This window comes from Delphinus delphis, chromosome 19 (assembly GCF_949987515.2).
Source record: "Delphinus delphis chromosome 19, mDelDel1.2, whole genome shotgun sequence".
NCBI lineage: Eukaryota > Metazoa > Chordata > Mammalia > Artiodactyla > Delphinidae > Delphinus > Delphinus delphis.
Genome location: NC_082701.1, coordinates 24,416,202 through 24,486,351, shown reverse-complemented (window position 1 = coordinate 24,486,351; position 70,150 = coordinate 24,416,202). Strand labels below are relative to the sequence as shown.

Here is a 70,150-nt window from a genome sequence, read left to right as displayed (position 1 = left end):
TCCTTCTAGTGTATTTTTCATTTCAGTTATAGTGTTGTTCATCTCTGTTTGTTTGTTCTTTAATTCTTCTAAATCTTTGTTAAACATTTCTTGCGTCTTCTCGATCTTTGCCTCCATTCTTTTTCCAAGGTCCTGGATCATCTTCACTATCATTATTCTGAATTCTTTTTCTGGAAGGTTTGCCTATCTCCACTTCATTTAGTTGTTTTTCTGGGGTTTTATCTTGTTCCTTCATCTGGTACATAGCCCTCTGCCTTTTCATCTTGTCTTTCTGTGAATGTGGTTTTTGTTCAACAGGCTGCAGGACTGTAGTCTTTTTGCTTCTGCTGTCTGCCCTCTGGTGGATTAGGCTAAGAGGCTTGTACAAGTTTGCGTTGGGTTTTCCTTGCTGCGTGCAGGCTTTCTCTAGTTGCAGTGAGTGGGGGCTGCTCTTCATTGCAGTGCTCTACTCATTGGGTGGCTTCTCTTGTTGTGGAGCAAGGGCTCTAGGTGCGTGGGCTTCAGTAGTTGTGGCACGCAGGTTTAGTTGCTCCGCAGCATGTAGGATCTTCCTGGACCAGGGGTTGAACCCATGCCCCTGCGTTGGCAGGTGGATTCTTAACCACTGCACCACCAGGGATGTTCCTATTACTGTGTATTCTTTTGTTTTTTGTGGTTTTTTTTGCGGTACGCGGGCCTCTTACTGTTGTGGCCTCTCCCGTTGCGGAGCACAGGCTCCAGATGCGCAGGCTCAGTGGCCATGGCTCACGGGCCCAGCCGCTGCACGGCATGTGGGATCTTCCCGGACCGGGGCACAAACCCGTGTCCTCTGTATCGGCAGGCGGACTCTCAACCACTGCGCCACCAGGGAAGCCCTGTGTATTCTTAAGATACATAAATGTGGGGCTTTTAAAAAGGAGAACAGAAATATAATAGGACAAATTAAACAGATATTACCCATATTTAATTTAAAAAAGAGCAATGACATGTTTCTTCCTGTCCCATGGCACGGTAAGGTAATTTGACTCTTTCTCTTTTCTCTTCCAGTAACTGAACTGCCTGAGGTCTTTATTTAGGATGGCCTTCTCTTCTTTTATGTAATAGTGCAATTCCAGACAGGCAACTGTAAAATTCACTTGGGCCTACAGCTTTGCTCTTATCAATCCTACATTATACTGCTTCCTTGGTGTCAGTCCAGTACGACGACGTGAAACTAAAAATCCTCTCAACATAAACATTGGAGAGTGGAATACTTAGGATTTTACTTACTGACAACAGCAGGTTTTTAGACTTGTAGAAATCAGTTTATAGCTCTTGAGAAATGTCCTACTTTTATCTACAGACTTTTGGTCGACCAGCTTTTATCAATCCAGTCTTTTGCATCTATGAGTTCATCATATAGACTCTCCGCATCCAAAACGTCCATCATTTTTAAGGACTCAGATGTCACCAGAAGTTTAACTTCTTTCTCAGGGAAAACAAAGCACAGAGGTAATTTGAAGTTGTGAAATCAAAGGTGAAATGATGCGATGGTTAATTTTATGTGTCAGCTGGATCGTGTCCTTGGAGTGCCCAGATATTTGGTTAAACATTATTCTGGTTGTGTCTGTCAAGCTGTTTCCGAATGAGATTAGCCTTTGAATTAGTAGACTGAGTACATTGACTCTATAGATTCCTCTCTCCAACGTGGGGGGCCTCATCCGGTCCTTTGAAAGCCTGAGTATCAGACTGAGACTGGAACTTACACCATTGGTTCTCCTGGGTCTCAGGTCTTGGGATGCAGACTGGAACCATACCTCATCTCCCTTGGGTCTTCAGCTTGCTGACTACAGATACAGAAGTCTTCTCAACTACCATAACCACCTGAGCCAATTCCTTATCATGAATAAGTATATATCTATAGATAGATAGATAGATATAGATAGATATGTATGCCCATATCTACCTATCTACCTATCATCTATCTATCTATCTATCTACCTATCTATCTAGTCTGTCTATATATCTATCTAATGTTCTATTGGTTCTGTTTCTCTGGAGAACCCAGACTAATACAGTTTTCAAATAAGTTAAAGTTTTAGTAGAGAAATTAAGAAATTCTTGAAGCAGTCTTATTTCCAAAGTATGAGGGTTTTTTTTCTGTATATGAGTTTTTGTCACAATGTACACATGACATTGAACAACTCAGATGCCGTTGGTTCATCCTTTTCTAGGCTCCTCATGGCCTCTCCAAAGATCATCATGCAGTTCTGGAGAAACAGCATAAACATCTGTTTTACTGTAATCCCTTTCTCTATGCTCATCTTTTTTTTTTTTTTTTTTTTTTTTTGCGGTACGTGGGCCTCTCACTGTTGTGGCCTCTCCCTTTGCGGAGCACAGGCTCCGGACGCGCAGGCTCAGTGGCCATGGCGCACGGCCTAGCTGCTCTGCGGCATGTGGGATCTTCCCGGACCGGGGCACGAACCCGTGTCCCCTGCATCGGCGGGCGGACTCTCAACCACTGCGCCACCAGGGAAACCCCACGCTCATCTTTAATGTACTTCCAAATTAGAGACATTCTTTTTATCTTACCCTTTAAAAATACGATTTTACAGCAGGTCAACATTCTAATATCTCTGCCATGGACAGCAACTGAGCTGTTTTGTAGGCGCATGCCTGAGGAAGCGATCTCATTAACCGCTTCTGCACATTTTGAGAAAACTGAAAAGTGACTGAAAAAAATTCATTATGAAAACCTCAATATCACAGAAAAGTAAATCACACTCCTTTCAACAGCAATGTGCACAGGAGGTGCGGTCCATTTAGCAGGTAAGATCTTTTCTATTTTTTGGTAAGAAGTTTCCAGACTGAATGGAATTTGCCAAAGTTTACATTTGCCCTGTCTGCTGAATATCCAAGATAGATGAGCAAGATTACTTTGTATGTGGATAAGATATCAACAACCTTTCGTTTTGTGCTTTCTGTGGATTTTTAAAAACCTTCATAGAAATCAAGATGACCATTTGAAACTCTGTTTTTCAAATCAAGGTACCTAAGAGCTGGGGTGGAACATCTTTTTGTTGCCATGATTCAGACTTGAAATACATGGCATGACTGTTGGTGAGATCTGACAAAATCAGCTCTCTACTGTTGGAGGTCATGACGTAGGTTATCGAAAAATCCCCTTTTGCTCTCCCAGGGGACATTTTAGTTGCACCGTCTGAATCAGGTAATGTAACTTCACTCAGTTTCACAGTGCTGTCAAGGAAACTATATGATGATACCTGCTCATTCGTGTAGGATGCCTGAACCACTATTTGTGAGTGAGGATTGTGTCTTTTGGGAGATGAAAAACTTTTGATTGATTTATAATTACTTGCCTGATTCATCCCAAATTTGTTGAGATTCCATATATATGAGTCTCTGTGTTTGCTTCACGGCCCCTTCTTCAAGCCCAAATTCTATTCTGCATATTGTGCAGTTCTCTGTTTTGATTATTTACCTCCCCATTCCAGTTCTATATGTCTTTCTGTCATTAAAACAACACAGTCATTCAGAGAAAGACAAATATTATACGATATCACTTATATGTGGAGTCGAAAAAATAGTACAAATGAATAAAACAGAAACAGACTCACAGACATAGAAAACAAACTTATGGAATTAATATTGTTAAAATGGCCATACTACCCAAAGCAACCTAGAGATTTAATGCGATCCCTATCAAATTACCTATGACCTTTTTCACAGAACTAGAACAAATAATCCTAAAATTCGTATGGAACCACAAAAGGCCCAGAATTGCCAAAGCAACCCTGAAAAAAAAAGAACTAAGCAAGAGGCATAACCATCCCAGACTTTAGACAATACTACAAAGCTTCAGTAATCAAAACAGCATGGTGTTGGCACAAAAACAGACATATGGATCAATGAAGCAGAATAGAGAATGCAGAAATAAACCCACATGCCTATGCTCAATTAATCTTCAACAAAGGAAACAAGAATATACAATGGGAAAAAGACAGTCACTTCAGCAAGTGGTGCTGAGACAGTTGGACAGCTGCATGTATATCAATGAAGTTAGAACACACACTCTCACCATACACAAAAATAAACTCAAAATTTATTAAAGACTTAGACATAAGACATGACACCATAATAGTCTTAGAAGAGAGCATAAGCAAAACATTCTCTGACAAATTGTACCAATGTTTTCTTAGGCCAGTATCCCAAGGCAATAGAAATAAAATGAAAATAAACAAATGGGGCCTAATCAAACTCATAAGCTTTTGCACAGCAAAGGAAACCATAAACCAAATGAAAAGACAACCTACAGAATGGGAGAAAATATTTGCAAATGATGCGACTGACAAGGGTTAATTTCCAAAATATACAAACAGCTCATACAACTCGACAACAAAAAAACAAACAACCCAATCAAAAAATGGGCAGCAGACCTAAAGAGACATTTCTCCAAAGAAGAAATACAGGTGGCCAATAGGCACATGAAAAGTTGCTCAACATCACTAATTATTAGAGAAATGCAAATCAAAACTACAATGAGGTACCACCTCATGCCGGTCAGAATGGCCATCATTAAAAAGTCTACAAATAACTAATGCTAGAGAGGGTGTGGAGAAATGGGAACCCTCCTACACTGTTGGTGGGAATGTAAGTTGGTGGAAAACAGTATGGAGGTTCCTCAGGAAACTAAAAATAGGATTACCATATGATCCAGCAATCCCACTCCTGGGCATATATCCAAACAAAACTATAATTCAAAAAGACACATGCACCCTTATGTTCATAGCAGCACTATTCACAATAACCAAGACATGGAAACAGCCTAAATGTCCATTGACAGATGAATGGTTAAAGAAGATGTGGTACATATATACAATGGAATAGTACTCAGCTATAAAAAAAGAATGAAATAATGCCATTTGCAGCAACATGGATGCAGCTAGAGATTATCATACTAAGTGAAGTAAGTCAGAAAGAGAAAAGACAACTACCTTATGATATCACTTCTATGTGGAATCTAAAATATGACACAAATGAACCTATCTGGGAAACAGAAACAGAATCAGGGACAGAGAGCAGACAGATAGTTGCCAAGGGGGAGCGGGTAGGAGAGGGTTGAATTGGTAGTTTGGTATTAGCAGATGTAAACTGGCGTATATAGAAGGGATAAAAAACAAGGTCCTACTGTATAGCACAGGGAACTCTATTCAATATCTTGTGATAACCTATAATGAAAAAGAATTTTTTAAAAAAGAATATAGATATATGCACATATATATGTATAACCGAATCACTTTGCTGTACACCTGAAACTAATACAATATTGTAAATTAAGTAGACTTCAAAATAAATAATTTTAAAAAACCCACAGTCCTAACACAGTCCTTTAGCCTTTTTCACCTGGTGGTGTCATTGGTATTGTAATTATTCTCATCGTCATGATCTGAACTCTTAAAATACATGGTCACAGTATTCACATTGTTAAAAATGAGACTATCACCATCTCAATCCACAGGCCAAGTCAAAGGCAGACTGCTAAAGTCTCTTAAGTTACTCACTTCAGTGCCATCACTCAGAGTGATGCAATGATGATGACCCATTAGAGTGAACCACAAATCACAGTTGGCATAATAGTCTTAGTCCAGAATTGCCAAAGCAACCCTGAAAAAAAAAGAACTAAGCAAGAGGCATAACCATCCCAGACTTTAGACAATACTGCAAAGCTTCAGTAATCAAAACAGCATGGTGTTGGCACAAAAACAGACATATGGATCAATGAAGCAGAATAGAGAATGCAGAAATAAACCCACATGCCTATGCTCAATTAATCTTCAACAAAGGAAACAAGAATATACAATGGGAAAAAGACAGTCACTAAATTTATGTCTACATAATTAGCTAAATTTATGTCTACTTTTTTTGGGTTAGATTTACTCCTATGTATTTCTTTTTTTAGCAATTGTAAATGGTATTGTATTTTTACTTTCAGTTTTCATTCCTATTATATAGAAGTATGATTGATTTTTATATATTCATCTTATATCCTGTGACCTTGCTGAACTCACTAGTTCTAGGAGGGTTTTTTTTTTTTTAATATATTCCTTGGATTCTCTTTGTAACACATCATGTCACCTGCAAATAGGAACAGATTTATTTCTTCCTTTCTGATCTGTATGTGTTTATTTAATTGAAGTATAGTTGATTTATAATAGTGAGTTTCAGGTGCACAGCAAAGTGATTCAGATATATATATATATATATATATATATATATATATATATATATATATATATATATATATATATACACACACACACATATATATTTCAGATTCTTTTCTTTTTTAAAAAAAATTTATTTTTAAAATTATTTTTATTTTTTTGGCTGCTTTGGGTGTTCGTTGCTGTGTGCAGGCTTTCTCTAGTCGCAGTGAGTGGGGGCTACTCTCTTCATTGTGGTGCACAGGCTTCTCATTGCAGTGGCTTCTCTTGTCGTGGAGCACAGGCTCTAGGCATGTGGGCTTCAGTAGTTGCAACGCAGGCTCAGTAGTTGTGGCACGTGGGCCCCAGAGCACATGGGCTTCAGTAGTTGTGGCGCGTGGGCTCAGTAGTTGTGGCTCGTGGGCTCCAGAGCGCAGGCTTGGTAATTGTGGCGCACGAGCTTAGTTGCCCTGTAGCATGTGGGATCTTCCTGGACCAGGGATCGAACCTGCATACCCTGCATTGGCAGGCAGATTCTTAACCACTGGACCACCTGGGAAGTCCCTCATATTATTTTCCATTATAGATTATTACAAGATATTGAATATAGTTCCCCATATTATACAATAAATCTTTGTTGCTTATCTATTTTTTATATAGTAGTGTGTATCTATTAATCCCATACTCCTAATTTATCCCTCCCGCCCCTCCCTTTCCCCTTTGGTAACCATAAGCTTATTTTCTATGCCTGTGAGTCTCTTTCTGTTTTGTAAATAGATTCATTTGCACTATTTTTTAGATTCCATATATAAATGATGTCATATAATATTTGTCTTCCTCTGTCTGATTTACTTCACTTAGTATGATAATCTCTAGGCCCATCCATGTTGCTGCAAATGGCAATATTTCATTCTTTTTATGGCTGAGTAATATTCCATTATATTTACTTTCTTTATCCATTCATCTTCTTTATCCATTCATCTGTTGATGGACTCTTAGATTGCTTCCATGTCTTGGCTATTGTAAATAGTGCTGCTATGAGCATTGGAGAGCATGTATCTTTTAGAATTAGAGTTTTTGTCTTTTCTGGATATATGCCCAGGGATGGGGTTGCTGGACCATATGGTAGCTCTAGTTTTAGTTTTTTAAGGAACCTCCATACTGTTTTCCATAGTGGTTGCAGGAAGGTACATTCCCACCAACAATGTAGGAGAGTTCCCTTTTCTCCACACCGTCTCCAGCATTTATAATTTGTAGACTTTTTGATGATAGCCACTCTGACCAGTGTGAGGTGATATCTCATTTTGGTTTTGATTTGCATCAAATCAAATCAAGTGAGGTTGAGCATCTATTCATGTGCCTGTTGGCCATTTGTGTGTTTTCTTTGGAGAAATGTCTACTTAGGTATTGTGGCCATTTTTTTAGTGCGTTTTTTTTTTTTTTAATATATATATTGAGCTCTATGAGCTGTTTGCACAGTTTGGAAATTAACCCCTTGTCTGTTGCATTGTTTGCAAATATTTTCTCCCATTCCGTAGGTTGTCTTTTCATTTTGTTTATGGTTTCCTTTGCTGTGCAAAAGCTTTTAAGTTTGATTAGGTCCTATTTGTTTATCTTTACCTTTATTTCTTTTACCTTAGGGAGCAGAGGCTGATCTAAGAAATACTGCTATGGTTTATGCCAGAGAATATTTTGCCTATGTTCTCTTCTAAAAGTTTTATGGCATCATGTCTTATATTTAGGTCTTTAAACCATTTTGAGTTTATTTTTGTATATGGTGTGAAGGGGTGTTCTAATTTCATTGGTTTACATGAGGCTGTCCAGCTTTCCCAACACCACTTGCTGAAGAGACTGTCTTTTCTCCTTTGTATATTCTTGCCTCCTTTGTTGAAAATAATTGACCGTAGGTGTATGCGTTTTATTTCTGGGTTCTTTATTCTGTTCCATTGATTTATATGTCTGTTTTTGTGCCAGTACCATGCTGTTTTGATTACTGTAGCCTTGTAGTACTGTCTGAAGTCTGGGAGGGTTATGCCTCCAGCTTTTTTCTTTTTCCTCAAAATTGCTTTGGCAGTTCTGGGTCTTTTTTGGTTCCATATAAATTTTTAGGATTGTTGTTCTGGTTCTGTGAAAAATGTCATGGGTAATTTGATAGAGACTGCATTAAATCTGTAGCTTGCTTTGGGTAGTATGGCCATTTTGACAATATTAATTCTTCCAATCCAAGAGCATGGGATATCCTTCCATTTCTTTGAATCATCTTCAGTCTCTTTTATCAATGTTTTATAATCCTCAGCATATAGATCTTTCACCTCCTTGATTAGGTTTATTCTTAGTTTTTTGGGTTTTTTTTTTTTGACACTTTTTCTTTTGGCTGCACCATGTGGCTTGTAGGATCTTAGTTCCCTGACAAGCGTGGAGTCCTAACCACCAGGGAATTTCCTTTGACACAATTTTAAATGAATTTTTTTTTTTTTTACTTTCTCTTTCTGATATTTCATTGTTAGTGTAAGGAAATGCAACCAATTTCTGTATACTAATATTGTATCCTGCAGCCTTGCTGAATTCATTTACTAGTTCTACAAGTTTTTGTGTGGAGTCTTTAGGGTTTTCTATATAGAGTATCATGTCAACTGCATATAATGACAATTTTACCTCTTCCCTTCCAATTTGGATACCTTTATTTCTTTTTCTTGTCTGTTGTTGCCAGGACTTCCAATACCATGCTGAATAGAGGTGGTGAGAGTGAGCATCCTTGTCTTGTTCTAGAGTTTAGTGGGAAGGCTTTCAACTTTTCACCATTGAGTATTATGTTGACTGTGGGTTTGTCATAAATGGCTTTTATTACGTTGAGATATAATCCCTCTACATACACTTTGGTGAGAGGTTTTTTTAATCATGAATGGATGTTGAATGTTATCAAATGCTTTTTCTGCATCTGTTGAGATGATCTTGTGGGTTTTGTCTTTTCTTTTGTTATTGTGGTATATCACATTGATTGATTTGCACATGTTGAACCATCTTTGTGACCACAGAATGAATCCAACTTGATCATGGTGTATGATCCTTTTAATATATTGTTGGATTCTGATCTGTATTTATTTTTAATTCCTTTTCTTGCCTTACTGAGGTGGCTAAAACTTCCAGCATTATGTTGAATAGCAGTGACAGAGTGCACATCTTTACTTTGTTCTTTATCTTAGGGATAAGGCATTCAGTCTTTCATCATTAAATATGATGTTAGCTACAGATTTTTTTTTGTAGATGTTCTTTAGCAAGTTTAGGAAATTGCTTAGAATTTTCATCATGAATGGGTGTTGAATTTTGTCAAATGCTTTTTTCTGCTTTAATTGATAGGATCATGTGATTTTTCTTCTTTAACCTGTAAATATGGTAGATTGCATTGACTGATTTTTAAATATTGGATTCTCTTTACTTCCCTGGAATAAGTCCCATCTGGACATGGTGTATAATTCTTTTATGTAATGCTGAATTCTATTTGCTAATATTTTGATAAAGATTTTTGTATCTATATTCAATACGGATTCACTTAAAAACTATCCTTTTTTTAAACATCTTTATTGGAGTATGATTGCTTTACAATGTTTTGTTAGTTTCTGCTGTATAACAAAGTGAATCAGCTATAGGCATACATATATCCCCATATCCCTTCCCTCTTGTGTCTCCCTCCTACCTTCCCTATCCCACCCCTCCAGGTGGTCACAAAGCACCAAACTGATCTCCCTGTGCCATGCAGCTGCTTCCCACTAGCCATCCATTTTACATTTGGTAGTGTATATATATCAATGCTACTCTCTCACTTCGTCCTAGCTTACCCTTCCCCCTCCCCAGGTCTTCAAGTCCATTCTCCACATCTGCGTCTTTATTCCTGTCCTGCCCCTAGGTTCATCAGAACCATTTTTTTTTTTTAGATTCCATATATATGTGTTAGCATACGGTATTTGTCTTTCTCTTTCTGACTTACTTCACTCTGTATGACAGACTCTAGTTCCCTCCACCTCACTACAAACAACTCAATTTCGTTTCTTTTAATGGCTGAATAATATTCCATTGTATATATGTGCCACATCTTCTTTATCCATTGAACTGTTGATGGACACTTAGGTTGTTTCCATGTCCTGGCTATTGTAAATAGAGCTGCAGTGAACATTGTGGCACATGACTCTTTTTGAATTATGGTTTTCTCAGGGTATATGAGTATTGCTGGGTCATATGGTAGTTCTATTTTTAAAAACTATTCTTTTTTTAATCTTAAGGTTTACCCTTTCACTGTTTATAAGCAAATATACCCCCCCTTTTTTTTAGGTAACTGGCAACATACTATACACATTTCTCTCCATCTTTATTTTTTTACTTTATTTTTTACTTAACAATATATCTTGGAGAGAGTAAGCTTCAAAAACAAATCAGGGATGACATCAAGGCAAATGGTACAGTTGGATGCTCCAAAAATCAGCCCTTCCACTGAAGCAACCAGTGACAATTGACAGAATCGACTTTTTTGGAACTCTGAAATCTAGTAAATACTTACAGCTCTCAGAGGAGTGTGTAAAAAAGAAAGGAGATGCTAAATGTTGACATTTAAGATCAAGTCACTGGGACTTCCCTGAAGGTCCAGTGGTTAATACTCCATGCTCATGATGCAGGGGGCACAGGTTTGACCCATGGTCGGGGAACTAAGATCCCAAATGCCACACCATGTGGCCAATAAATAAATAAAGTTAGTATTAAAAACATAGTTTAAAAAAAAAGATCAAGTCACTGACTGATCACTGAGATATTAGAACAGAAACTTCAGTGACCACACACGATAAGGCACATAGTCTTTGCAAAACTAGTTTGGAAAAGTTACTAAACAAATGGATGACTATATCCCTCAACAAGCAACAACAGCAAACTCGGGAGGAGAAAAGAATCTGATTTCCAGAGTTACCACATTATAATATTCAAAATGTCTACTGTTCAACAACTACAAAAAAATTACACAGCATACAAAGAAACAGAAAATATGGCCCATTCACAGGAAAAGAAATTGACAGAAACCATCCCTAAGGAAGCAGACATTGGACTTACTAGATAAAGACTTTAAATCAACTGTTTTAAAAATACACCCAAAGAGCTAAAGAAAAGCATGGATAAAGAACTAAAGAAAACCAAGAGAATGGTGTACGAACAAATAGAGAATATCAATAAAGAGATAGAAATTATAAAATGGAACCAAAATTCAAACAAAAAAACAAAATGCAAACGAAATTCTATATTGTTATGCACCTAGAGAATATCATACTAAGTGAAGTAAGTCAGACAGAGAAAGACAAATATTATATGATATCACTTATATGTGGAATCTAAAAAATAGTGCAAATGAATCCATTTACAAAACAGAAACAGACTCACAGACATAGAAAACAAACTTATGGTTACCAAAGGGGAAAGGGAGGGGGAAGGGATAAATTAGGAGTATGGAATTAGCAGATACAAACTGCTATACAAAAAGTAGGTAAGCAACTAGGATTTACTGTATAGCACAGGGAACTATATTCGATATCTTGTAATAACCTATAGTGGAAAATAATCTGGAAAAATATATATATCTGAATCACTTTGCTCTACACCTGAAACTAACATGATATTTTAAATCAACACTACTTAATTAAAGAAAAAACTCTATGTTGTTGTTTTTCCTTTCCACACTTGAAAAAAGATTTCACCCCACTCTGATTTTGCTCGCACGGTTTCTGAGAAGTGTGGTGTAACTCTTATATTTGTACCCTCCCTCCCCAGCTTCATTCAAGATTTTCTCCCCACTGCCCCCTCCCCCACAGTTTGAATAGACTCCAATCTCTGGCTCTCTGACCACAAGAGCGTCCCCTCTGTGATCTCCTTGCTGCCTCCCTCTGACCTCGTGGGGACCCCAGCCTGGACTCTCCTCCACTTTCCACCAATCACTCTACCCTCCACTTCTTTCCTTGCCCAACTTAAGAGTCCCCTGGAAACCACTTGAGCAACCCTCGCTAAGGTCCACTCCTCCCTTGCCTGCTAAGCAACCTCTACCTGGTCAACTCAATAATCTGCCCACAGCTGCTGCTGAGCCCAGCTGGAGAGCAGCCCACCACCTGGGACCCCCACCATGCTTCCTGGGGTCACTGCAACCCCATGACCTCTCACAAGCAAGAGGGCTCTAGGGGCCCTGGGTATTCTTCCATTTCCCCTGGCCAGTCCTCTCCCCGGTCCCCATGGCAGCAGCTACAGTTGGGACCTCCTTTCTCCACTGTCCTTAAACCTCTGGGACCAGCCACCATCTCCCCTCTCCTCAGCTACTAACTTCACACCTACTTTGCATACACACCTATACAGGAACCCCCAAATGTCTTGAACAGCTCTGTTTCCTCTGAAATGTTTCAAGCATCCAGAAAAGTACAGAGAACGGAGTAGCTACCACAGAGGTGAAAAGTCAGATTGCCTGGGCTCAAACTGTGAATCCAGCATTTACTTAGCTTCTCTGTGCCTCAGTTTCCCCCTCTGTCAACTCTGTGCCTCAGTTTCCCCCTCACAGGGCGGTAGGCGGAGTGAACGAACTCATATGCGTAGAATGTTCAGTGAAAGCTAGCTCTTATCGGGTCATCTTTCCTCTTGACTCAATTGAAGAGAGAACTTGCTGTAAGGCTAACCCCTTGGGTGGGCTTCCAGATCCTTTCCCAAGTCCCCTCTGCTGGCTGCTGTAATTGACTTCTAAACAGACTTCCTCCCATTTAAAGCACACAGACACCCCTCCCCATGTGCCAAATGCCCTCCAGCAACCACCCTCTCCATTCCTCTTCCTTTCAGAGTCAAACTTCACTTGTTCTCTGCACACCCTCCCTCCCACTTACCCTTCAGCCGGCCATAAACTTCCCTTCCCCTGAACCCACTCTTCCTTGAAATCACCAAATGCCTCCTTGAGATGTCATCCCGTGGGCACATCTCAGTCCCCATCTGGCCATTCACAGCAGGATTTGACTTTGCTGACCACTCCATCCTCCTTGAAACACTCTCCCAGCCCCCCACAAACTCAGGGCCACCTCCCTCTGCATTGCCTCACACTCTCTGGTCACTCTCTCACAGGTGCTGCCCTGAGACCCTCGACCCTCTGTTCTCTCTCCACCCCCCCCCCCCCGTCCTGGACCATCAGACCCATGCCATCGAACTTCACTTACCACAAGTTGTCCCAAGCCCCCAATTTACATCTCCAATCCCAGCTTCTTTACTGATTGTTCAGATCCATGTAGCCAACTGCCTGCTGGACAGCTCCTCCTAGATGTCTGAGAAACACTCAGACTCAGCATGATCAAAATGGAGCTGATGGGGCTTCCCTGGTGGCGCAGTGGTTAAGAATCCGCCTGCCAATGCAGAGGACACGGGTTCAAGCCCTGGTCCGGGAAGATCCCACATGCTGCGGAGCAACTAAGCCCGTGCACCACACTACTGAACCTGCGCTCTAGAGCCCGTGAGCCACAACTACCGAAGCCCGCGCACCTAGAGCCCGTGCTCCGCAACAAGAGAAGCCACAGCAATGAGAAGCCCGTGCACCACAACAAAGAGTAGCCCCGGCTCACCGCAACTAGAGAAAGCCCGTGCACAGCAACGAAGACCCAATGCAGCCATAAATAAATAAATAAATTTATTAAAAAAAAAAAAATGGAGCTGATGGGGCTTCCCTGGTGGCGCAGTGGTTGAGAGTCCGCCTGCCGATGCAGGGGACGCGGGTTCGTGCCCCGGTCCGGGAGGATCCCACGTGCCGCGGAGCAGCTGGGCCCGTGAGCCATGGCCGCTGAGCCTGCGCCTCCGGAGCCTGTGCTCCACAACGGGATAGGCCACAACAGTGAGAGGCCCGCGTACCGCAAAAAAAAAAAAAAAAAATGGAGCTGATGGCACAAGCACTTTGGGGAACTACTCGGCAGAATCTTCTAAAGGAGAATGCACGCCCACGCCGCGGCTCACAATCCCACTCCTCGTGTCCAACAGTGTATACATATGTGCACCAAAGCACATGTACAAGAACGCTCACAGGAGCACTGCTCATGAGGACGCCAAACTGGAAACTATTCAAATGCCCATCAACAGTAGAGCAGGTAAACAATGTTGGCACGTTCCTATGCTAGAATACCCGCCCACAGTACTGAAAATGAATGATTTATCCAACAATATGGATAAATCTCACAAACATTATGTTGAGCAAAAGAAGCCAGACAGGAAGGAGTACACACTGTACACTTCCAATTATATGCTTAAGCTGAGCTGTGGTGCTGGGCGTTAAGACCCTGGGGAGCAGTAGCTGAAGGGAACAAGAGGGGGCATCTGAGTGCCCTGCAGGTGATGATTCCCAGCCTGGTCCTCGCCCTGGGTGCTAGTTACACAGCAGTGCTTGGTGCAAATCACTGATTGTGGTATGTGCACTTTTCTGCATAAATTTTATACTCCAATGAGAAGTTGAAAAAAACAGGACACATCCTCTTCCCCATCAAGCACCCCCTCTCCCTGGTGTTCTTTCTCTCAGAGAATGGTCCCAACTTTCCACACAGTTGCCCAAGTCAGAAGTTGAATGTTATTCCCTGCTGTTCCCCGCTCCTTGTCATATACAGCCAAGCACTATCACTCTACCTTCTAACCATGTCTCAAATTCACCCACTTCTCTTCACCTCTGCTGCCTCTTCCTTAACCCAGACCCAGCTCCCCCCTCTCCCCTGCTTCTGCAGCAGCCTCCCAGCCTCCAATTTTGTCCTTCTGAGTCAACCCCACACAGCTGCCAGAGGGACTCTTCTGGAATGAAAATCCGATCTCCCCTGGTTAAAAATTTTCAGTGATTTCCTAAAGCCTCCAGATGAAGCCCACCCTCCTGCTCTGGAGTCCCAGGGGCTCTGTGTTCTGGGGCTCTGACTCCACTCCAGCCCCAGCGCTATGCCCCAGGAAGTCTCACTAGCCTTTGCACAGGCTTTTCCCTTGGCCGGAACCCTCTCCACCCCCTCATCCCTGCTCTTCCTGGCCGAGGCCCACACTTCAAGCCTCAGCTCAGATATCCTCCCACCTCCACAAAGGGTTTGGGCCCCCTTGGGCTGTCACAGCAGCATGTGCTGCCCCCATCCCAACACATACCACACTCACTGTAGTGAAACTGGCTGCATGTGTATCCACTTCCCCCACTAAACCTTGGGCTCCGTGGAGGAGGCCATTGTGTGTGCCTTGTTCACTACTCCATCCCCAGAACCTAGTATGGTAGAAGCTCAGGAAGGATTCGTTGGATGGATGAAGGACCCCAGAAAGAAGAAAAACATCCCGGCTGCAAAGTGCTGAAGGCCTGGGGTGGATCTCCAAGGGGGTTGGTGAAAAGGTAGGGGGAATTTCCCCCTTAAGAGACAAGAGCTCTAGAATTAAACATCTTAGAACATCAGAGCTTGAAGGGACCTCAGAGGCCATCTAATAATCCACTTTTTTTTTTTTTGCGGTACTTAGGCCTCTCACTGTTGTGGCCTCTCCCGCCGCGGAGCACAGGTTCCGGACGCGCAGGCTCAGCGGCCATGGCTCACGGGCCCAGCCGCTCCGCGGCACGCGGGATCCTCCCGGACCGGGGCACGAACCCGCGCCGCCTGCATCGGCAGGCGGACTCTCAACGACTGCGCCACCAGGGAAGCCCCTAATACTCCACTTTTTGATTCATTCATGAGAAACCTAAAGGAAGGAGCCACTGGCTGGACAAGAACGGGCGGGAGGAGGGAGAGGCGGCAGCTGCAGAGTAAGGCAAGGTGATGATGAAAGTGAACACTTAGTGTTGACAGGGCTCCTACGATAAGTAAAGATAACATTCCTTCTGGGGATGTTGGTGGGGTCCCACAGGTGGCCCGCTTCCCAGGTCTCCCCAGTAGAGCTGGACTCACCTCCTCACAGTGACCACTAGATGGCGCCAGCTCACCAGGCAATGAAGAGAGCAAGGGCTGGCCGGCTCACCCTCTGCTTCCGTCCTCCTTCCTAAGTTCCTCCCCTCAGACCTGGCACTCTGTGAGACCAGCTGTTGTGGCCGTGCCCAGGTGGCATAATACTTAGGCTTCAGGGAACAGCCTGCTTCAACAAGGTACCTGTTTTCATGCCAGAGAGAGGGTGGGCAATGGACTCTGACCTGGGCATTGGCCAGCACTGCCCCTTCTCCCTCCCACCAGCCTCCCAGAGGCACCTGACTGACTGCCCCTCCATCACCCCTCCACCAGGGGCAGGACTCTGGCCAGGCTGACACCTGCTCATCTTGTTGGCTCGGGCGAGGTGCAGTGGGTGGCACTGGTCCCACTGTATCCTCTGGCAACCTCGTCACCCTGAGCTGGCAGGTGCCAGCCCAGTGGCTGGTGGCTTCAGTCCTGCTGGTCTGACAGGCCCCTTTGGGGCCATATGGCCCCATCTGGGAAGCTGCTTCTGCGCTAGAGTGGGACAGCTTGACGCCGGTGCCTGCTCCATGCCGCCCCTTTTCCTAACCCCACAAGCATACCCAGCCAAGATGATTCAGCCCCTCTCCAGTATTAGGGGGTCTCAGTTATTCATTCAACAAACATCTACTGAGCACTGAGGTTGTGTGTGCCAGGACCTGCCCTATGTAACTGGAAGGTAGTAGTGAACTGGACAGATGCAGTCCCTGGTGTCTTGGAGCACAGAAGGCAATGGGGCACCAGATACTAACCTCACATTACCAATTGTTTAATTGCTCGCTTAAGTCCCTAATGCTGCAGTTTTAATCCACTTCTAGAACTCTTGGACTTTCAGAGCAGAATGCAGCATAGAAATTATCCAAACATAACCCACCATCACCACCACCCTTTCATGATTCCAGGATTCCGGACTCCCAGCCCAGTGCTCTTTCACTTTACTCAGGAGCGGCAGTGAGGAGGGAAGGGAGTGAGGCCTTTGTGAGAACCGCGTGAGGAAGATCGACTCTCTGCTTTCTCTGAATTACCTGGCCCTTCTCTGTCTCAGTTGATGGATGGATGAATGAATGAGCCCCCGCGAAGGGGCTTATCCGACGCTTTGGAGAGCTGGGAGGTCCAAAGCAGGCCCTGCCCGCCTCCCCCGCTCTCATCCTGGGAGGGGGAGCCGGCCTGCCCAGTGCCCTTCCTGCCCCCAGCGCCGCGGGCTCTCTAGGCGCCCTCTTGGCAACAGAACAGAGGGCATCCAGAGCGGGTGGTAACTCGTCCCGCCACGGGCTCGGAGCGGCGGGCGATAGGCGCTGGGGGGACGCGGAGATAGACAGATAGCTCTCCCCTAGCCCGCCCCCCGCCCCCACCTTTCCCACGCCTCCCCGGAGCCACCTGGACCTGGCGGGCACTCCTGCCCCTCGGCCCGCGGACTGTGGCCCTCTGTCTCAGCCAACGGCAGCTATCAAAGCCCTTAGAACCCTGGCAGCCCGCCCTGGCGGTCTGACTTTGGCAAGGGGCACAGAGCCCCCTGCACGCTTCTCTACCGGACAGAGTCTATGAAGGAGACCCTTCCTCGGGGCTGGGCGAGACTTGGGGAGGCCGCAGAGGCCAGGACTGACCAGAAGGTGGAGCGCTGGCACTGCGTGTCCCTGGGACGCGTCAGCCGTCCAGGCAGGGAAAGGGGACAGGAGAAGAATTGACGGGGAGCCCTGCGTGAACGTTATATGCAGCAAGGAAATGATATTTGGAGGAGCTCCCCCTCCCCCCACCAAGAAAGGCGAAGAAACAGAATTGAGAGTGGAATGGATAAATGCGCTGAAGCGTTGGGAACCATTTGGATGCCCTAGAGGCCTGGCCTTGGGGGCGAGACAGAACTGGGAGGTGGGGGTCCCCGGGGAGCAGAGCCTCTTCTTCAGAGCTTTCTTGTGGGGAGGGGGTTCAGTGGAGCATCATGGTTCCCAACTGCCGGAGATCGGGAAGGTGCTGAGTTCTATGTACATAGGTTTACAACTACACTTTCACACACAGACACCCCATCCCATGGTCCTCCACTCACACTGCTTACAGCCCCCCCATATACACTGGTACACTTTCTCACACTCACACTCCTGCACTCACGTACATTCTCTGCATGTAAATGAACTCTGTACCTACTGCGGAACACTTGAAATCCTCCCGTCACACACCTCAAGTACACGCATCCCCTACCCCTGACCTCTAAAAAGGCCCACACTCCCCCGGCGCTGTCCCCGATACACAGAATCTGCCCCCAAACTTACCGAAGCACACAGATATCCAGCCTGTGTCCCGCCCATCCTCATGGGGACCCCAGGTTCCCTGTTCCCTCCAGCAAGCCTAGGCCATCTCTGAAAGTTTTGGAGATAACGTTAACATCGCCACACACAGGCTGTGCACCTCCACCCTCTCTATAAGCCCCTCACCCACACACCTGCCTACCAGGCCCTCTCCAATAGGACCCTCCCTGGACCCAGTGATGACTTTCATAGGCCCAGGGCACTTTTGCCTGATGGGCCCCTTCCTCCATTAAGAATATATATATTTTGAATTACACTTTATGACTGCATTGCTGTAAAGACAATAAATATATGAATATACACTCAACCATTTTCTTCAACCTAAAATGTTCTCCTTTCTTCTGATTTTAAAAGAAATTAGAACATTATCAGGAGCCCTGGGGGCTTCTACTTTGGGCGTGTTTATCTGCCTGTCATTTCCCCCCACACACACCTTGGACCACCTCCCTCCACAAACACCCAATAGGCAAATTCCCCTCCTTCTCTGTCGCACCTGAGCCCACCTTCCACCCGCAGCCAGAGAGACAGACAGACTGAAGGATCCTGGGGACTCTACAGATAGACACCCTCCTCCCACTCTTTCCTTCAGAGACACTGGGGGTTTATCTGGGCTGAGGGAGGGACCCACAGGAGGAGGAACAGAGGGGTCTGTGTGAGTGTGTGTGTGTGTGTGTGTGTGTGTGTGTGTGTGTGTGTGTGTTGGGTAACAACAAAGAATGAGAGAGAGAGAGAGAGAGAGAGAGAGAGAGAGAGAGAGAGAGAGAGAGGAACGAAAGAGCTCAAGAGCATGTTTTGCCTGGAAGGCAAGACTTGCAGCCAATCAGAGCGCTGGGGCCTCCCTCTGCGACTCCACTATTGAGTCTATAACCGGCTGGCCGGGCGGAGCTGGTAGCATTTGACTGTGGCTTGGGACGCTACGAGAGGCGCGCCGCGACCGCCGGAAGCCCGGCGATGGTCTAAGCGCCCCTCGGCCGACCCTCCCCAGAGACGCTGCCGGGCCCTCCCCTTGCCCTCCGGACACGCACCCCCGCCTCGTCTCCTCCGCCTCCCCCGCGCTCCTGCCGGTTCCGGCGCTCCGGCCGAGGCCAGCCCGGGGGGTGGCGCGGCGCCCGCCAGGATGAGTGGCTCCTTCGATCGCAAGCTCAGCAGCATCCTCACCGATATCTCCAGCTCGCTCAGCTGCCATGCGGGTTCCAAGGACTCGCCCACCCTGCCGGAGTCTTCCGTCACTGACCTGGGCTACTACAGCGCTCCCCAGCACGACTACTACTCGGGCCAGCCCTATGGCCAGACCGTGAACCCCTACACCTACCACCACCAGTTCAACCTCAACGGGCTTGCAGGCACGGGCGCGTATTCGCCCAAGTCCGAGTATACCTACGGAACCTCCTACCGGCAATACGGAGCGTACCGGGAACAGCCACTGCCCGCGCAGGACCCAGGTGAGGACCACAGGGTCGCGGGAGAGTGGGGGACACGGGGAGGTTCCCGAGCGAGCGAGAGAAAGGCGAGGAATTGGAGCGGAAATCTAGGGAGGCGCCCCGGGTAAGCAATGTACCTGTCCGAAGTTAGAGAAGGTGGGCTAGATGACCCCCAGAGGGGACAGACGACCTTCCAGTCCCGAGACTGCGCGCCTTCGGGGCGTGGTGCGTGTGCGGCGCCGTGGTCCTGGGTGAGGATCCGGGTGAGCGAGGCGAGGACGCAGGGGCTGTGGATGTCAGAGAACCTCCTGCTCCAGGTGCTCTCCGGGCACTTCAGCAGGCGGTCCTCCATCGGGCTGTAGAGGGCTGGCGGGTAGGCAGCGGGCGCTGGAAGCTCTGCGACCCCGCTTTGGATCTGGGCTGGGGGGGGAGGGAGAAAGGTGAGGGGGACACGGAGAGAGACCCCTCAGAATTACCGGAACAGGGAAGGAAGCAGCAGTGGATAGTGGAGAAACTGAAAAAGAGCAAAGTGGAGTCAGCGTAAAAGTGGAGAGACAAAGTGAGAGAAAGGACACAAGAAAGGAACAGAGGAAAGGGCGAAGGAAGGAAAGAAGAAGGGCGTCTGATGTGTCTGCAACTTTTCTGAAAATCTAAAACTATTCTAAAATAAAAAGTTTAAAGAACAATAAAGGAAGGGAGGACGGAAGGGAAGGAGGGAGAGAAGCGACCGACAGCGTGGTGCGGGTGACAGGGCGGCGGGCAGACGGTGGCGGGAGCTGCGGAGAGCGAGGCGGCGGCCGTGCGCGTCCGGTGGTAGCTTGGCGCCGGGACCGCGCTCTGGGGGCGCGGAGCTGGGAGCGGGGAAGCGCCGCGTCGCGGGCGGCCGCCGGCCCGGCACTGTAGCCGCAGCTCCCACCCGGGGCGCCGGCGGCGGAGCGAGCAGCCGGGAAGTCCCGGGGTGAGTAGGTGGGCCGGAGGGTGGGGTGTCCCGCGGGGCCCATGAGGGCCCCGGGGTCGCAGGCCGAGGCTGAGCCGCCCACTGACCCGTGCGTTGCCCTCAGTGTCCGTGAAGGAGGAACCGGAAGCCGAGGTGCGCATGGTGAACGGGAAGCCCAAGAAGGTCCGAAAGCCGCGCACGATCTACTCCAGCTACCAGCTGGCCGCCCTGCAGCGCCGCTTCCAGAAGGCCCAGTACCTGGCGCTGCCCGAGCGCGCCGAGCTGGCCGCGCAGCTGGGCCTCACGCAGACGCAGGTCAGTGGTGGACGGTCGAGGGCCGCGAGGACTCGGTGGGGCCCCGCGGGACCCCGGGACTCCCCAGGCGCTGCTGAGCCTAGATGGCCATCTCTTAAGTTCCCCGCAGGGCCTTGAAACCCTTGCCTGTGGGTGGAGGGGCCCCCAGATCTCAGCCTCTGTTAGAAGTTTGTGCATTAGCACGTGTGCAGGCGTGCATATTGTGAACCTGTGCGACTGAGTCTCTCACGAGGAGAGATGTCCTCCCTGTACCCTAGAATTGACAGCGCCCACAGGCCCCCAACAGTGTGGGTCACTCACAGGGTTGGTTACTGATAGGAGTCTCCACCGTGTCTCCCCCCAGGCTGGGCATGTGTGTGTAAGCGGTGTACATATACGTGTATTCGCGTATATATTTGCACACAGGCGAATGGATCTGTGTACATGTGGGAAAGCACACTTAAGGAGTGAGACCCGAAACGGGTCACTGTGCTTATAGATGGCAAGGCAGATGTACTTGACTGGGCACGGGGGTGAGTGCATGTACAGAAACGTGTGCTTCTATCAAAAGACTGCATTCCTGCTCGGCACCCAGTGCTCCACCCCTCTGTGTGTGCCCGGAGCCAGGAACAGAGGTTCCCCACAAAGGCGGACAGGAACTCGGAGGTGGGACTCCCCCACCCCCAGTCTGTCCCTAAAGCCCCCAGCAGCCTGTCACTGCTCAGGGGAGGAGTGGCGGACGCCTGGCTCCCTACAGGTGTTGACAGACGGGCCTGGGTTGCGGCTGCGTGGGGCCTGGTCCACCGGGAATCTGGGTCACCCAGTGAGGAGCTGATTCATTGTTTGTACCAGTCATGGGGTGGAGAGCAGCAGGGGGAGGGGGAGAAACCCCAAGGGAAATCTGGGGAATCATGGCTCGCCTGCTCCCGAGTCCCCAGGTCACCCCCATTAGCCAGCCCTGGAGGGCTCCTGAGTGTGTGAACGTGGGTGCTCACCTCTGCAGGGTGTTTATCTGGCTGTATCCGAGCGTGTGTGTATCTTTATAGCCTGGTGTCTCGTGTGTGAAGCTGTGAGTGCGTACGTTGCCGCGCGTGGAGATGCTTATGTGGGTGTGCGTTTGTCTCTGTGTATCTGTGCACCTCTGCTTCTGGGTTTCCAATGTGAACAAAATACCACAAACCGCCCATCTCCCCCCTGGGCTGCCTTTTCTTCAGTGCTTTACTACGTCAGTAGGATGGCTGGCTGTTCTGAGTTCTTCATTTGTCTTAACTTATTTGAGCATCATAATAACCCTAGGACGTAGGTAATAGTGCTGTCATCATCCCCATTTTGTAGATGAGGAAAGCAAGAACCAGAGAGGTTAAGTAACTTCCCCAAGGTCACACGCTTTGGACCTAGGCAGTCAGTAGTTCCTGGCTGAAGTTCTGTCCCCGACAGAAAAAAGATGCTGGCCTGGGGGTTCGGGTGCCTGGGTTTTGCCTGGATCTCGTGTGACGGTGGGTGCTGGCCTTGCCCTCTCTAGGCTGGGTTCCCCGATGGGTTTTCACTCAGCGTTCTGCGAGGCTAACTAGCTCCCCCTTTCTTCTCTGGGGCAGGTGAAAATCTGGTTCCAGAACCGCCGCTCCAAATTCAAGAAGCTGTACAAGAACGGGGAGGCGCCCCTGGAGCACAGCCCCAATAACAGTGATTCCATGGCCTGCAACTCACCACCGTCACCCGCCCTCTGGGACACCTCTTCCCACTCGACTCCAGCCCCCGCCCGCAGCCAGCTGCCCCCGCCGCTCCCGTACAGTGCTTCCCCCAGCTACCTGGACGACCCCACCAACTCCTGGTACCATGCACAGAACCTGAGTGGACCCCACTTACAGCAGCCGCCGCCTCAACCAGCCGCCCTGCACCATGCCTCCCCCGGGCCCCCGCCCAACCCTGGGGCTGTGTACTGAGCACCCACCTGGCCTGAACCTCTCACGAAGGAACCCCAGGACCAAGCAGAAGGCGCCTCCGTCCTAGCCGACACTCAGGAATCATCGAGGAGCACCGGGGAAAGGACACCCCTTCTCCCCCTTCCCTTGCCCCTTCCTCCAGGGACCCAAGAGCTTCCAGATGAAATTTGCATGGACCAAGGATGCCCCCTGAATTTCCCTTCCCCTGCCTAGACACTGGGGTGCCCCTCCAGATGTTTGGGAACTTCACTGCAGCTGGGACAGCTGTTTCCCTTCTGCTCCAAGAGGCTGGATTGGCTTTAAATGGCTCATCACCTTCCAGATTCTAAAACTTAGTACCGAGTCCCTAGACTGGATTCCTTGGGCACTGGGGGCACCGCGGAGCGTCTTCAGGTCAGGCCTGGGCTGGGGCACCAGGCACTGTGGATTCTGGGACCTGCCAGGCCTAAGTTCCTGCTATGGGGACCTGGGCTGCCCCTTAACTGAGCATTCCCTCTGCCAAAAAGACATTGAACCTTGAGACTGGGACTCAGGGTGGGGACCTCAACGAGCCCCGCCCTGAACTTTTAGCCCTCATTTAGGGTTTGAGGGTTAAACCAAAGAAAAGCCCCCAAGTAAGGGAAGCTTTTAATATTTGTGGCTTTAGAGAGAACTCAAGGAGCACCTCCCCTCCCCCGCTTTGGTCGGAGAGGAGGGGCGGGTCCCAGGCATCCTTCCCGAGGACCCAATTCTTCTTCCATGTACAGGACTTTGCACAACTTTGGTTTCAAAAGCTGTTGAAAAACAGGAAGACAAAGGGCATTGTTAACAGATAGGACCAATCTCCCCTGCGTGGGTGCCTCTGCTCGCCCGCACCCCACTATTCCTCTCCTCCAGTAAGTTGGCAGTTTTGGCGCCAAACCCCAAATCTCCAAGGCAAGGCAAACCCCAAAACACCCCCTTTCCGGTGGCCTTGGAAACGGATAATTCCCACCAAGACGGAGAATGTCGGGTGAGGTGCACGGGGCACATGGGAAGGGTTATAACTCGGTGCCTTTAGGGGTGAGGGGGTGGCTGTCTGAAGGGTCAGTGGCACTGCCCCTTCCTGGCCCAGACGCCCCCCAGAGCTAACTTTCCTCCACCCCTGATGTGGTCGAACATCGAAGAAAAGGAGATGTAGAAGACTGTAGCTATATATATATATATATATAGTATGTATTTTTTTTTAAAGCAACAGAGAGAAGCAGCCTCCTCCCTACTGTGGTTTCCTATTTATGCGGCCCTTTCCTCCTGGATGTACCTGCCTGTGTGTCGCGAGCTGAGAGAAACAGATGTGGGCTCCGGCTGGATTTGGGTTTGTGGGAGGCGCAGGCGAGAGGAGACACGTGGTGGATCTCGAAGAGTCCCACCCCAGGGGTAGAGGAACGAAGCCAAGTCCCACCCCCTCCCAGCCTTCTCATTTCTGCTTTCTTATTGGACCCATCTTTATATATAACATTAATAAAAAAGAAGAAAATAACCACTGAGCTCTTTGAACTGGAGGCGAGAGGCAGGCAGCTCTCGGCGGAGGGCCGGGAGTTGGGGAAGGCGTCTGGTGGGGAGAGCCCTCTGAGCCTCCAGGGTCTCCCGGGGGAGTCAGAGCCCTGGGGACCTAGTGCCGGGGCTCTGGGCTCGAGGACTGGGCTGAGCCTGGCGCCGGGTAGTAGGTGCTTCTGACCCCATGGCTGCCCCCACGGTCTGGGGAGTGGAGGCTCCCAGCCCTGGGCCCGCCTGACTCCACGCTGCTTGTGGCTTGGCGTCCCCTGCCAGCCAGCAGCCCTCCGCCACTGCCACCGGGTCATCTCAGGGCTGCTCTGTGATCTTGGGCTCACACGCAGACACGCTTGCACACGCGTGTAAACCGCCTGCCTCCATGCCCTGGCCCCTCACCCTCCTGTCTATCCCTTTCAGCTGGGGGTGAGGGTGAGGCCTCAGGCAGGGGGAACGCCACTGGTCCCACAGCTGGCAGGGACCCCAGGCCACTGGGATCCAGGCTGGACCATGGAAACAGACAAGGGGTCTCCACGTTGACCTTCCCTGGGAGTGCTCGGGCCCTGACTCAGAGCCCTCTTGCTGCTGCGGCTGCCGGCCTGGGCCAGCAGTGCCGCCACCCTCCTCTTCCAGCTGCCAGACTCTGGGGACGGAGAGCTGGAGGTGGCAGGAGGAACGGAGGGGTGTGTGCGTGAACAAACGTCTTGGCACAGATGGGAGACAGCGTGAATGCACGCACACGTTTGTGAAGCCACCTCTCTCGCTTATACACACACGTACCAAGAAATGCATCTCTCTACCATCGCACATACACAGACTCCCACCTCAGGCAAACGTGTTGCCCTCTGAGGCCAGTACACAGACCCAAACGCACACCTGAGACATGGTAGCATCACACAAATATACAAATCGTACATTCCAAGGGGTACACAGGTGCACACACACCTCGCTCAAGTCACCCGAGTATCCCGTGCACACACACAGGTATAGGCAGCCCCTGTACTGGAAAAAGTCTAGGATGGAGTCAGCAACACCACCCAGCAGCCCAGGTGACCCAGCTTCGCCTGGAACCTCTCTGTCAGAATCTCAGTTTCCTCATCTGTCAAATGGGAACAACAATCCCGACCCTTTTGGCCTCTGTGGCTACGGTGAGGCACAAGGCAGAATAAGGCTGAGAAGGCAGAAGACAGAAGGGCCTTGTGGAACAGCAGGGCTCCAGAACGTGGGGGCCCTCCAGCCCTCACCTCACCCTCTGCCTCTCAGAAAATACGCCTCGCCTCCCCTCCCACCACGCCCGAGGGTGGTGGAAGGGAGGAGGGCGGTGGAAGGGAGGAGGGCCTCCAGCCCACGGACGCCAGCCAGGCTGGCAAGGGTTAAGTGGCAGCTGCCAGGCGGGGCTGAGCTGAGCAGTTTGGGTTGAGGGCTGCGTGCAGGCAGGAGCAGCGAGGCGGCAGCCGGGCAGACTTACTGGAGACACTGCATTTTATTAGGACTGGGCTGCCAGCAAAGGGAGGGAGAGGGAAAAAAAAGGGCAGAAAGAGAGAGGAAGGAAGGAGGGAGGCTGGGCGGGCAGGCTGGCGGGCGGGCTACTGCGGGATGAAAGGATGTTGTAAGCTCCCTAATTCCTCCCTGCTCATCCCTGCTCTGTCAGGCTGGATTAACTGCCCGGGTGACCTCCCTCAGGGTCAGCCCCGCCCCTCACCTCCCCTTCCTCCTCTCCTCACCTCCAGGCCAGGCAGGTGGCCCTCTTCACAGCCCTGGTGGGTAGGAGAGCCACGAGGACAGGGACTTGGGTGGGGGACCTGGCAGAGTGCCTAGGTGGGGCAGCCGAGCCCATCTTCTGCCAGGTGCTTCTTGACTACACCCGTTGCCTCGTGACAACCTTCAGGGAAGAAGAGGGGGGCGAGGGAACCCTAGTCTGCCCTGAGGATCACTGTTCTCCAAACCTTAATAAGGGCTGGATTTGCTAAACTCCTACTCTACGCCAGGCACTTTGCATGTTATCCTCGCAACAGCCAGGGAGGGGGGTGGTATAGTGTTCAATTTTCAGATGGGGAAGCTGAGGCTCAGAGAGGTCCAATCTCTGTCAAGTTCACATACCTAATACATGGCAATGCTGGGATTTGAACCCTGGTCTGTCTGGAGAATGCGTGCTCTTCATGGGCTTTTCTGCAGCTCAGGTTACTAAGACGCCAGGGCAGAGTGTCAGAGAGCTGGGCAGCTGTGCCCACCCCAACCCTCCAGGCCTCCTCCCTGAGTTCTTCCCTGGGAGAAGTGGAGGCGGGAGGGGCTGGGCTTCTTCCCCAGGGCTGATGCTTGGAAAAGCTTAACGCTGTAGTCAGGAATGTGCACGCTGGAGTCAGCTGACCTGGAGTCAGTCCTGCCTCCACTGCTTTCCTGACTGTGTGATCTTGGGCAAGTCACTTAACCTTTCTAAGCCTCAGTTTTCTCATCTGTAACCTAAGAATAGTGCTACCTGCCTGGCAGGTAGTTGTCTCAAGGACTAAATGGATAATATGTGTAAAACGCTTCCCAAGGCACCCAGCGCATGGGGCGTACTGCTCGGGGTATCAAAGTTGCCGTTGACGATGGTGACAGTGGAGATGGAGTTTACTGCCCACCTAGCCTCCTGCCCCATCCCACCCTCAATGTGCCTGATTCAGACCCGGGCCTCTGGCTGCACTTACCACACTGGTCGATCCACCGATCTCTAGGTGCGCTCCAAAAAGGATTCAACCAACATTTATTGAGCACCTGCCCTGTTCCACGCACTGTTCTAGGAGCTGGTACCACGGATGACTGAAGCCTGGGGAAGGGAGGCGCAGACCTGGGCTACGAGCTCCATGGCCAGAAGCGGGGCCCACCCTGGACAGGCCCCCAGCTGGGCAAACCTGACGCAGTCAGAGGGACTGGATGGGTTGTCAGAGGAAAGGGCAGGGGCAGGTGGTGGTGGGTGGGAAGGAAACGTAGAAAGCCTTCACGGGGGAGGTGGGATTCGAATTATGCCTCGAAAGAAGGATGGCAGCATGACAGGCAGAGATGGGGGTCTGCGAACATACTCCCTGGAGACCCCGCCTGCAGAATAACTCCTCTCCTAGGACTCACGGGGTGCAGAGGAAGGTTTGTGGGGGAGCCTGAGAGCAGGAACCTCGAGGGCCCTCACGGGTTGGCTAGAGCTGATGCTGAAGGGAGGGGAGGCATGGACCCAGTGGGTCCTTAAAACCTTCCCCGGATGCAAGGCTCAGGGTCTGCCACTTCCCAGCCCCTCAGGCGTGCTGGGAGCCACCCTGACTCTGAGAGCCTGGAGAAAGGAAACTCCTGCCCCTCTACTGGAAGGAGACGGCCCCTGCCCTTCTCACTTGTGGAAGTGGACGAGAAGGATGGTCTCTACCCCTGTCCTTGAGGTCCCTCCCTTTAAGGGGTCCCAGGCACTAGTGGATCTTAGAGACCTCACCCCAAATCAGCCTCTGCACACCACCCGCCTGAGCAATACACCATCACTACCACTTACTCCCCGGGCCAGCAGAGCCCCCAACCTCCTCAGGGAAGGGATTCTGGGCAGCTGAGGCCAGCCGGACACTTGATGTGCGGCCTCCCAGCCTAGGGGAGGGCTTTGGTTCGCCAAGTCAGGCTGAGTAGCGTCAACCAAGCCCGGCGGGGATGGAAGAGGAGGGCAGGGGGATGACAGAGAGGGGGAGGGGAAGGGAGAGCCTTCAGCCAGCACCCTGGCCTCGGTTTTTCCAGCTTTAATTGCAGCGTTAATCACCTTAACAAGCTGTTTACCAACCACCCAGCAGCCTGAGGCTGGGAGGCTTAGAAGCCAAAAAGTGCTTGGAGATGAGTTTCCTTGGCCCCAGGGAAGGGGGGTGGGAGGACGATGTTTATGGGGGCCCTGGTGGGGCTTGGGCCAGAGGGAACAGGTTGGGGGGATGGCAGAGAAGGCTGGAGCCAGGGAGTCAGGAAGGCCAGCCTCCAGCTCTTTTCAGGGGCCCAGTCCCCAGCCCCAGAAGTCAGTTCCTCAGGGAAACCTTGGACCTCCAGCCCGGGTGGCCAGCCCCTGTCTTTCTCCTTTGTCGCTCAGCCGTGCTGGTCACTGCTAGCCGAGTGATCCTTTCCAGGCCCCCAGTCCTAGCTCTGTGGAGGCAGAGCCTGTGTCTCGCCTTTACTGTCTCGTCCCTCGCTTACAGCACTGGGCATGGACCACGTGGAGAATTTTTGTTCACGGAGGGTTGCTGGGCTGCAGAGCAAGGGGCCTGGGGAAGTCTTTTATACCAAGGTCCCTGGGGGCAGAGCTGGGCAGGGTTTGAACAGGGACATCAAGCATGAGGGCAGGGGCTTTGGTGTGTCCACCCCATGCGCGTAGCGCTGACTGGAGAGCAAGATACTCAGTGGACATCAACTGCCCAGATGAGTAAGTGAAAAGAGCTCTTGGGACCCCTCACACAATCCCTCCCACTCCCATCAGATGAGGGAGTGTGGGGCTGAGCGGGGAATGATAACTGCTGTTGGGGGTCAACCAAGACAAGGAGAGGAGCACCTGGCACCCCATCACCAATCTCTGCTTCTGAGCAACTGAAGGAACTAACAGTGACTGCACCCTCACGAGGCATCATCTCTTCGGGAAGTGGCCGCAGAGCGACTGTGTTACTTGCCCAAGGTCACACAGCAAAGGAGGGGCAGTGAAGTTAGGAGACCTCCTGGCAGAGGAGAGAGTGTGGGGAGGTGGGCTGTCTGAGAGAATGAGTGACTTAGGGACCCAGGGCAGCTGGGATAGACACCCTGGTAGGAGGCAAAGCTGGGGAGGGGACTGAGACGGGGCGGGGCCTCAAGGCCCCAATTCCTGGGTTGTCTCCTGGAGCAAATGGGGGCAGGACTGGCATTGTCTGCTGAGTAGGCAGGGACCAGAGACCCCGCACCTTGGAGGATTAGATGGGGCGGGGGAGGGGGTATCCCCCCACTCTGGGCAGTTCATCTTGCACCTGGTAAATGGCAGTGGCAGAAGCAGCAGCAGCAGCATGTCCTTCCCTGCGCACTGAGGGCGTCTGGCCACATCATGCAACGCGTGTGGCATTGTCCCATGCCCACCCCTGGGGCCAGTCAGGCCTGCCCTGAGCTCAGGAATCACCAATGGGGGAGGGGGGCATGACATGCCCTCAGCTAAGGGAGGGTCAGGGGGAAAGCTGAGGAAAGCAGGAGGCTGGCTGGTAAGGAAGGGGAGTCTCCCTAGTGCAGTCTCTGATCCTCCCAAGATCTGAGCCGTGAAGATGCTAACGGAGCACATTCCGTGCACCAAGCCCCAAGCCAGGTGCTCTTACAGGTACCGTCTCAACTGCCTGGCAAGGGCAGTGCCATTATTATCCCACTTCCCAGGTGAGTTAACTGCGGTTCAAGAGGTTCAGTGGTTTCCCCTACAGTCCTCCAGTCTAGCCTGAATCCCTGGCCTGCGGGCCTCTCACCGCCCCATGGCCTCTAAGACTGAAATGGAGAGGAAGCAGAGAGGGGGCCAGGCTCAGCTTTCCCTCCTGTTCCCAGATCTGCCCTGTGCCCTTGGAGACACCAGGGTGTCATAAAGTAGGACACACATGTGCAAACACCCAGGCACACGTATGAATACTTCTGAGCTCTAACCCTGACTTTGACGCTCATTCACTGTGTGTCCTCAGGTAAGTCATTTGCCCTCTCTGAGGCTCACTTTCCTCATCTATAAAATGGAGCTAATCATATGTATCTTTCAGGATTTCTGAGGAAATTAAATAACACATATAAAGGGCTTAACACAAAGCTTGGCCCAGTGATGGAGCTCAATAAACTATACTGTCGGTTCTAGATGAAACCAGCTTTTATGCAGTTAGGACACTCCTCAGTTGACCTTGCGAGTTCTAGGTGCCCTCAATGGGCCCAAAGTTGGCCCTTCCTCCTAAGGAGGGGGAGTCTCATATAGAATTCCTCCCTCTACTGCGAAAGTCCTTTCTCGATTCCAGCCTAAGTCTGCCACATGCTTCAGATGTAATGGAAGGACAGCCACCCAGGACAGACCCCTGTGCTGGGCCTTAGCACCAGCAGAAGGGAAGAGGGCAGGGTTTAACACAGGCGCACCTTGTTTTATCGCACTTCACAGATATTGCCGTCTTTTTTTTAACAAATTGAAGGTCGTGGCAACCCCGAGTTGAGCAAGTTTAGCAGCACTATTTTTCCAAAAACATTATTTTTAAATTAAGGTACGTTTTTTTTTTAGACATAATGCTATTGCACACTTAATCGACTACAGTATAGTGTGAACAACCATAGTGCAGTGTAAACCTAACTCTTCTATGCACAGGGAAACCAGAAAAGTTGTGTGACTCGCTTGATCGCAACATTCATTTTGATTGTGGTGGACTAGAACTGAACCCGCGATATCGCCGAGGTACGCCTGTATCTTTCAGTTACTAATCAGCTAAAGAGCTGCTTCTCCACATCTACATATTTGCAGCGGTTCGTTCATTTGTGTTTCCATTGTAACAGGAATATTTCCCCTCATTTATTGTAAGACTAGTGAACAGCATCCTATATCTATCTTGTATCCAGCCACTATACCGAAATTTCCTTACTTCTGGAAGATCTTTCCCCCCTAAGGCGTCTTGAGTTTTCTAGGTATACAGTCAAATATCATTAAAAAGAAATCTTTTGTTTTTTCTCTGCTTTTGCTTTTTCTCTGATTTTTTTGTCTAGCAGGAGGGCTTCTGGGGTTATAGCAGAGGTAATCGTTCATGAATGAAGAAGTCGGGAACTTCACTTCCCTCTGCATTAACTCTGGTACGGGATGATCTCACCTCTTCAGGCACCTTCTCACCTGGGCTGCTCAGAGGGCTGTCCTGGAAGCACAGTCAGAAGTCCTCACCCTTCAGTCAGTGTCCTGCACAACTTCCTCCCCTCTTCACAAAACAGCTTCTGTCCAGCCCACCCCTCTCGCTGTGGGGTGTTTGGGGAAGACAGTCAGACTAGGGTTCTGCTCACAGGTGGAGACCAACAGAGGAACAGGGATATCTGCACAAGACATCTCAGGGACAGAGAAGGTTTTTCTCGCTTGGCAGTCAGAGATAATACTAACAGCTAATCCGTGCTGAATCCTGACTGTGTTATAGCGCCTTTTGTTGTTTTAACTCATTTAGTTCTCACCACCCTAAGAAGCACATGCTATTAATTATTATCTTCATTTCCCACATGAGGAAGGTGAGGTACAGAGAGGTTAGGAAACGTCCCCAACTTAAATAATGTTATAAACCGATGTTACCTCAATTAGAACAAAGAAAAAGGGGAGGGGGAAGGAACTTGACCGTGGTCATAGAGTTGGATTTGAACTAAGGCCTCTGGCTTTCATTTTTTTCTTGTGTGCGTGTTCCTGGGGATGGCTATACTCTTCACCGTTGTGTGGTAAGTTGGTGGGACAGAGGAGGATTTAGGCAGATGGGGGAACTGGGGCAAAGGAATAGGTCACCATGTCCCCTGGCATACCTGGTGATCCGCTGGCATACCTGGTGTATTTCACAGTGCACCAAGAGTGCACTCTCCCTGTCTCCATGACCTTCTTCCTTTTTTTTTTTTTAAATAAATTTATTTATTTTTGTCTGCGTTGGGTCTTTGTCACTGCACGCGGGCTTTTGCTAGTTGCCGTGAGCAGGGGCTATCTTCGTTGCAGTGTGTGTGCTTCTCATTGCGGTGTCTTGTCTGTGTTGCAGAGCACGGGCTCTAGGCACACGGGCTTCAGTAGTTGTGGCGCATAGGCTTAGTTGCTCTGCAGCACGTGGGATCTTCCTGGACCAGGGCTCGAACCTGTGTCCTTTGCATTGGCAGGCAGATTCTTTTTTTTTTTTTGCGGTACGCGGGCCTCTCACTCTTGTGGCCTCTCCCGTTGCAGAGCACAGGCTCCGGACGCGCAGGCTCAGCGGCCATGGCTCACAGGCCCAGCCGCTCCGCGGCATGTGGGACTGGGGCACGAACCCATGTGCCCTGCATCAGCAGGCGGACTCTCAACCGCTGTGCCACCAGGGAAGCCCCGGCAGGCAGATTCTTAACCACTGTGCCACCAGGGAAGCCCCTCCATGACCTTCTGAGATATCATTCTGATCATTATCCCCACTGCACAGTGAGGAAATAAAGATCCTGAAAGGTAAAGGGACTTGCCCAAGGCCTCTCAGCTGTGCGTCTGCATTCCAGAGACTCCATGAAGTTTCTCTGGACGAGGAGACACATTTTACTTTCCAAGGGGCTGGGGGAATAATTCTTATTGTTTGGATGGGGCTGCCAAGGGGCTGGGAGTGGGAGGGAGTTGAAGCCAGGGATGGTCCCAGGGCAGATTCAGGCTTTGGAGAAGGAGGTAAGAGGACCTGAGGACGTCACCAGGGGTGGAAGAAGCCTGCATTGGTGGATCCAGCTGATCCCCCTGGGCTTGGGGAATGTGACAGGAGCCCAGCAGAGGCATGTCAGCAGCCTCCCACAGTCTGGCTTCCCCCAGAATCTGTTGGAGCAAAGAATTCCCGGTGGCTCCAGGGCTGGGAGGAGGAGTTTGCAGCAGGCCCCAGCTTGCAGGGGCAGAAAAAGCAGCTCCTGGGGCCAGCCTGAGAGGAGTGGTCTGGTGGTTCTGTGGCAGGCATGGTGGGAAGCGGGAGGGATGGGACCTGGGCAAGGATCCCAGGCCCCCACTCACACCTAGTCCTCTGCCCAGCCCCACGCACTGAGGCCCTCCACCCCAAAGAGAGTGGGAGCATCAGGCTTGGGGAAGGGGTGGTCAGGCAGAGAAAGGAACCACCGAGGGGAGAGCCCCCCAGTTGGAGAGGGGAGGCCAGTGCCCTGCTCCCTGGCAACCTCCAGTCTGAGGAAGAAGCACTAGTCCTGATGGGTCAGGCAGACAGGACAGAAAAGGTGATCGCGGGCATAGGCTTCTAGGCCAAGGGGACTCCTGAGCAGAGAGGGGAAGGAACGATGCCCTCCAGGGAGCCTCACGACTGGAGTGGGATCGTCTAGATGCCACGCTCCTGGCCTCATGATGTGGCCTGTATGTTATTCAGCAGCTTGACGTGCGGAGAGGGAGAGAATGGGGGCTCCAAGCCAGAGTGGAAGTCCTCAGGCTGGCCGAAGGACCCGACCCAAAATTCAACTGAACTCTGAAAGGGCATGGTTCTGATGAAGCTCGGAGGAATATATTCCACAGAAAGTAGAACCGTCCCCTGGAAATGAAGTGACCTCTCCATTTTGGGGCCAGAGACACTGAAGGCCTGGCACTGCGCAGAGTTGCATCAGAAACCTTGGTGTTTGGAGGAAGCTTGAAGGCAACTCCTTTCCCTTCCTGGGCTGGCAGACACGTCTCCCAGGATGCCACTGGGGCTGAGTACCTTAGAGACATCAAACTATGGGGACTGAAAAGAGCTGCAGAAGGCATCCATTCTGGTGGGAGAAGCAAAGCCCTGTACTCCGGGAGCCTCCAGTCTGATGGGAGAGACAGGCTGTGCTTTACAATGGAAAGTGGTGGTGGATACACATCAACCCCTTACACACACACACACACACACACACACACACACACACACACACAGGATTTAGGAAGTGAAATTATCTAAGCTTCAGAGGGGGTGTGTAACTTGCCCGAGGTTACACAGTAAGTAGGAACCAAAGCAGTGCTTTCCTCACCACCCTGTGACCCCTGAGATCCCTCCTCCTTGAGTTGCTGTCAGGGCAGGGGCGCAGAGGGTTCAGTGGAGCCCTCCGAGAGGACAGCCTCTGGGTTTCTGTGCCAGGGCTGGAATCTATGGCTACGTCTGGGAGCCCCAGGATGTGCCAGGAAGGGCTGGGACGGGAGCTCTTGCTGGAGCTCAGGAAAGGAAGCAGGCAGGGCTTCAGGGAACAAAGAAAATAAAGTTCTAATCAAATTATCAGGTTCTTGGCCATTCAGTCTCTCTCCCCAACTGCTTACCAGGGAAATATTCTCAGAAAATAGGAGACGGACAGCCAGGAAAAGGGGGTGGGAATGAGAAGGGAGCGGGAGAAGCTCACACACAGGGAAGCCAGTCTGTGCATTTCTGGGGATGTTTCAGTCTATTTTCGCATGTGTTTAAGTCCCTGGGCATTTCCTCTTGGTTCATCCCTTTGTGTTGTGCTTCACTCTGTGAATATATAACCTGGGAGTGTACCTCTCTGTATATGTCCATGGACCGCCATGGAAGGTTTCCTGTACACATGCTCACGTGTGTCTCACATGCAGCTCCGCCCACTCCACGTATGCTGGTGTGTGTGTGCGTGCACTTTGTTCTATGGCAGTGTGTGTGCCCTTATGACGTCCCTGTGCCTGGGTCCTTGCATCTGCCCGTCTCTGTGCATTTGTCCGGGGCCTTTGTACTTTGAGTTTGGGGTAGAAGAAACTTTAATTCCCCCCCTGTTAACCAATCCGAGCTGGCCAGGAAAGGGGGAAGGGGAGGCATGAGGAGGCAGCCACTTTTCTCTCTAACTTTTTTCATCTTGGAAGGGGAGAGACAGCCGTCGCCCAGGGACTCGCTGATAGGATTTCTCCCTGGCTGTCCCAGGTCCAACAGCAATGCTACTCAGAGAAGGGGTGGGAGAAAGGGCTGGAGAAGGGGGAATAGAGCTGAAGGGCCCCTCCTCTTCACTCCTCCTTGGCATGGGAGAAGCCAGGAGACAGATGGGAGAGAAGGGAAGATATGAAAGAGAAATACTTTAGGGTCAGTGAATTTTTCTTTTCCACCCTTATTGTTAAAACATTACTCATCTCTTGGAACAGGGGATCCCAGGCGAAGGGGGACCTTCAACCCTTGAAAACCAGGTACTTTGGGAACAGGGTTCAGAGGAGTTTTTGCAGAGGTCTGAAGCCCATCCCCACACACTGGTCCCAGCCTCCTACCTTCCACACCAGTCCCCTCTAGGCACCGTACCCACCTCCACCTGCAAGGAAAGAGTCATCCCAGGTGAATTAGGGGTGGGACACACCTGCAACACCTTCCTTCTCTGAAGGAAGAGGCTTCAGTGGTCCCAAGGACAGAAAGCTGGGAGGAGATCTGCCACCACTACAACGGCAAGAGTTGAGGTTAGATGTCAGACAGAACTAGAAAGCTGATTATCAGATCGGGGAGGAGAGAGAGTGGGTGTATCATCACCTCCTTGGAAGCAAGAAGTCAGCGTATGTCTCCTCTGGCCCTTCCCCGCTCTACCCACATCCTTTATAAGTTCTGGGGAAGTCCTTGATCTCTAAGGCCTCATCTACACAGGCCTCAGCTACCCGGATAGCATTCCATTGACTCTGGATACAGTCCCAGAGGCAAGTTCAGGCATCCAAACTCAAGTGAGGCTTGGAGCTGAGTAATCAGCTGCTAGGGCTATGCAGACATTTTGTCCGGGGAACAGCCAGCTCCGCACCCCACCTTGCAGGGCAGATGTGTGGTGGGGGAGGGGCGGTCTGTCACTCGGTCTTCCCAGCCCCCTCCCAGCACCGCAAGCTCCCTCTTCCCACCTGCAAGTAATTTGGCCAATGGGAGGGCAGTTCAGATGGCAGTGTGGAATCCCTCTAGATCTGTGTGTGCTTGGTGGGGAGGGGGCGGACTCCTTCCCCCCAGACCCAGTGTGCCCTTCTCCTCTTCACAGCGGCAAATTACTTGTAATTATCTCGCATCGAGAGCCTTCAGGAGCTGCTCCCAAAATTGCTTTAATTGAATTAATTGAATCTCATTTTGTTGGGGGAGAGATGGGGGACATGTCTTAAAATAGCACGTGGGGAGAGGGCAGGACAGCTCCCAGTCAGCTTTCCTGTGGCTGAGACCCGTGCAGGTGAGAGAGTGGGCTCCAGGCTCAGCTGCTTCTAGATCCCGGCGCTTTTGCATTTAGGTCCTCGCCTGTGTCCTGCTCTCAAAGGTGATGACCCGGGATGTGTGGAGTTCTCTAGTCTCCAGCCCCTTTTCTCCTCCTTGCCCTGAGGAGGCAGGTGGGCTGGAGGCAGGAGGTGAATGGATGGCCGTGGCAGTATGAATTCAGCATCGCTGTGACCTCTCCTCTTCGATAATCATACAGCAGCTATGAACACCACTTATTACGTGCTTACTAAGCTCCAGGTACCATGTCAAGCATGTTACAAGCACCATCTCATTTCATCATCACAACCGCACTGGGAAGCAGGTCCTATTAGTGTTCCCATCTTAGGGGGCAGAGAAAGGAGGCGGAGAGAGAGGTTAAGCAACTTTCCAAAAGTCACACAGCAGAGCAGGACTCTTTGGAGGCCAAAAGCCCAGTTCTAAACCATTCAGTAGTGTCCCCCCTGCCTTACTGACCCAATTTTCCCAGAGGGGTGTCCTCACAGGAAGAAACCACAGCCTCCTTTTCTGCAGCTCCAGTGGTTTGTGGGAAGGGAATGGGGTACCTCTTCCACTGGGGTTCATTTCCATCAGCAGTCAGGAGCCCAGGGAAACTGGACCAGCTCCCAAGTGGACAAGGTTTCCTGTTTCCACTGAAAAGGGAGGATGGATGGGTGTAGGGAAGAGGGGGCACCGTCAGCTCAGCTGGCCGCTGGCTGGAAGAGTAATTACACTCCTTCTGCTACTTAAGTTTACAATCTGGGCTGTTGTTTTAACGATGCGACTCTTGTCGGGCTGTCCAATTAATCTCGCCTTTGGAGGTTTTCCGAGATGGAGCGGTAGATCTTATCTCAGGTCTGTGGAAAGAAGAGTGTGCAACCTGCCCTGGGAGGGAACAGCTGCCTTGAGGACCTGTGGCCTTCAGAGAAGACCCAGAGGAGGAATCTGGGGCTGGGGCTACCGAGAGAGCCGGTGGAGATGGGGTGGGTGGCGAGGGGCAGGAGAAGGCATCGGTGGGGAGGAAGAGGAAGGCGTTTCTCTTCCTGGCATCCTCATTCCTCACTGCTCCTAGAGCTTGTCTTTGACCCACCCTGTGCCATTTGCCACCCCCAGGAGACCCCTCCATGTATATTTTGGGGAATGGGGGTGGCCTAGGAGGGGCTGATTGCAGCCCTTTTGAGGTGGGGGGCTCCCACTGACTCTCATAACCCCTCTCCCCTACATAAGACTCCAATTTGGGCTTCTCTGTGGCCAGCCTGGGTTGGTAGAAGTGCCCGGGTGGGCTTTCCAGTTTGCTTGGGGACAGGTTTAGGTAGTAAGAGGGAAGCTTGACTTGGGAGCTTCTAGTCTGGAACTGGAGGCCCCTCCCCCAAGGCCTCGGGCCAGGCTGGGCTGGATTGCCCGAATTATTTGCAGCCCCTGTCCTCAATCCCCCTGCTGCTGGGTGCCAGGTGCGCGTGTGTGTGCGTGTGTGTGTGCGCATGCGTGCGTGTGCGTTGACTATGCCCTCACTGCCCTCTGCACTTCCCTTAGCCTGCCACTTCACACAACTGGCTTGTCATTGTCTGGCCTCTGTTAGCCCACAGGGTCTGCCTAGGTCACCTTGATATCCCCAGGATCTAACACAGAGCCAGCGGCTCTACAAATGTTCGTTGGATGGAGAAGTCCAGTCCCTTCTGGGGTTCTCCTTCTCCTCTCCCTCCTGCTCCCCCTTCCACTAGGTGAATTGGGGCCTTTCCACCCCAAGGAGCTCACTTCTCCCAGGGGAGGACTGGACTGGGTCAGTAGGTGTGGCCTCCCCCAAGGTGAGCAGGGGCTCTCCCTGGGCTGAAGGTGGGCACAGGGGGCTGTGAGGTGCCTGGCTCCCTCCAGAACTGGGCCAGGAGAGAATTTGCTGTGAGGATCACTCAGACTTTGATCATTCCCTGTATTAGCATCTTCTGGTTTCACACTGGAGTGTCTGAAAATATGGAAATTACTAGAACATTCCAGAGCTAGAACCGGATAGCCAGTTAGTGGTAGAGGAGGATCCAGTGCCTCTGGTTCGGTGCTGGAAGGGTCAGGTGGGAGAGAAGAGAAAGCTGAGCAGAAGTCATGAGATGAACGTACCTCAGAGCCAAGGCCCAGGTTTCTGTACAGACTTTAATCTCTGGATGCTTATATATGGGGGCTGGTAAGAGCCTGGGGGCTGCTAGTCAGACTGGTTATAAATACGAGCAGTTCTATTCGACAGAGACAGCTGTGAGGAGCTAAACTGCTGGGCTCACCCCACCTATTTGGGGGCATCTCTACCTACACTTGTCCCCATTCTCCCCAAAGTGTTACCCTGCTGGCTTCCAGAGAGTGTGTGCATGTGGGTTTGTTTAGGTATTAGGAATAGGAATCAGACTCTTAATAATAAATACTCATTGAACTAGATGGGTAATTGGGTCCATTATCTACTCATAGTGGGTAGACATGGGGAAAAGGGGCTTTTTTGGGAAGAGGGTAAAAATTACCCGTAGGTGGACAAAACTCTACTCCACCCCATCTACATCATAGGATGGTGAGTAGGTGTATCAGTTATGGGGGGAAAATCAGGAAAAATCAGTGGGTGGGTCTCGATGGTGGTCAGCTTGGAGACTCTGGGTGTCCACTTCACTCCTGCTTTTACGCACCCGTGGGTTGGGCAGGGCCCAAGGCACACAAAGGGAAAAAACACTCAGTGTTTGTTGCTGGTTGAACCCCAGGCTGTGGTGGGACTGCAGTCCTTTCAAGGACGAGTGGCAAGGCTAGGGGTCCTGGGAAGTCTGAACTCCAGCCAGTGAGTCTCTCTCCAGAGCCTCTGACCAGCTGGAGGGAAGGTGTCCAGTCCTTGGTGGTGGTGGTGGGGGGCAATGGCCAAGGCTGTCTGGGTTATGAGGCAAGGAGGAAAGGATGCCACCCCACCCTTTTTCTCCTCTACCTCCTCCTCCTCCTGAGAAAACCCATCTGGGTCTGGCTTCCTCCTGGCCCAGGAGGGGTGCAGGTGGGCTGGGTCCTGCCTGGGCGCTAGAGGAGGGCTGGGAGCCTGACCTGCACTTCCCCAGATTCACATCATCTGAGGTGGAGCCAGGACATCAGGGGAGTGATGCTGATACCAGGCTCCGAAGTTGTTGCCATAGGCACTGGTGGGCAGGGCCCCTGCCTTGGGTAGATCCCAGGGGGGTGGAAGGGGTGGGGAACAGGGAGACAGGGAGGGGGACCTCCCAGGGAAGCCCCCTTCCTGTCCCCCAGAGTTCTGCTTCAGGAGCTTCTTGTACTTGGAACGTTTGTTCTGAAACCAGATCTTTACCTATGGGGAGAAAAGGGGAAAGAATGGAAGGTCAGGAGGAGTGTGCCTGTGGAAGGGAGTGACGAAGGGAAAGGGACCCAGCGGGAGGGAGCCGTCCTGGGAGAAGAGCAGAAGTTGGGAACATTCGCTCCAGCCCTCCATAAGCCCCTGAAGGCCCTGAGTTCCTGCATCTGAGTTAGAATACAGTTCTCCCAGTCTGGGTACCCTCCTCTACACCCTGAATCACTGCCCTACCTCCCCCGCACCCCCGCACACACCTTTTAACACATTCCCCCAATTTACTGTGGGCCAGCTAGAACTGTGAAAACAGGGCTTGGGGACTCATCAGTCGTTCACACAGGAGGGTGAGTTCCCAGAGAACACACTTGGGGAGGGTTAGCATGCAGGAAGGATGGGACTGGCTCCACCTGTGTCTGGGTGAGGCCAAGCTGCGCGGCCAGCTGGGCCCTCTCGGGCAGAGCCAGGTACTGCGTGTGCTGGAAACGCTGGTTCAGGTGCTGCAGCTGCAGACTCGAATAGATGGTCCTCGGCTTCCGGAGCTTCTTGGTCGAGGCCTGCGGGCGCCGCTCCGAGGGCTCCGGGGACAGCGGCGGCTTCTCCGAGTCTGGGGGGCGGCCCGAGACGATGTATGCACGCATAGAGGGGCTGACGCGCCTTCTCACGGCTCATCTGCATCTCGTTTGCATTCCGGCCACGGGTTAGCAAAAACTCGGGCTTGGGGCTCGGCCCTTCTCTACCTTCCGCTCCACCCTCCTTTCAAACCCCACACGTCCACTGTGTGCCACGTGGGACTAGCCGCAGTTCTTGCCCTCAGGGAGCTCCCACTCTTAACGCTCCTGTGACCCTAAGGGGGACAGCGTCACTGGCCGGAGCGAGGGTCGGGGCGGCGCCCAGCGGCGGGATGACAGAGTTCAGCCGCGTGCGGTGACGCCAGCTTGGGGCGGGGCGGGGAAGAAGGGCTGGGTCGAGGGCTGGGCTGAGGCCAGGAGAGCACGGGGGAAGGGCGTTCCGGATGGGGGGGAACTCAAAAGCATTGTTCGGAGACCCGAGACAGTGTCTGCGTGGCAGCCTCCCCGCTGCCGGAAGAGGGGTGGTCAGAGGGGCCCGGCGAGTGGGCCTTGAACGCCAGGATGAGCACCCTTCCCAGCTTCAGAGTATGGAAAGTGCCCCAGGGTTTGCCATCACCTCCCCTACTGTAAGGGCCTCCCTCTCCGGAGGCACAGCCTCCAGAAAAGTGACCATCTCTTCCATCCGCCAAGGCTGGCTGGCTAGAGTAGTGGCTTTCGGGGGCCCTAGAAGCCCGGTGGTGCAAGGCAGCCCCCTCCTCCGCCCGGCCGCACCCACGGAGGGGTTCCCGGCCAGCACGGAAGGTGACCGGGGTTCGGAGAGAGCGCAGCGCCGGCAGCGCAGGCCCTCTGGGTCGCTGCTGGATCGCGCTTGCGGTGCCGCCGCGGGAGATCTGGTCACCTCCTGCCTCCCGGCCCAGCCTCTCGAGGAATCTCGGTCTGGGAACAGCTCGGCCCCGGGATGGGGGTGGGCGAGGGGTTCCCCTCTTCCGATCCGGGAGGCCCCAACTACGCCACTCTACGGGGACATTGGGACCATTCGTGTAGAGAGCAGTGTTGGGGAGGACGGAGCGGCCGAAATGCCCGCGGGCTTAGGGTTCGTTGCATTCCTCGCAGGGCTGCCGGCCGACCTCAGTCGACAGAGCGCTGCGCCCGGGTGCCCAGACGCAGCGGGGGTCCGACCGCGTCCCCCACCCCCTTCCTCCGGTCGGGCTCACCCCGCACTTCAGGTTCCACGCCCTCGACCGGCCGCGGTGACCCTGTGCCTTCACCTCCCCCGCATCCCTCACCCTTGGCCTCAGGCGCTGCGGGCTTCTCAGATCCACCCCCCTCGACCCCCGCCTCAGCCAATTCCCAGAAAAACCGTTGGGTTTCCGCTCCCGCCCGCGCCTGTCGGGCCTCCCCTGCTTAGACCCGGCTGCTCGCCGCCCCGGCGACCACTCGTGCCTCTCTGGCTGCGTGAAACAATTCGGACCGTGAGGCAGAGCTAGCGGGGAGCCTACCCCAGCTGCTAAGCTCTCAAAGCCCTCCGCGCCCTAACTCTGCCAGCAGACACCCCCCCACCCTTCCCAGTTCCTTTCCCGACAGCTGCTTTCTCCACAGCAGTTGCAGAAGTCACGACTGGATCTGCCCAGGTCTTGATTCAGGAGCCCAAGGGCCTCCCTTGAACCATAGCGGCACCTGCCTGCTCATCGGGGTGGTGGCACGCAGCTCACTTGGAGCCGAACCTCTCCCCGAGGCTGGGGTGGACAAGAGTGGCGGCAAAAGGAAGACCCCCCAAGCCCTCTCTCACACCCCCATCATTTAATCTAGAGTGAGCCCAACGCCCCAATTTCAGTAGGTAGATGCTATAATCTAATCTCAGGACACGTGTGGTTTTCGTTGGATCCGGGGAAACTTTGTAAAGAAAAGGAACCCTCCACTCTCGTCCTTAAACCAAGAAAAGGGAAGGCAAGAGTGTAGAAGACAGGATTGAAAATACCAACCCCAATTCCAAGAATCCTCTTAAGGACAAAGTTATCTCATTCTCACCCCACTAAACAGACAAACACGCACACACAAATGTACCACATCAGCATATACTGAAGAGAAGAGGCCAAGGGATTCGTTTTTTAGAAACTAGATCATTTGTAGAAACACCCCCCCCCCAACTGCTCCTCTTCCAACCACAGACCCAGAAGCGGGAAAGAGGCAGCCCCAGTTCTAGCACAGAAGGCAGTTAACTTTGGGGGGCTTTGAGGAAGTTCCCTAAAATCCTCTTTTCTGGCTTCATGCAGTGAAAGCCAATTTGCAAGGGCCAAGCCTGGAAAACAGTCTGTGTCCTTGACCCGTGCACACCCTTTCTTTGGGCCTCAGTTTGCCCATCTCTACATTCAGAAGCTCCTAAATCTCTAGGGTCGCTTCTGGCTCTGATGTTTAGGAGCTCATGTGTCTCAGCAGAGCCACAAGGGAAGGGAGGGAGACATCTTGGTCCTGGCTGAGTCCCTAAGTCACCCAGCGGATGTGCATCCTTAGAGGAAACTGTGCCAAGGACAATTGTGGGGGTAATTAGGTGGGGACAGGGAGTGCAGGGGAACCGAGCTCTAAACCCAAGCCACTACAGATGGATGTATGTACTGTGTTGCATGGGTACAGCCTGTGCAAGGCCCAGGACCAGGAAGACAGGCCAGCTCCCTGGCTTCTTTGAGGCCTTCCAGTGAGCACTTTCTTAGGAGCTCAAAGGTGCTCCAGGCAATGTAACTGGGGCCTGACCTACCCCAAAGGCAAGGGGCGGAGATAACAGGAATGGCCAGTTCCTTTGGCTGGAAGGCTGAGATCTACTAGGAGAGGCTGCCTGACCCACCTGTGGCTACATTCTTAGAACAATGGGTAGTAGGATTTAGCCCCGGATTCTACCAGGTCAGCTTTTGGTCTCGGTCTGGCACATTCGGGTGCCAGCTGGGGAGAGGGGGAGGGGCCCCGAATAAACCCCCACTTCTACTGCCCTCCAGCTGGGACCTGATTTCTACTTATCAGGCTGTGGCTTGAGCACTGCTTTCTGAGACAAGAACGCGGAGAGGGGCGACATGGAGGAGAGAAGGAGTGCGTGATGGAGAGAATCCTAGGGAAGGGGCTAGGCACCTACACCCACATCTGGATTGCTTCAGTTTTCCGTTATAAGTAGGTACACAACCCCGCTGCTCCAAGGGGGTGGGGTAGGGAGCCCTGCCACCCGCCTTCACATAACTGCAAATCGAAACCAGGTCGGTCTTGAAAGGAGACCTAGATCAACTCGCCCCCGCCCCTCCCCCCTGTCTCCCGCCCCATCCCTTCGCCCTCCCCCCAACCCCAGATCCCGTGGAATCTGAGTAAGGTCTGAATCCCGCCAGCTGCGCCCAACCAGGCGAGGGCGAAGTTCAGGGGCTCACTGGAGCAGGACCCCGGAGGTGGGAAGAGCCGCTGCGGCCGTACTTACCTGGCTCCCACTCTTGATGAGACTGCTGAGACGGCGCCGTGGGTAGCTGGCAGGGCAGGTAGGAGTCTCCGGGGGTCGCCGGCCCAGTGTAGGGATAGGGCAGGACGTGGCCATACGGCCCAGAATAGGGCAAATCGGAGGCGGCTGCGGTTGCGGGGGACAGGCCAAGCTGGTAGGCAGCCACTACCGATGGGACGGGGGCGATGTCCGGGAAGACGGCTTTGGAGGCGTCCGGGCCAGGGAGCGGGCAGGGCAAAGAGGTCATTGCGGCCGGGGCCGGGGCCGAAGGGCCTAGGCCATGGCCCCGCACGGAGTCCGCTCCCTCCGCCAACTCTCTCTTTTCGGAGCCTCGGGCGTTGGAGCCCCCAATCAGCCTCCCCAACACTTATCCTGGGGAAAGTGTCTCTCTGCGCCTCATCCAGCGGAGAGCGCGCGCCTGGGAAAGGGGTTCCGGGGGGTGCCCCCCATGGCTTTTCCCCTCCCCCCTAAATCCATGCCCCCCCCGCCCCCCGCCCCCCCGCTCGCTCTTGGCTTCGGTTCCCGGGACCCGACGGGGTCCCCGCCCACTTAAACGCCGCGGATTGGCTACCACACGCGGTGACCTCATGGAGGGCTGCAGCCGGGGCCCGCCCCTCCGGGGCAGCCCTGGGTAGGGAAATTCAGAACCGGGAGATGGGAGGAGAGCGGTGCGCACGGCCCAGGCCCAGCCATCTCGGGATCAGCTCCGAGAGGCATGCCGGGGTTGCAAGGCGATTGGGGCAGTCCGATCATAACCGCAGAAACGCAAGGAAGTTGACAGGGCCGCGAAGCCTTGGCGGAGGCGCTGCGGCTGCGGGGGCGCAAGGAACCTGCGGGCGCGCTCTCCGACTCTGGGGGATCTGCGCGGCGGTTGTGATCCCGCCGCCACGGACCTGCAGAGGAGTCGAGAGCAGCCAGCCAGCCCCGCAGCTTATTCAGCGCGTCGGAATGCGTCGCTGCCGAGCGCCGGCAGTTTGTTGGTAAACAGACGCCGGGTCGGAGGCGGTACCGCCCGGCGCCCAGCCGGCCTGCACGCGCGCGGCGCGCACACCCCCGCAGGGCGCCCTTGGCCTGGCACGCCGCGACCGCCGCGATTGAGCCTCACCGCCCCTGTCGCTTCCGCTTCCGGCAGGGGCCAGGGTTTGGTTGCGACACCGCAGCTCCGCAGGCCCCCGAGGCCGAAGGAGGGGTCCGCCGTCTGAGCTTCTGCCAGTGCGGCGCCCCGCCTTTCCTGGCGCCGCTTGAGGCTGAAGGCTCGCACGAAGCCGGACAAAATCCGAAAGCGGGAGGCAAGTCCAGTTTGATGGCTCCTCGGAGGGCGTAGGAAATACGGCAAGCCGGGCTCCGTGGCCAAACCTTCCCATCTGTGTACAGGGCTTTCCTCTAAGATCTTGGTGGGTGGGTGTCTCTGTGGCCACAGATACACAACTACACAGAGACGCCATTCAAATACAACATACACTAGCGTTTACCAGCACACAGGTGTCTACAACGATGTTCACGTTAGCATCCCTCCATGAACAGAGGTTCATGTGTGGATCTGCAGATGCAGAGCACAGACTGTGATGTGTACACACCTACGCACCCAAAGATGAATAGCAACACCCCTGAATAAAAGCACTGTGGTTGTCTTACACAGACCCGCGACAGACCCAAACTGTTGGTGCGCACTCTAAAATACAGAAAATCCAACCATATAAACATGTATGTACTTGTATGTATCTTAGGAGACACCAGTCCACACACATTTAGGCTGTTCCATGTTAGCGGACAGTTACCCCGCCCAGAAACCTGTCAGTCCTCACAGATTCCCCAACAGACTCATATACAAACCCTCTGTCACTTGAATGTGCAGATAATTCATGTTTGTACACACATGTGCTCTCGTTATCAGGGTGCAGCGTGAAGGCAGCAGTCTTAGAATTGGGGAGTAGGAGAGGACAACAGAGAAAGAGGGAAGCTTAGAAGAGTAAGAGAAGGCACTGGGGGGTGGGGGTAGCCACGAGAGACAGAGAGATTTGAAAGGGTGTGCAGTCAAGTGTCCTGAGGGAAGGAAGAGCAAGTCGGCATCAAATTGGATGCCCTGCTGGAAGGTATAGAGATGAATTTTTCCAAGAAACCACTCCCCTGGCACCTGACTCTGAGTTCTCTCGCCTGAAGTCTTGGGGCTTCAGGAGAAGGAACTCTGTGAGGGAGCCCCCTCCCTGGATATCTGGAACCCACTTCCCTCTCATCCAACAGGGTGTGCAGGGTTTGCATGGTTGAGAAATGCTATTTCCACGTGGGATCACCTTTCCCCCTTTGTTCCCCAACTCTAGCCATGCCACCACCACCTCCTTAGAGCTGGGGCTAAGAACTTACAGGGATATCACCTTCCAAATCTTCCTTCCTGCCACCACCATTTTCCTCTGGAGAGAGGCGGCCACACAACGGTACCGTGATGGGTTTCAAGGACTGCATTTCAGCATGCGCCAAAAGAAGAGAACGCTCTTTGAGGTGGGGTGGGCTGTCAGGGAAGCTTTCACAAAAGAGGTGCTTTTGAGGTGGAACTTAAAGTTTGGGTTGCAGGACTTTTCCTCCCAGGGCCATGTACACAGAGTCCTTTCCATGCTAGACCTAGCAAGAAAGGACAGGGTCAGCTTTTCCAGAGGCCCCTAAAGCAGTGACTTTGGGCATCCTCCAAAGCCAGGCAACCCATAGTGAGAGCATCTCCTAAGCTCAGGGGGCGTGGCTGAACTCATGCAGGATCTTCACCTCAACGTACCAGTAGGAAACATCCTGCAGCCCTCTAGAATTTATGAAGCACACTCACAACATACAAGCCTTGTGTATCTTCACCAAAAACCCGTGAAGTGAGTACTGTTATTATCCCCAGTTTACAGATGAGGAAATCTCTGCTTCCTTCACCACCTCCCTCTTCAGGGCTCCCTCTTCCCACATGCTGGAGGGTGTGGGGCTGCGACACCTCTTTGGGAAACTTCGTGGTCTCCTCAGATGCAGAATCCCCAGGGAGTGGTCCCCTCCAACAGGTGCCACATCTCACCAACTTTGGAGACTGGAGGGGCAGTGGGGAAAGGTGGAAGGGATAGGCACGGGGGCTAGGAAGGGCTGTAAATCTGAGTTTGATCAGAAGGAAGGGAGGGCGAGACTGAGAGGCCTGAGGCCTGGGTTCCCATCCCAGCTCAGCCACGAGCTGGCTGGCTGTGATAGCCTGGGTCAGCCATTTACAGTCTCTCAGACTTATTTTATCCAATAAAATGAGGGAGCTGCGCTCAAGACCTCCAAGCCATTGTCATTTGCTTTAGAATGAATTGCAAAACCCAAAATCCCAAAACGTAATAAAACCAAGATGAAGGAGAAGGGGGAGTTGGAGGAGGGGAGGAAGGAAGGCAGGCAAAACATAGGAACTGTCTCCTGTCACTACCAATACCTCAACCCACTGCTTGTCACAAAAGCCAGAAGTGGCTCTCCCAGCTCTTTCTCACGCGGGTCTTCTCCCTTAGCGAAAAGGGGCCAGCTTGGAGAGCCCCAGCACCGAAGTGAGGGGCTGGGAGCCGACAGTGGGGCGGGGTCCCGAGTGGGGGACACGGCGCCGCTGAGGTCTGGGGAGTCAGCCGTGAGTGGACGCGAAAGATCCGGTGCGGTGGTTTGCAGGCTCTTCGCAGCCGCCCGGCAAACGCAATCCCACCCGATTCGGTATTGATTCTTGGCTCAGAATAAGCGCCCAAGGCGGTGGGACGTATGCCTCACTTGCAGTTCCCCCGAATTCCGACTCTGCCCTGAAGACGGGAGCTCCATCCGAACGAGTGCCCCTTCCCGACACCCCAAACACCTGGTGGGTTCAGGGCTCACAGCACACTCCCTGGACTCGGTACCGGACGGACCGCGCGCTTCTGAGCAAAGTGGGGGGCGTTGGCGAGGGGAGCCGGGCGTCGGGTCTGCAACCTGGTGCAGGCTCTCCACGCAGCACCTGTGGTGGACCTGCCCTGGGGAGTAGTTTCCATCGCGACCCCGGTCCAAGGCCCTTGGCGGCCGTTGCGGGATTATCAGCTCCCTTTCTCCTTCATCCCACTCACTGACCCCCGAAGGAAATTTTAGTTTAGTTTCGTCTGTTCTCCGTGGAATTTAAGTACGATTTGTCGGGGCTCTCGTAGTAACTCGGTTTGGGGAAACTTTGCGAGTAATTCGGTTTGGCGGGGATGGGGGGGATGAGAAATCCTCCCTCCGCTGGGCGGGGAGCGAGGTGGGTAAGGACCCCCCCTCTGTGAGGCCCGCGAGGCCGCGGAAGGGGCAGTCTGTAGAGGCTCGCGAGCCCCGCCACACACACACTCGGATCTGGCTCTTCCTGAGATGTGGGTGAATTATTGTCTCTTTTCTTCTTCGTGATGGAGCAGTGAATGAGCGCTGGCGCGGGCGGGGCGGCATGCTGGCTCCTGAGGTCACTGCCCGCCCCGCCGCGCTCCGGGTGCGCTCACGTCCACGCTCCCGAGAGCTGTCTCTGGGATTGTCGTCCCCGCCTCATTTTCCAGATCACCTGGGAGAAGCTCCCAGGAAGGGGGAGGGGGAGGCCTTGGGGTCAGCGCCACCTCGAGGTCCGGGCATCGCTGAGCAGGCGGGCTCCGCACGAGGGCCTCCGGCTGGCTCGGTCTTCAGCCACTCTCCCCACGTCTTTGCTTTATTTCCAAATTTCACACCCGCTCCGGGAAACGTCTTCAGCTGGGGTTTGACTGAGACGTTTAAAGTACACACATATATGAAGTCACCAAACACATAAAAAACAAAACAAGACAAAACCATTAACCACTCTTGGACCAAATAACTCCCTCCCCCCCCCCCCACAAAAAAAGAAAACGGTTAACAACAACAACAAAAAAAAATGGGGAGGTTTTGAAGATGCGTTAGAGGCGCTGCCCTCAGCGATGAAGGAGCCATGCTCCTGGCTTTGGCCCCGGCCCCGCGCGGGAGCGGGAAACGGCCGGCTGGGGAGCGCGGGAGTTCCGGGCGGGTGTCCCAGACCCGGTCTCGTCTGGCGGACAGACGGCGGCACGGCGCGCCGGATGCCCGCGGGGAGCGCGGGGAGCTGGCGGGAGGCCCCAAGGCCAGCCCGGCTGCAACGAATTCGCGCGCCCGGAAAGAAGGCATCTCGGCCGGTTTCTCCAGACCTTTCCAGACCCCTGTACAGAAACTAGGGCGTTCCGCCAGTCTCCGTCGCCCGACCCCGGAGGGAAGCCGCTGGTAGGACGTGGCTGGAGGGGGAACGAGCCTCTAGAGAGCACCGACGAAGAGGGTGCGTGCACGGGCGCACACCGACACACACTGCCATAACCCAACGGCCGCAGCGCTCACCCCGCAGGCCACCACGCCACACCAGCAACACACACACAACCACATCACGCCCCCCACACAGGCACACGCATGTTACCCAGTCCCATCCCTCTGGACCCCCTGGATCTGGCGGAAGGTCTAAGCAGTTGGGTTATTGGTTTCACTTTCTGACTCCGGGACTAGACCCTTTTCAGGTCCGGAGTGTTTTTCTTTCATAAGAAAAGGGTAGGTCCTGTCCCCGCGTCTCATCTGGGCTGCCGAGTCAGGGAGAAGCGGGACAGCCTTACCTCTGCTGGGCCCGGCCTGGGAGAATGAGGGGGATATTGCCTTGGGGGGTGGAGCGGGACCGTCACACGGTCGCCGCAGTCGCACCCGCACCCCCAAAGTGAGAGAAATAATCACAAGTACCAAAAATACCCCCCAAAACCAAACTCCGCAGCCTGGGTACCACCGCACTAGGCTCCAGGTGTCAGGCCTGGTGTGGGGGGAGGGTGGATGAGGTGGGAGGGTGAGAAGCTGCTCAGTCCCTGCCCCACTCTTCCCGGCTCTTCCAAACCCTGCCGCACCCGCCACAGCTAAGGGGAGCAGGGGCACGAAGCCGAGAGGAGGAGCCCGGCCCACTCCCATCTGTTCAAGGACGGGGAGGGGGCTCGCGCAGCTACTTCCGCCCACATCTACCCTCGTCGTCAATCACCCTCATTAATTCCCGTTGGAAAAGGATCACACACTAGAGGCTCATCAGCTGCTGCCTGGAAAAGGCTGGAGGACACAGAAGTGGGCAGAGAGGGGGAAGGGTTTGTTCTTGCGGGACGGGGTGGGGGCTGCACTGGTCGTGGCCTCCAAGGGGAGTTGAACTGAGCTGAGTTATCCTTTCCATCTTCTGGGACCAGTTTGCCCCTCCCCTCCCCTCCCTCCCCTCCCTCCCCTCCTCTCCTCTCCCCTCCCTCCCCTCCCCTCCCCTCCTCTCCCCTCCTCTCCCCCCCTCCTCTCCCCTCCCCTCCTCTCCCCTCCCCTCCTCTCCCCTCCCTCCCCTCCCTCCCCTCCTCCTTCCCCTCCTCTCCCCTTCCCTCCTCTCCCCTCCCCTCCTCTCCCCTCCCTCCCCTCCCTCCCCTCCTCCCTCCCCTCCTCTCCCTTTCCCTCCCCTCCCCTCCCCTCCCTCCCCTCCTCTCCCCTCCCCTCCTCTCCTCTCCCCTCCCTCCCCTCCCCTCCTCTCCCCTTCCCTCCCCTCCCCTCCCCTCCCTCCCCTCCTCTCCCCTCCCCTCCTCTCCTCTCCCCTCCCTCCCCTCCCCTCCCCTCCTCTCCCCTCCCCTCCCCTCCTCTCCCCCTCCCCTCCTCTCCCCCCTCCTCTCCCCTCCCCTCCTCTCCCCTCCCTCCCCTCCCTCCCCTCCTCCCTCCCCTCCTCTCCCCTTCCCTCCTCTCCCCTCCCCTCCCCTCCTCTCCTCTCCCCTCCTCTCCCCTCCTCTCTCCTCCTCTCCCCTCCTCTCTCCTTCCCTCCCCTCCCCTCCCTCCCCTCCCCTCCCCTCCCTCCCCTCCTCTCCCCCCTCCCCTCCTCTCCCCTCCCCTCTCCTCCCCTCCCTCCCCTCCTCTCCCCTTCCCTCCTCTCCCTCCCCTCCCCTCCCTCCCCTCCCCTCCCCTCCCCTCCCTCCCCTGAAGACCCCTCTCAGCTTGTGAGCTGACCAGCACCTGTCCTGGCCCCACCTTGTCTGAAGGGTGGCTCCCAAACTCTGGGGGAGACAAGCCCTCCCCAGCCCAGGTTCTGGTTGGAAAGTGCCCCAGAACTAGTGGGGACGCGGAAGCTCAGCCCCACTCCCCAACTACCGGCCAACCCAATAGGGCACCACTACCTTAGTTGCTTTCCACAGGAAAGGGGTGGGGGAAGGCCAAGTAGTGGTTCTCTGACTGTGGGAGACACAGGGGGATCCAGACGGAGGCACTGTTCCTGAAAATGCATCTAAGGAACCTTCCAGAGCCTTTGGGGGATAAGGCGAGCTTGGGTTATCTGAGGCCCTTTGTCTTCGGTAGTGAACACTTAAGTGTGTTCTTATTCCAGGCACGATGCTGAGCCCTTACATGTATCATTTTATGTATCACACAGATTCTGTGAGGTAAGTGTCCGTATTATCCCCACTTTACAGAGGAGGAAATCGAGGCACAAAATGGTTGAGTAACTTGTCCAAGCTAGAATTGTCACCCAGGTCAGCTTGTCCTCTTAACTACCATGGAGTTGTCTTACCTGAAGAAGCGCCACTCAGCAAGGGCAAGAAGAAGGGCCGAGGAGGAGAGGGGAGCCCAGGAGATGAATGCCCTCTGTGGAATGGTGGTAGGAGAAGTAATCATGTCAATGATGGCTGAGAGTTCTTGTGGGCTTGTACCCTACGCTTTAACATGCCTTTCCTCACTGAAATCTTCGAACAACCCTGCAAGGGAGTCCTACTACTATCCCTCATTTTACAGAAGACGACACTGAGGCACAGAAAAGATATGCGTAGGGTCTACACCCACTTGGTTGGAAGGCAAGGAAGAGATTCCACACCGTGGAGAGCCTCCAACGCCGCCAACCAAGAGCTTACGATGGGCCTGTGGACAGAGGGGAGGACCGAGATGGGAGCCGAGGGGCTTCCCGGGAGCAGCTTGGGTGTGAAGTAGGTTGGGAAGGGAAGGGTCAGGTGACAGAGAGCCCAGTTAGGAGGCTGTTGCAAATGGGTCGTGTGTGAAGTGAGGAGCGTGGACCCAGAGACTTGGTGGCAGGGGCGATGGAAAGGAGGGGACATGTGAGAAGGGTTGCTCTAAGACAAACTCTGCTGGGCTTGGTGACTACTGTACGGGAAGAGGGTAGAAGCGAGCAGGACTGTGAATTTCCAGGCCTGGGCAACCAGAGGAGCCTGGGGAAGAAGCCATGTGTTTAGTTCAGAGATTCAGGCATTTGATGGGTGGATGGACCGTGGACCGACATTCTAGGTTTGGGTGCTCCAGTGGGCAGCCAGCCATTCTGGTTTCCCTCTGTGCCTCTGCACAGGTGTATTTCCCCAGGGCCCTGCCAGGGTGCATGGGTGAAACTTGCATATATGCAGATGTATGCAAATGAGAGTGACCCAGCCTGGACCCAGAACCAAGAGCCAGGGGAGGAGGAGGGCTGCCCTAGCCCTGACTCACCCTCTGACATGCTGCCTGGAATGCCACCTCCCCAGCTGAGCTTCCTGCAACTTGGGGAACTTGCTCCAGGAATCATCCTAAGCTCAGGCCCAGAAGATCACAAGCCCAGAAGACTGGGGGTGCTGAGGTTGGGGACTGTCTAAATCAGAGTAAGGCTTTATTCTGAGCCCTCTTTGCCAAATGGCGGCAGGAGGGGAGAAGACAGGAAAAATACCTGGGTAATATGACCTTTATAAGCATAAACGCACATGGCAGTCCCTAAAGCATTTTCACGTCTATAATTTCCTTGGGGCCTCGTAGTAACTTGTGAAGTAGGTCGTTTATTAGGCCCATTTTACAGATGAAGACACTGAGGCCCATGTCGTGAAGTGCCTTGCCGGGGAAAACCTGGCTAATGTGTACAGAGCTGGATTTCCAGTCCAGGCCTCTGACTCAGTGCTCTTTGTACTGCTCAAGGTTTGGTGCTGTGTTGAGGGAAGGGGAAACTAATTCTGGAGTCTGAGGCTTCTTTGGGGACCTGCTGACCCTCAAGTACCCAGATAACCTCTAAATCCTCTCAGTCCTCAAGAAGTTCTCGTTGAAGAACTAAGTCCTTGTTAGTAAGCTTTCATCTTTAGACCTTAGGTCATACCCCTCCTGTCTGGCTGGACCACGTACCCCACTTCCAGCTCCTGCAATTCAGTACACTCTTTTTTTTTTTTGCGGTACGCGGGCCTCTCACTCTTGTGGCCTCTCCCGTTACGGAGCACAGGCTCCGGACGTGCAGGCTCAGCAGCCATGGCTCACAGGCCCAGCCGCTCTGCGGCATGTGGGATCTTCCCGGACCGGGGCACGAACCCGTGTCCCCTGCGTCGGCAGGCGGACTCTCAACCACTGCGCCACCAGGGAAGCCCCAGTACACTCTTTTTAAGCACTTACTAGGTACGGCTCTGGGAAGGGCCCTGTGGGAGGTCAGCCTAGATCCCATCCAACAGTGAGTTTGGCAACTTCTGTGTATTAAAATGGTGATTAAAAATACAAAGAAGAGTGAATTAAAACACACATATGCACACAGAGTTAAGGAATACTTAAAACTAGGTACCCAGGTCCAGAAATAGGACTCTGCTCGCTCCCCAGGAACCCCACTGAGTGACCCTTCTGAATTATAAGCCTTTCCTCCACCTGGGTATTCCAGGTTTCGTGTTATTCACTTCCCTGCTTTTCCTTAGTTTCATCACCCATATCTGCTTACTTTCACCTGTTTATGAACTTGACATGAATGGAATCACACTATATATACGAGTCTTGCTTCTCTCAGTTGACAGTTCGTAGATTCTAAGACATCTTCCCGACTTCCCCATACTGTAACCACTCCTCTGGCAGCATTGCTCCTCTCGGATGCTCTCGGGTGGGTTTGCTGCATGAGGGCAGGGATGGGGTCTTTTGCCTCCGGGAACACAGTATCCAGCACAGGCCCAGGCACATAATAAATGCTCAGTACGTAGGCACTGAATGAATAAGTGAAGATGAGTGAAATGGTGTACCTCTGTTTACATTAATGAGAAATCCCAGGGGCAGGGATGACACAGGAAGCCATAGGGTGACATTCAGGACGTAGGCTCCTGCCAAAAGGCCCCTTGTCCCTCCCTACCCTCCCACACTGCTCCTCAGAGATGAGAGGCTGTAAATGGCAGCATCTCCCTAGATCCTGGCCCTTTCTATGGTGCAGCCAGGAAGGCGCAGCCGCTTGGGAGCCAGGCAAATCTGAATTCTAATCCTGCCTCCACACCTTACCTACCTGGGCAAATAAAACCTCCCTGTGGGGACTTCCCTGGCGGCGCAGTGGTTAAGAATCCGCCTGCCAATTCAGGGGACATGGGTTCGAGCCCTGGTCTGGGAAGATCCCACATGCCACGGAGCAACAAAGCCCATGCGCTACGACTACTGAGCCTGCGCTCTAGAGCCCCTGAGCCACAACTGCTGAGCCCGCGTGCTGCAACTACTGAAGCCCGCACGCCTAGAGCCCGTGCTCCACAACAAGAGAAGCCACTGCAATGAGAAACCCGCGCACCACAATGAAGAGTAGCCCCCACTTGCCACAACTAGAGAAAGCCTGCATGTAGCAATGAAGACCCAATGCAGCCAAAAATAAATAAAATTAAAAAAAAATAAGAGTACTTGTAAAAAAAAAAAAAACTTCCCTGTGCCTCAGTTTCTTCACCTGTGAAATGGACATAGTAATAAGCCCACCCTCACAGTGTTTTGAAGATTCAGTAAATCACTCAGACCCATAGTAGGCGTTTCTCACATGTTAGCTCCCCTTCCTCTTTCTGTTGTTTCCTTTAGCTCACCCACTGGGATGCGCCTGTCCTTAATCTACCTGGAAGATACCAGAGCCAACCTGATTATAAAGCTTTTGTTCCCAGAGGACCCAGTGATGGCTGGAGGTGTCAATCCCAGGATAGAAAGCTCCTGCAGGGCAGAGACCCTGCCTTCCTCAGCTCCTGTCCTCGTGGCATCTGGCACTGTGCCCTGCATACAAAAGGTGCTCAGGACAGCTTTCATTCTCCAGCTAATCCCGGAGCCACCCTCAGCTCCTCCTAAGTACAGGGACACGTGTGAGGCTCTGCCCCTCGGCGGCACATGGAATACTTTCCCACTGAGGATCTCAGCTACTCCTCCTCACCTGGTCAGGTGGGGCAGGTACTGCCATCCCCATTTCACGGACGAAGAAACGAATGCTTGGAGCAGCCCAGAGCCATGCCCAGCATCGCACAACCAGTACGTGGAAGAGCTGGGATTGGAACCCCCGCCCTCTGACATTGAGGTTCTCTGGGGTTTTCCAAAGCAGAGATGACAGCAATCAAGACTTAGAGAGAATTAAGGCAACCAGCCCCATGGAAAGTAGGCAGCGGGACGTGAGAATTGTCTGCAAAAGCGTGAAAGGCTTCAGACTGATTTTTAAGGCCAGAATACCGAGAACCAAATGGAAGTTGGAGGAATGAATATTTAGGTTCAATAGAAGGAAGACATTTTAGGTAATTAGAGCATTCCAAAGGTGGCACACTCTCCCCCTTTGTCTTAGGCACCAACTCCTTCTGCCTTGTACGGAGCGATTCTTTCAGATCTCATTTCCTCTGTTGGAATAAGGCATTCTGGGGGACAGGCTCACCTCCCTTTGAGTTTTGCCTCCTCCAACCTGTGTGCGTACAGTCCATCCTCAATAAGTATTTGGGAGTCCCCATGGTTGGAGGCATCAGTCAGAATCTGGGGGATGCTCTAAGATGTGGCTGAGAGCCTGGGCTCTGGAGCAGAGGGCAGTAGGTTTGAATCCCAGTTCTGCTGCTTGGAGAGCTGGCTTAGAATTTCTGATACTCGTTTTTCTCAACTGTAAAATGGAATTAATAATACCAACCATTAAAACTGTAAGGATCAAATGACATCCTGTATATGACCAGCAGAGTGCAGAGCACGTGAAAAGCTAATAATGCGGCTTTTTGATGATGTGTATACTTGACTGGCTGCATCACAGGCTAGAGAAATGGGGCAGGTTCCCACCAATGTCCCTGCAATTTGACAGCATATGATTCTATTCTATAAGCATCAAAGGAGCTGAGTAGAAATCCGGAAGCAGATTGACTCAATGGAGGAAGCTGGGTTCAAAATAAACAGAACCCCCATTCAGAGTCTCCAGGTACTTGAACTAGGACTTTTCCTACCTTGCCCCGCCTGTCGCCCTCTTAGGCAAGCCCCCAGGCCTGGGATTGGGACCCGGTCCTAGAGAACCTGGGCATCATTATCCCTGGGAAAGGTACCAAGAGTCCCCAGACAGCGCAGACCACACTGGAAGCCCAGCCTCAGGCAGGAACAGGGTCCCAAAGTTCTGATTTGGCGTCACCTGCCCTAACCTTGAGCCCTTCACTGGCCCAAGCCTCTAAACCGGTAGATGTGGCCACCCCCAGAGGGTGTCTATGGCTTCTGAATACTGGGCACCCCAGGCTAGGAGAGGCCCTTGGCAGCCCCTGGAGTAGTTCTTGGCCTCCAGCACTGCTGCTTCTCAAAGTTTCATAGTCCTTAGAGCTGGAAGGCACCTTAGAAGTCCCCAGAGCCAGTGGGTCTGGAATTCTGGGATCAAGAAGGTCTGGACTGGACCTGGAAATCTGCATATCAATAAAATAACCCCTCCCCCACTGCCCACCACAAGCAGCTGATTTGGCCCAGCTCCCTTGCCCTTGTGTTACACATGGAGAGGCGGAGCCCGAGGAGGGATTTGACTGGTCCAAGATGACATGCTGGAACTGGAAGAAAGCCTGGTTCTCTGGACCCTAGTACAGGGTGTTCTCCACCCCAGCTGCCTGTCAAGGCTCATTCCCCCCGAGGTGGTGAGGGGATGCTGACACAGAAGTCTTTCCTGAGTCTCTCCCCCATGCCACCCTCAGAGGTTGTGTCAATTACACGAGAGCCATTCACCCTCCTGGAAACGGCCAGTGAGAAGAATGAGATTGAAGAGTCTTGGACTTGCTGGGGGCCTCCCCAAGGCCAAGGCATGGCAGCAAGTTGGTATCCGGGACTAGATCCATCGAGGGTCACACAGGCACACATTTGGAAATAGCCATTACACTGGTGGGAAATTTTGGTCTGATTTACAATAACCTTTCTCTTCACCAGCGCCCAGCACAGCACCTGGGCCGAATGATTCCAGCTGGGCGTGTGGAATTAATGGATGAGGTTTAAAGCTGATTGGACTCAATCATCTCCAAGGCTACGTGCCCGTCACCTCGGTGACAAGGGGTGTGGAGACTCAGCAAAGCCTGGAGAATGAACACAGTGGGTGCTCATGAAAGAGCATGGCCAGGGAGGTCGAGCCAAGCGGAGGGAGGGGGTTAAGCTGGCAGCCGCGAATCAGACACCCCCATTCCTACCACAGGGGCCAGCTCCCACCAGGTCCCAGCCGCAGAGGGTCCGTGAACACAGTGGGTCTCCGTGACGGAGCTGGCGATGTGGGGATGTGAGCACGTGACTAGTATGTAACTGAGACTGCATGTGTGTGACTCTCTGTGGCTTGGGTGTGGCTCTGCGCTTTGCGCGGGGGCTGTGTGGTTATGCGCTGCAAGTGACCGTAGTGTGGCTGTGTGTTCGTGTGACTATCGTGTAGAAATGGACATTGCCTGCGCTGCGTGGTGCGTGCCTCTCGGAGGCTAGTTCCAGAGCTCTGGGTGTTGGGTGTGTGCGCCTCTGGGAGGAGACAGCTGTCGTGGGTATATGTGACGATTTGGGACTCTGTGATGTTGTCTCGAGTGTGCCTTCCAGTCTGGCTCTGTGATGGTGCACGTCTATGCCGGGTGGGTTACATGCCTTCAACTGTGTGTCACTGTGTGTCCCTCGGGGACTCAGCTGTGTCACTGTGTGTGACTGTGACTGTGTGTGAGACAGCATGCCCCTCAAACCACACTTCTTGGGCGGCTTTGATGTGCTTGAGTTTCTAGGGGCCGTAAGGACGCCGGCCTCACTCTTGAGGACTTCAAAAGATGGCTGTCCTTTCTGCCCAGCTGGGGAAAAACCCATTTCCCCCTCACCCTTACTCTCTCCTCCGCCTGGAGGAGGGCCCTGTTTGTTTTCCTATTTTTACTGCCTAGGATGAGTTCATGGCCACAACTGACTCACCACTCTTTCCAAGAGACTTGGGGAAGGAAATAGGGGTTGCTTGGTTGGGGCCTCTGCCCACTAGCCCAGGGACTTTCAGAGCAGGGCCAAGGGGGACATCTGGATCCATTGTGGCTGTGTGGGCACCTCGAGCCATTCACCATCCCCAAACCTGGAAGGTCAAGGAGTCTTCTTTCTAGATCATTGTCCAGAACCCAGTCTCCTACCCCAAATGAGAGGCCTCTCTCCTTATCTAAAAGTTCTCCCCTCCCTTTGACAAGGTTAATTGAAAAGTAAGCTGGACCTTTGGAGGGGCCTTTGACACCTCCCCTGGATCCGTGTCACTGCAGGTAATCCACGCCTGGTCCAGTTCAAGCAGCAGCTAGGGTGCCTCGGCTCAGCAACACTGTTTGGGCGCCCCCTATGGGCAGAGGCTGCCCAGGCTGAAGATGGCCGAGCTAGAGGCCTGCACCGTTTGATGGGAGAGACACAGTTGCTGTCCGGAAGCTCTCAGTCTTATGGGGGAGTCAGAACCCTCCAATACACAGGCTCTAAGACAAAGGACAAAGACGATTCGAGCTCTCACTCCCTAGGCTGGGAGGAGAGTGATGTTCTGAGTCTGACGTAGAATCAGAGACGGCTTCTGGGAGGGGCTACGGGGACTTGGTGCAGGTTGGGAGGGAGAGCGAGTCCTGGAGGCTGGACAACTGGGAGGACTGGGGTGGAACAAATGCAGGAGGTGAGGTGGCATAATCCTCATGTGAGATGATGAGGGGGACTTGGGCTGGAACCTGTCCACGTGGCAGGGGAACTCTGTGGATAGGAAGTCCCCTCTGGTATCTACCTGGTGTCCCTCCTGCTGCAGCCTGCATATAGCACCCGAGGCTGGTTGCCCAGGAAGGAGCTCAGAGGCTGGACCTCACCCCCTTCCCCTGCTCTAGCCCGGGGAGCCAACACTCCAACCGTACTCCCGGCCAGCTTGCCCAGCCTTCAGGCTCTCCTGCCCCCACATGCCCCTGCCAGGCTCTTACCAGCCATGGCTGAAGCCATGAGAGCTTCCCTCCATCCCTGCCCTCCTGGCCCTCTGCCTTGGAGGCTCCTTCTAGCTCCTGTGACTGGCTCACTCAACAGAACCTATCCCTCCACTCTTCTGACCCTGGCCGGAAACTGTCCCCTTTAGGGGTGTTTGGGCCACCCTCCTAGAGGAATTGAGAAGAACGTTAGACTAAGGAGTCAGGGGGCCGGGCTTTAGGGGACTCACTGGGCAACGCATTTAACCTCAGTTTCTCCATCTGCAAAATGGGGCTAATGGCGCCTGCCCTGCTGGGTTCCCAGGGTGGGTGGGGAAGGCGCCAGTGAGCTCATGGGTGTGAAGGCCCTGGTGAGCTGTAAATAGTCCAGTGCTTGTGGGAGGAAGGGAGGGAGGGAAGCTGTGTTATTCCAGCTGGGCCTGGCTGCCCACATGGAGGGCTTGGTCAGTGGGGGTCTGGGGACTGTGAGGGTCTCTTGCCAAGTACTGGAAACCAGGGAATTCAAGCCCAGCACCCCAATGAGAGCTGGGGGTAAGTAAGGCTCTGCAAAGGCCACATCTGGGACAAGTGCTGGGGTGACAGCAGCAGGGACTGTGATATGAGAGCTTTGGGCAAGTCACTTGGACCAGTGACTCTGGAGAAACTGCTTTTGGGAAGATGGGTGAGAAACCTGAGGTCACCGGTGATGTCACTCTCAGCCTCCCTGACATCCCTGCCTCTGCGGGGAGGGGACGGAGACGCCATCTTCTCTGCCCCTCCATCCTTAAGCTCTGGGGACAGGAGGCTGAGTATGTTAGCTAGCAGGGATGCGGGAGATTAGCTGTGGCTTTTTCTGATAAGGAAAATTCTCGAGCTGCAGCCAGCTTTTCAGGAGGGGCTTGCTGTACCTTTCTCTAGTCTATCAGAGAGATGTTTCAGACCCTCCTCTTCCAAAGGCAAACCAGGGCCTTCCCCCAGGTACCCTTGTCCCCTCCAACCTATCTGCTTGCTCTGTCCTTCTTCAGACTCACCTGGGCCTTCCCCCTCTGAACCTTTGAGCAGGCTACCCTCCCCCTTGGGAATGTCCTCCTCCAGAAAACACCCTTCTCAGCCTCAGATCAAGTCCTACCCTTGTCAATTTCTAGCCAGGTGACCCTGGTCGAGTCACCAAACCAATTTGAACCTCAGTCTTGCCACCTGTAAAATGGGGCTAATACTATCTCCCAGGGTGATGAGAATGAAAAGCTAACACATAAAGCCCTGAGCCAAGTTCCTGTCCCTGGTGAGAAGCTCAGCACTTCCACCGTTCCCAGAATCCCTCCCAGCACCTCAGCTTGCTTTATACAGATTTGCCTTATTTATTGCTTTGTAGCAAATCAAAAGACAGATGTTTCCTGAGCACTTACTCTATGTTTAGCACCATAGCGCGCTCGGTTGGGGAGGGATCCAGGAAGGGTTCTCTGCCCACCTGGAAACAGTTGCCAGCCTGAGTGGGCAGCTGACATCCAAAGACGTGGAGTGTCCAACCACTCCGACAGTGTAGCTGTCACGAGGCCAAGGGAGTAGCAGGTGTGTGCAGGAGACAGAATGGCCAGGGCAGGAGTGGTTCCGGGGGCTTCCTGGAGAAGGAGGTCCCGCGGGACAAGTACAGTAGACAGAGGGCGCAGCAGAAAGGTGATCATGGTGTACTCACTGGGGACACAGGAGTAAAGAGAGAGTGTGGGAAATCTTGGGAGTGAAGGCTGCATTAAGAAGGTCATGCCAGAAGCTGGAGACCCTTAAGCCAACTCCTAAGGTAGAGGAAATTAGATCAGACAGAGTAGGAAACAGGGAGCAACAGCAGGGGAGTTCTTGAGCAGGGGAGGAAGGTTAGACGGGAAGGAGTGGGCCTCCCGTTTATTAAGCATCAGCTGTCTTCCAGATTGTTGCTAGGTGCTTATTGTCTGTTTTCGTACTTAATCCCCAAGCAACCTGGTGAGATATACATTGTTATCCCCATTTTACAGACAGGGAAACTGAGACTTGGAGAAGTTAAGCAACTTCCTCAAGGTCATAAAATTAAGGAGAAAGTGAGACAACTGAAGTCTGCCTAACTCCAGAGTCCATGTGCTTCCTAGCCAAACCCAGTTTCCCCCAAAGAGGATGGGGGTCAGAACTGGGCAGGGTCCTTCTTCCTCTCCCTGCCCCCACCAAGCCCCTGGTGGAGTTTGTCTCGGAGACTGGGAGCGTTTGGGGCCAGTGTAGGTGAAGCTGCCTTGGTAGATTGATTTTCCAGCTGCTTATAGGGTGCAGAGGACATGGGACCACTGGTCTCTGGTCACCACATAAGGAGGAGGAGTCTGGAGGGCCAGGGGTGAGTGAGAGGCAGCGGTCAGAGGTGACTCTGGGTGTTTGGGCCTGCTTTCCTGGGAGAAGCGGGAGGTTGTTGACAGAACTGGGGAAGCCAGAGCGAGTTGCAGGAAGGATGAGGAGTCGGGTTTGCAACGTGCTGAGCCTGATGCATTGGGTGAAGCAGAAACAGCCCCAGCTTTGGAGACCCAGGCTCAGAGCTCAGTGCAGAGGCCTGACCTTGAGGAATTGACAAGCACTGTTTTTTGTCCCCTCTAGACTGGGGATGCCCAGGGAGTAGGGACTGTGGGACCTCTTTCCTTGGTCTCCCCACTGGTCCTCAGAGTGGGGTCTGGGAGTCATTCTAGGGAGGCAGCAAGTGGCAGCCCCACTTACCTTGTCCCCTCCTCCCTCAGCCCTTGATGTGCCCTTTGAGGCCTGGGAGCCAAAGGACCAGCTCCCTCCGCTACACTCCTACACGGCCCACTACCCTGGTCCTTGCTTGTACTGACCCCGCCAGCACTTGGGTTATCTCTATGTGTGTCTCTCTCTGCCCAGGTCACTCATTTCATTCAATAGATATCTCCTGAGTACCCACTCTGTCAGGCCTTGTGCTGGGCCTTAAGGACACAGCCATCCTCAGAAAGCTTACATTCTAGTGGAGGAGACGGACAATCACCAAGATATTAAAGAGAAATTCATTTCAGGTAGTAATCGTGCTGTGAGGAAGAATAAAGCCGAGTTGTGGAGATAGAGGAAACAGGGCTGCCAGGAGACACAGGGGCACTATCTTAAATTAGATCATCTAGGAAGGCCTCTAGGAAGAGGTTTTTGTTTTAATACTTTTTTTTTAAAGTTTTATTTTATTTATTTATTTATTCTTTGGCCGTGTTGGGTCTTTGCTGCTGCGCGCAGACTTTCTCTAGTTGCAGCGCGCAGGGGCTACTCTTCGTTGTGGTGCGCGGGCTTCTCATCGCGGTGGCTTCTCTTGTTGCGGAGCATGGGCTCTAGGCGCACGGGCTTCGTAGTTGTGGCTCACGGGCTCAATAGTTGTGGCTCAAGAGCTTAGTTGCTCCACGGCATGTGGGATCTTCCTGGAGCAGGGCTTGAACCCGTGTCCCCTGCATTGGCAGGAGGATTCCTTTTTTTTTTTTTTTTTTTTTTTGCTGTACAAGGGCCTCTCACCGCTGTGGCCTCTCCTGTTGCGGAGCACAGGCTCCGGACGCGCAGGCCCAGCGGCCATGGCTGACGGGCCCAGCCGCTCTGCGGCACGCGGGATCCTCCCGGACCGGGACACGAACCCGCGTCCCCCGCATCGGCAGGCGGACTCCCAACCACTGCGCCACCAGGGAAGCCCGGCAGGAGGATTCTTAACCACTGCGCCACCAGGGAAGTCCCTAGGAAGAGGTCTTTTGAGCTCCGAATGACAAAAATAAAGAAAGGTGTAGGGAAGAGCATTCTAGTTGGAAGGAATGGCCAATGCAAAGGCTCTGAGGCACAGGTGGGAAGTACACCTGAGGCAGGTGTTTCTGTATGAGAAATAGCAAGAAGGCTGGTAACCCTGGAATGGAATGAATGAGGGGAAAGGGGAAGATGAAGCTCAGGAGGTGAGAAGGGTCCAGGTGGTGTAGGCCTTGTAGAATTTCCATATTATTTTGAACGAGATGAGAGGTCCTTGGAGGGTTTGAAGCAGGGAAGGGAGGTGCTCTGATCTGCGTTGATCAAGATCCCTTTGGATGAGCGGGTGAGTGCTGAGATCAGTCAGGGCCATTTCTCATCCTTCCCCTCTAGGATCTCGATGCCCCACAGCCCCCAGACACCTCTGCGTACCTGGACACGGTCCCAGGGAACATTCCAGAGGCAATGCTTTCATGTCTTGCCTCATAATGAAAAAAGTTCTAGGAAAGATTTTGGGAGACCCCAAGGGAGTGACTATCATAGAAGAACTGCCGCATTTGCCTTATGGGGGTCCTTTTGTCCCCAGCCTGTAGGAGGGTGCCTCTGGGTCAGGGGCTCCATGAGGAGGGGGGCTCCTGATCAGGGCCCACACTGATGCCCAGACAGAAATCTCAGGTCTGGACAAATTGAGTGAGGAGAGAAGGGAGGTGGATGGTGGAACAAGTGGCCCAGCAAGTGGCCTTTGCCCTCTGCTCCCCCCTCAGATCCTGCTGGAACCCCTGGCTGCCCAACCAGGGGGGGATGGCCTCTGTCTGGGTGGGGCCTGTGGCATCTGGTGGCCTCCTGGGGATTAGCCCTGGGAATGGACGCCCAGCAGAATTGGGAAGGGACTGATTCAGATCCGGAGAGCAGCGTGGGGTTGCCCGGCTGAGGTCACAGTCTGGTGGCTGGAGGTGGCTTCCAACCCAGGTCCTCCACCCCCAGCCGGTGCTGGTCCCGAGGGCCCTCCGACGTGCACCAGGCGCCTTCCTGACCTCAGTGTAGCACTGCTGGGACGCAGAAAGCTCAGAGCCAAGACCAGGCCATGGCTGGGCTCCAATCTCCGTCCCACTGTGGGCCCAAATTGACAGAGGCATGACCCTGCCCTCCAGGAGTCCCCAGACACAGGAGAGCGGCATAACCCTGCCCTCACAGAGCCCCCAGATTCAGGAGAGAGGCACGGCCTTGCTGTCAAGAGCCCCCGTTCTGAGAGAAGACCGAAACCCACTTAAAGAACACAAAGATGGAGATCCAAAGGAAACTCCCCAACTGGATCAGGATGAGTGGAGGCAAGAAGACACACAGATGGCCAAGAAGCCCATGAAAAGCCTCTCAACATCACTAACTATTAGAGAAATGCAAATCAAAACTACAATGAGGTATCACCTCACACCAGTTAGAATGGACATCATCAGAAAATCTACAAACAACAAATGCTGGAGAGGGTGTGGAGAAAAGGGACCCCTCTTGCACTGTTGGTGGGAATGTAAATTGATACAGCCACTGTGGAGAACAGTATGGAGGTTCCTTAAAAAACTAAAAATAGAATTACCATATGACCCAGCCATCCCACTACTGGGCATATACCCAGAGAAAACCATAATTCAAAAAGACACATGCACCCCAGTGTTCATTGCAGCACTATTTACAATAGCCAGGACATGGAAGCAACCTACATGCCCATCAACAGATGAATGGATAAAGAAGATGTGGTACATATATACAATGGAATATTACTCGGCCATAAAAAGGAATGATATTGGATCATTTGTAGAGATGTGGATGGACCTACAGACTGTCATACAGAAAGAGAAAAACAAATATTGTATATTAACGCATATATGTGGAATCTAAAAAATGGTACAGCTGAACCAGCAGAAATAGAGACACAGATGTAGAGAACAAACATATGGACACCAAGGGGGGAAAGCGGGGGGGGAGGGGGGGATGAACTGGGAGACTGACATATATACACTGATATGTATAAAATAGATAACTAATAAGAAACTGCTGTATAAAAAAATTAATTCAATTAAATTTTTAAAAAATTACTCTGCTAAAAAAAAAAAAATGATGAGGTGAGTGAGGGTCGGGGAGAGAAGCACTGTGCACTCACAGCCTAGGCAGTTGCTGTCCTGACTTGAGGGCACGGGTCAGCTCATTCCTGGCTCCTTCACCCGAAGCTCAGTCCCTGATCCCCTCATACCCACAGTGCACTGGACAGGGAGCTGGGCAAGGGTCAGGAGGCAGGGCAACAGACCGGCTGGGGAGGGGAGATTCCTATCTCCCTCCGACTCCCTGAGGCCTTCCCGCCTGCAGCCTGGCCTGTGCGCAGCCAGCACCCTCCTCCGTGGTTGTTGTCCTTGGCTGTCTGCTATCTGGCCTGAGGGTGCCCCCCAGCCCCCCGTACCTGCTCCCCCTCACCTTCCTGCTCAAGAACAGCAGCCAGAGGCCTGAGAGAGGAGGAAAGCCAGGGGCTAGAGCTGGGCTGGGGCATGGCTGAGTCCCCGAGCCCAAGAGGAGAATCAAGTGTCCCCTGGACAAAGCCTCACACTGGGAGGTTTCCTGCCTGAGACGGGCATCAGTGAGCCCCCAGCAGGTAAGACAGGACTTAGCCCCAGACTCAGAGACATAGAAGGTGGACTCTAGATTTAAGACCATGAAAATCAGAGGGTCCTCGGGAGAGATGTGGATGAGCAGTGTTATAAGAGTCCCAGCCATCTCCAAGTGTAACTGGCTGTGTTGGAAGGGAGTGAGCTACCCATTAGGGAGGGATTCAAGTAGAGACTGCAGAAGTTAATCATCCTCTCACTGAATACTCATTGACTACCTTCTGTAGATGGCTCAGTCCAGGCAGTAAATGGGGAGGTGGGTGCTGAATCACATGGTAAAGTCCCTTCCAGCCAGGAGAGCCAAGGCAGTGTCAATCCGGGCAGGGTTCTCAGAGGACGCGGCAGACAAAAACTAAAGGGCTTCTAAGAGGGGCTGGGGAGTGGCCAGGCCTGAGGCCCTGGAGCCTGCTGAAGCCTGAGGGGAGCTGCTGCTAGACACCAGTCCCCGTCCCAGGAGGTATGCCGGCTTAGGTCCTGGGGGTACAGTGTGGGGAAGGGGAGCCAGACAGCTCCTTAGAAAGTGGCGGGCAGGTGAGCGGGGCTCCCCAGTGATAATTAAGGAACAAAGGTGCCGAGGAGCTGGGAGCCCGCGCGGGCCTCTGGAGCAGGCAGGCTAATGGGAGCCTGGAGGAGAGGTAATAACAAGCGGAGAACTGAGCAGACAGCCCGGCGTCACTACACCCACAAGCCACCCCCTCGCCCTCCTGCGCCAGAACAATAACTGAGCACCCAGCTGGGGGTGAAAACATATGGATAATACACAGGCAAGCTGTTCTGGGCAGGCGCTGCAATGAGGTGGCGGCCCGGGATGTGCATCTCGGGGAGAGAGGGCCTGGGGGAAGCAGACGAGCCTGCGGGGGGCTGGAGAGGTCAGGATGAGGGCAGGGATGGGGGCAGAGAACTTAGGCAGGTGGACATTGGCCTGGGGTGGGTGCCTGGGGAGAGATGCTTAAACGGATCACTGTCTCCCGCAACGATGCTCTGGTGACTCACCTCTTCAGATGCTGGAGGTGGCCAAGAGTGCTGGACTCAGAGGCAGGAAGCCCGGGCCCTGGTTCTGCTTTGGACAGCATTGTAACCCTGGGCAAGGTTCTTAGATCCTGGGCTTCTGCACCTGTTGAAATGGAAACAAGAATATGTACCCCGCAGGGTGGTAGGACAGTTCAGTGGGCTGGTGTGCAGAAAAGCCCCTGGCTCATGGCGACCCTCTATACAGGTATCCCCAGACTAGATGGAAATCAGACTCTTACCTGGAGCCACACACCTGGTTAGTCCTCTACCTGAGCCTGCACACAAGCAAATGAGCAAAACCCACTCACAGAGCCTCACACAACAGTTGGACTTCCCCAGTCCTTCCGCCTGCATACGTGTATCCCTCCCCACGCCAGACACCCGTGTGTTATACCTGTGACAGCAGAATCCCTGAACTCCCCTTTTCACACACTCTGACAGGGGCATGCAGCTCCCCAGCTGCACCCCCAAATAGAGGCCTGCAGAGCCACCCCAACCCCAAGCCATGCTGCAGGGCACGTTGCTGCTCACTGTACACAGCCCCCTCAATGGGCAGAGTGCTCAGCTAGTATAGACTCATGGCTGCCGAAGCGCGCACACACCCATACGGACTCCTGCACATGCCTAAAACTTCGGAAACGAGGCCGAGGTATTGTTGAGGTCAGCCCCTGATTCAAGAATAGAGACCATTCAACGCTCTCACAACAGAGGATTGTCTAGTCATTGGAGATTATTACCCGCACACATATTATATACATGTCCTCACACACACACTCCTCTGTTGGTGCATTTGGCTAGTACAGCAGTTGGTCTCCTCCCCTCCACATCCCTCCTTATTCCCATCTGGTCCAGCATAACGCTGTCTGATTCATCTTCCCAAGACTCAGCTTTCCCTGTGTCTCTCCATTGCTCCAGACACGCTACACGGTTCCCCACTGCCCTCTAAGATGAAGTCCAAGTGCTTCATCTTCCCTCTTGTTTTTCAGTGGCTTCCTCAGCTTCACTGGACACCTTAGAAGACATCAGTACTAGAATTCTTAGAAGAATTCAGTCTGTGAATCCCCTTTACAAGTTGTTGTCAAGCCTTCCTTTGTGGTTGCAGTGAGGAAAACTCACTACCTTCTGAGCTAGCCCATTTCATTCCATTACAGACAAGCTGTAGTTATTTGAGCTTAATGTAGTGAAGGCAACCCAGCCCAGGTCAGCTTCTGCCGCCTCCTGGAAGTTTTCTGTAGCCTCTTGCTCCGAGGTTCTCCCTTGTGCATCCCCTGCCTTCATGCTGGCTGTTGTTTCATGCCTTCTTTTCTTTGCCTCTTGGGCACAAGGTACTTGAAATCGCATAGATGCTCAGTAATTGGGCACCCGTTCGATGGCACGTGCCCATGTGCACACCCGTGTTCAGCTGAACATGTGCCTACGTGTGTGCAGGCCTGTCCCCATGCATTCTGGGTACGCACAGCACAAAGACTGCAAGTTCTGACACAGGTGGGCATCAGAGGTCATTTCAGGAGGCTCCACTGGCCTGAGATTCAGACGCTCCAAATTCTCCACTTCTGTTCCCATCTCCCTCCAGGGGAGTGAGCATAGCTGAAGGAGGGATCAGAGGTCCCTTATCTATGCTCCTGGAGCCCCCAGACTGTCACAGCATCAATTAGTTTTGTGACGTAATTGCAGCCACGCTCCTACTCTCTGACTCCCTCCCTGCGTTATTTTTCTCCACAGCACACATCCCCTTCTACAGGCTATATCACTTGCTTATTTCTTTTAACTACTTTCTGTCTCCCTTTTCTAGAATGTGAGCTCCTTAAGGGCAGGGATTTGGGACTGTTCTGTTCATTTCTGTATCCCCAGCCTAGAATAGACCCTGGCGCACGGGAATCATCATCTGTTGAATGAATGAAGGTAACAGGTTTCTTCTCCGTCACCAGCCCTGGACAGTCAGCTCCAGGGCGGCAGAGTCCATGCCTGGACCTGTGTGCTCAGTGTCCAGTGCAGTGTCAGGTGCACAAGACGAGCTCAAGTCCATGCCTGTTGGCCGAATGAACAGGGGTCATCAGCAGAGTTCCTGTCCGTTCACGGCACATCCAGAGACACCTGCCAGCGCAGCCATGGTGGGATGGGCGAGAGGACCAAGGCTAAGGGGAGGAAACTGGTTCCTTCTCCGGTGGGTCTGCATACACCCAGCTCCCGACAGCCTCGCTGGCTGACCAGCCTGCAGTCTTGGGATGTGGACAGATGGGGAGGGGTCATGGCAGGGTTCTCAGGGGTTCCAGGAGAAGCAGGAGGAGCCGATGGCCATGGCTAGAGGGATTGGAGATAGGGTGGAACGGCTCGACTTTGTGCCCTTCTCACGGGCTGTGGAGTCAGCCCCTTTGTCACTTTCCAATAGTGTGCTGTTGGGCCTCACTCAGCCTCTCTGACCTCGGTTCTTCCAGCTGAAAAATAATAATAGTACTTGCTTGTAAGCGGAGCCACTGGTACAGAGCGAGCACTGAAATGTTATCTGTTATTGTTCTGAGGATGCTGATGGCAAAGGATCATGATGATGAAAAAATTAAATAGGTAAAACAAGGGACCCAGCTTCTCACTTCCTAGTGCTGGGGGTCGTCTCAGACTCCTCTTCCGGCTGTTGGGTTAAAGGGATCAGGATCCCAGGGGTCTGAGCCTTAGGGGAGCTTGAGGCTAGATAGGGGCTCAGGGACCCAGAGAAGAGACGGCTGGGCCCCGGGAGGCAAGACGCAGGGAGGCCAGGCTCTCCAGTCCATGGGAGAAAGGGGAACTGAGGCGGAACTGAGCCCTTACTGCTCTGCGTCACGCACCAGCAGGGGTGGGGCGGGGCACAGAGGATGGCAGCGTCAGGAAATCCTCCCACGGGGCCTGCTACCATGCTGGGGACATGGGACATGGGCTCCATCGGCTCTGGGCAGAGAACATCCTTGTCCTGGAGGTCCCAGGGGTAGTGAGAGAGCCCCCTGGGCGAGGAGTTGGGAGACCCAATCTTCAGCCCAGACCCTGCCTCTCACTCACCGTGGGACAAGTCACTCCCCCTCTCTGAGCCTCAGTTTCCTCCTCTGTCAAATGGGAGGATGGACTGGATGGTCTCTAATGCCTCCCTGTTGGACAGGCTATGGTTCTCTAGGGAAAGTGAGGTGAAGCACATCAGCACGGTGCCTGGCACGTAGTAGGTGCTCAGTAAATATTGGGGCTCCAACACATTTGAAGCCGTCCTCTGAGGAGACTGAAGGCAGGGCTCCCCTCATACTCCACTTGCCCCCCCACCACCAACTTCTGCCAACAAGACAATCCTCCCCCAGGGAGCCAGAGACGATGATGAAGCTATCAGTCAGCCTCCTTGGCTGGCCCTGCCTCTTTCCAGCCTCCATCTTACCTCCCATTCTGGCTACCTCCCAGCTTCCTGCCTCCCCTTTCCCTCGCTCACCCCATAGCTACAGGGCAGCTGACAGGGGGCGGGGGGCGGCGATGGGGCTTCCTGCCAACCTCCTCACAGGCCTTGACTCTCTGGGTCCTACTCAGGCAGTTGAGACCTGGGCAAAGACCAAGTTCTCAGCTAGTTGTCCCTAGAACTTCTAGTTTCTCCAGGGTCCAAGTCCTATAGACTTCAGAGGTATCAAAGCCTCCGCGGTCCCAGCACTGAATCAGAACTGAGCTCTGATCTCCGTTCCACCTTGGCCACTGCCTACTGCCGGAGCTCCGCCCCTCCCTGCCTATGAGAAGGTCCTGATCCATGGGGGAGGCAGCCTACAAGCCTCACCTCATGATGAAAGAAGCGCCTTAATAGATGCTTCCAAACAGACTGGGGCGTCCGCAAGGGCACCCATCTGCCTGCTGGGGCCAGGGGCGGGCACGTGTGGGCTAAGACTAAAAGTATGGGTGGGCAAGGGGAGGAGAGGTCATC

General features: G+C 53.0%; 2 protein-coding genes across 2 annotated transcripts; one reads left to right on the top strand and one right to left on the bottom strand.

Moving 5' to 3' along the window:
• The first annotated feature begins 19,438 nt into the window (after positions 1–19,438).
• DLX3 (distal-less homeobox 3) lies at positions 19,439–24,527 on the top strand. Its single transcript, XM_059996512.1, has 3 exons — positions 19,439–19,892; positions 20,933–21,123; positions 22,698–24,527. The coding sequence occupies exons 1-3, from the start codon at positions 19,568–19,570 to the stop codon at positions 23,043–23,045; spliced, it is 864 nt and encodes a 287-aa protein (XP_059852495.1). The 5' UTR covers positions 19,439–19,567; the 3' UTR covers positions 23,046–24,527.
• A 14,928-nt stretch (positions 24,528–39,455) lies between these two features.
• Positions 39,456–43,983, bottom strand: DLX4 (distal-less homeobox 4). Its single transcript, XM_059997495.1, has 3 exons — positions 43,719–43,983; positions 40,106–40,302; positions 39,456–39,698 (listed from the first exon to the last, which is right to left on the bottom strand). Exons 1-3 carry the CDS (start codon positions 43,981–43,983, stop codon positions 39,456–39,458), a joined length of 705 nt encoding a protein of 234 aa, XP_059853478.1.
• Positions 43,984–70,150: the final 26,167 nt, after the last annotated feature.

Bases quoted from the DNA above. Each gene is read 5' to 3' on its own strand.
- DLX3 (XM_059996512.1), top strand. From the start codon at position 19,568: ATGAGTGGCTCCTTCGATCGCAAGCTCAGCAGCATCCTCACCGATATC. The intron at 19,893-20,932 runs GTGAGGACCACA...CGTTGCCCTCAG, and splicing joins ACTGCCCGCGCAGGACCCAG to TGTCCGTGAAGGAGGAACCG. The intron at 21,124-22,697 runs GTCAGTGGTGGA...TCTCTGGGGCAG, and splicing joins TGGGCCTCACGCAGACGCAG to GTGAAAATCTGGTTCCAGAA.
- DLX4 (XM_059997495.1), bottom strand. From the start codon at position 43,983: ATGACCTCTTTGCCCTGCCCGCTCCCTGGCCCGGACGCCTCCAAAGCC. The intron at 40,303-43,718 runs GTAAGTACGGCC...GCCGCCCCCCAG, and splicing joins TCATCAAGAGTGGGAGCCAG to ACTCGGAGAAGCCGCCGCTG. The intron at 39,699-40,105 runs GTGGAGCCAGTC...TTCTCCCCATAG, and splicing joins TTGGCCTCACCCAGACACAG to GTAAAGATCTGGTTTCAGAA.